Source organism: Hoplias malabaricus, chromosome 11 (assembly GCF_029633855.1).
Source record: "Hoplias malabaricus isolate fHopMal1 chromosome 11, fHopMal1.hap1, whole genome shotgun sequence".
Taxonomy (NCBI): Eukaryota; Metazoa; Chordata; class Actinopteri; order Characiformes; family Erythrinidae; genus Hoplias; species Hoplias malabaricus.
In genome coordinates, this window is record NC_089810.1 from 2,848,678 (window position 1) to 2,919,785 (window position 71,108).

Here is a 71,108-nt window from a genome sequence, read left to right on the forward strand (position 1 = left end):
CATTGGCCCCTACATGAATGACTACCCTCGAATATCTCCTATTAGCTAACAGTCTAAGGTTGCCACTAATATCCGGCGCTCTGGCTCCCGATAAACAGCTAACTGTTACTGCCGGCGCCCCTAAAGGAGTAGCTAATTTCACGTGCCGAACAATAGAGTCTCCTATAACCAGAGCACTCTTAACAGGCTCCTCAGCGGGTGCTTCGCTGAGCGGGGCAAACCTGTTTGACACGCGAATCGGAGGAGCGTGGTGTCCCGGTGGGCTAGCTTTGGCCTCAGCGTTAGCATCAGCCTTAGCTTTCCGGCTATGACGCCGAGACGTCACCCATTCACCCCGCTGTGAGGGCTCTAACGCCGGAGTCGTGGGGGTGCTAACTCTCTCTAAGGCACCCGGAGTTGCTAACACTGAGTCTCGCTGTTTATCCCTCAACAATAATAAGCTCCGGATGCGCACTTCTAGCTGGTCCACTTTATCCACCAGAGAGCTAACTAGCTGACACTTACTACAAATACAACCACTATATTTATCGCTAGAGGTGGAAAAGGGCGTTAAACTAAACATGCCACACTCTGAGCAGGCAAAACAGCCAGTAGTAGCCATGGAATTGCAGGTACTTACCGCTTTTAGTGAATTTTAGTAACTTACACCAAGAACGTTACTCCAGGGTCCGGTGGCAGTTTTAGTGCCTCTGTAATGAATATTCCTGCGGAGACAATCTAAAAGATAGATCTATGGATGGTTAGTAGGTTATAAAAACAGATATAAATATAGAAATAACAATGGAAACGAGTAAACAGGAAAACCCGAGCGATCAAAACAGCTTCCAAACGGGTACAGAAACAGCCAAACGGGTACAGAAACAGCCAAACGGGTGTAGTGATTATGTTGTGTTAGTGTTGTAAGCTGTGTCTGTGTGTGTGTGTAGTGTGTAGTGATTATGTTGTGTTAGTGTTGTAAGCCGTGTCTGTGTGTGTGTAGTGATTATGTTGTGTTAGTGTTGTAAGCTGTGTCTGTGTGTGTGTGTGTGTGTAGTGATTATGTTGTGTTAGTGTTGTAAGCCGTGTCTGTGTGTGTGTGTGTGTGTAGTGATTATGTTGTGTTAGTGTTGTAAGCAGTGTCAATGTGTTTTGTGTGTGTGTGTGTGTGTGCAGTGATTATGTTGTGTTAGTGTTGTAAGCAGTGTCTATGTGGTTTTTGTGTGTGTGTGTAGTGAATATGTTATGTTTGTATGGTATGAGGGGTGGCACGGTGGCGCAGCAGGTAGGTGTCGCAGTCACACAGTTCCAGGGACCTGGAGGTTGTGGGTTCGATTCCCGCTCCAGGTGACTGTCTCTGCGGAGTTGGTGTGTTATCCCCGTGTCTGCGTGGGTTTCCTCCCAGAGTCCAAAAACACACGTTGCTAGGTGGATTGGCGACTCAAAAGTGTCCGTAGGTGTGTGTGAATGTGTGTGTGTCTGTGTTGCCCTGTGAAGGACTGGCGCCCCCTCCAGGGTGTGTTCCCGCCTTGCGCCCAATGATTCCAGGTAGGCTCTGGACCCACTGCGACCCTAAATTGGATAAGCGGTTACAGATAATGAATGAATGTATAGTATGAGGTGTTTAGATAATGGAGAAATCCGGCTTTTATTTTGACACCGCGGGCTGCTCAGGCGACAATATTTTTTTTTTTGTAAGGAGCTTTTAATATGAAACTGAGTAGACGTCTATACTGTATAATTTCCTTTATATGTGTGATGGGACTTTTATTTTGGCACGGTGGCTCAGATGAATATGTCGTGATGTTTTTCTTGTTTGAGGGAGTGTTTCTTTAGACTCAGCGGCAACTACAGAGAAATGCTGCATTTGAGATTATTCAGGATACATTACTGAAGGTAAAGAGCTGTGTGTGTGTGTGTGTTGGACTTTAATCACGATGTTACTGATGGTAAAGAGCTGTGTGTGTGTGTGTGTGTGTGTGTGTGTGTGTGTGTTGGACATTAATCAGGATGTGTTACTGATGGTAAAGAGCTGTGAGTGTGTGTGTGTGTGTGTGTGTGTGTGTGTTGGACATTAATCAGGATGTGTTACTGATGGTAAAGAGCTGTGTGTGTGTGTGTTGGACATTAATCAGGATGTGTTACTGATGGTAAAGAGCTGTGTGTGTGTGTGTGTGTGTGTTGGACATTAATCAGGATGTGTTACTGATGGTAAAGAGCTGTGTGTGTGTGTGTGTGTGTGTGTGTGTGTGTTGGACATTAATCAGGATGTGTTACTGATGGTAAAGAGCTGTGTGTGTGTGTGTGTGTGTGTGTGTGTGTGTTGGACATTAATCAGGATGTGTTACTGATGGTAAAGAGCTGTGTGTGTGTGTGTGTGTGTGTGTGTGTGTGTGTGTTGGACATTAATCAGGATGTGTTACTGATGGTAAAGAGCTGTGTGTGTGTGTGTGTGTGTGTGTGTTGGACATTAATCAGGATGTGTTACTGATGGTAAAGAGCTGTGTGTGTGTGTGTGTGTGTGTGTGTGTGTGTGTGTGTTGGACATTAATCAGGATGTGTTACTGATGGTAAAGAGCTGTGTGTGACCAAAAAACCTAACTGCATATTTTGAACATTTGGCAGCATCTTCAATTACAAACTTTAGTGTGTGTGCTCCACAAAGGACAAATGGAGCTCTGGGAATTATATTTAACACTGTACTCCTTGGTGTTTGCCCTTCATGTTGGCCCTTAAATTTGTATGCTTTCCCTCTGCAATCGTCAGATTGAATTTTAAGATCATTCAGCTTATCCAAAATGACGCTGGACAGATTTAAACCTGTTGTGTCTTCAGCCTACACAGAGCCAAGGAAGTGCTCCTCGATCTCTGGCAGTCCCTTTAATGTCACAGTCCTCAGGATAATGGACATTTGCTCCTGGTAACTAATGTTGGGAATACTGTCCAAGATAATGGAGAAGGACTTATCATTTCCGTAATCTTGTCACTCATAATCTGGATCAGCCCGTTCTGTAATGCCCTTACGAAGGTAATGAGCATGTGTCTTTCCATCTTTAATTCAGCTGAGATTTTCTTCTTTCAGGAAGGTTCCATTATTTGGCTGGAAGAGTTCATCTGACGAAGGAAGTTTCTTTCAGCCAGAGACTGAGTGACATTTATGATATGATTTCATTTATATGTGGGCAAGTGTTTGTCCAGTACATTATCAAAGATCTATTCTCTCCACTTAAACATACTGTGTGTTTGGGACAACCCTCATGCTGCTTCAGAATGGCATTAATACCGGACCAGTCATTAACACTGTTTATATTTTTGTAGCTTTTTTGTAGAAATAACTTGCCACGAAATAAATAAAAAAAATACACTGCATAATTTTTGACTGAGTATGAAAGTCAGCTTCTGGTAATATTTTCCCCATTTGACAGTTGTCTCTGTAATAAACCTGAATGGGAACCAGTCCTCTGCGAACAAACCCAGTCTTCATAAGGTCATTTGGTGGAGAAGTGACTTTTGTTCTTTGTTCTTTGGCATGTTTCTGCTTGTATTCATCATATGCACATCAGAAGCAAGCAACTCAGGCTGGATATTCTTCAGCTGCAACACCTGCACTTGTACTGGCTGAGGCTGGCCAGTGATGCAGTTTCTCTTCTACTCGCAAACTTGAGCATAGCACCTGTAATATATAAAGTACTGTTATTAATTGTATCAGCTCCTTTATGACCATTCGAACAGGCTCTGTCACGTTTCCTTTATTTGTGTTTTTTTTTTTTTTTTTTTTTTTTTTCAAACTGAGGTGAGACTGATGGATGAGGAGGATCTAAGAGGTGGGCAGGGTCTGTTTATGTGGAGGAGCTTTGCGAGGTATGGTGGGGCAAGGTGATGGATGGCCTTAAAAGTAAGCAAAATGAGTTTAAAGTCAATGCGAGATTTAACAGGGAGCAGTGGAGCTGTTGAAGGACAGGGGAGATGTGATCAATGGATGGAGTTCTAGAGATAATACGGGCTGCAGCATCCTGAACCAATTGCAACTTATGAAGGGACTTGAAGGGGAGACCAGATAAAAGAGAGTTGCAATAGTCCAGACGGGATGTGACCAGGGAGTGGACCAGGATGGCAGTGTTGTCAGGAGTGAGGGAAGGACGGAGGCGGTTGATATGACGAAGATGGAAATATGCAGAGCGAGTGATGTTATTTATATGGGTTTAGAAAGGCAGAGTGCTATCAAGGACGACACCCAGACTCCTTACCTGAGGGGAGGGGGAAACAAAAGTATTGTCAATGGGGATGGAGAAACTGTTTACTTTTGCAAGAGTGGATTTTGAACCGATGAGGAGAACCTCTGTTTTATCACTGTTGAGTTTGAGAAAATTGGAGGAGAACCAAGACTTGACTTCCTCTAAGCAATTGCATAGGGAGGTGGGAGGGAGAGAGGAAGTGGGTTTGCTAGAAAGGTAGAGCTGGGTGTCATCAGCATAGCAATGAAACTGGATGTTGTGTCTACGGAAGATATGACCAAGGGGGAGAAGATAGATTATGAAGAGAATGGGACCAAGGACAGAGCCTTGAGGAACACTGGAAGTGAGAGGAGATGGCTGGGATGTGAATGTCTTTAACTGAATAAACTGAGTGCGGTCAGAAAGATATGAGGCGAACCAGTCCAGTGGTGTGTTGGAAAAACCGATGGCTGATAGTCTATGGAGGAGGATAGAATGGGAGATGGTGTCAGATGGGTGGATGTGAAGTACTGGCGGCACAAGGGGCAGGTGGAACCGCAGCTTGAGAAGTTCAGCAGCTGAATACTAGTGTAAGGTTGCAGATGGATGAAGTACTGTAGACAATACAGCCCAAGCAAAGACAAACCATTAATCCACATGGTGAAAAAGTAGAGTTAGGAGACAGCAGACAAATAAATAAATAAATAAATAACTGGAGAGCAGCGGCAGCTACACACGCTAGCGTTCACTCTCCAGAGGAGAATGTCATAATTTATGCTATTATCTGAGTACTGAATTGTAAGGAACTTTTAGAGTGTACTTGTATGTTTGGAAAAGTTTAAACGAGCACTAGGCAGTATAAAAGCGTCAGAATATGTTCACTTTTCTGCTACAAAGTTTGGTTCATGATACAGTGGCTCTGCAAGGCCACGTCAAAGGTGATCTGACATTCCTTGATATTTTACCAAATTTCACCTACCTAAAAAGATTGTTCCCAAGCTACACACACTAATATTCAACACACACCCAGCAACAATAATGTGAGAGAAGTCTGTATGCCATTCATCTGTATTTTGTTAAACTTAATTCTGAAAGTTCATTCATTCATCCATTCAGGGTCATGTATGGGTCCAGAGCCTACCTGGAATCAAGATAGGAATACACCCTGGAGGGGGCGCCAGTCCTTCACAGGGCACTCTGAAAATGGACTTCCCAAAAACCTATTTTCAAAGAAGTTGATATAAACTGAAAGATCACATTGTAAACATTTATGAAGTTTTCTTTTGAGTTCTGAACTGTGTAAACACGGGTGTTGGCTACAGTTTTCTGATATTTTAATTAGTTTTTCTTTTATTTTGCTCTGAATGCTGAATTTGTGTCAGAATTTAATACAAACCACCTAAAAATGCAGTCAGTCCAACTGTATTTTATTCTGGGTGGCACTGTGAATGTGCCAAAGCAAAATGCAAAGCATGGGATTGCATTTCAGCCTACAGAATTGCAGTATTTGTGCCACGGTGAAAAGTAATAACTGTCCAGTCACAGTCCTTCATGGAATTTTGGACATGGCTGAGAAGCTAGACAGAAGAAATCGTTAGTAGCTGTAACTTTTGAGGTGGATTGTATTCAATGCTGACCCTAATTCTGCATTTAATTTTTAAATTGCAAATCATTGTGTAGAGTTCAAGCGACATGAAAGCAATGTAATAACAGTCTTTTCATTTTAGGATGTATTCTGCATGTTAGTCTGGAAAGGCAAAGATGTATGGATTGAATTTTACATTGTTCTGTTGCTGCTCTTGTAAGAACAGCAAACTCAAAGTGGCTGTTAATGGTATTGCTTTGCCTGCATTGGTTAAGGTGTCAGATGAGTCTTTGAGATAAGCAGGCAGGATCTAAGAGAGCAAATTGTGCCCTATGTAGATAGCAAGCATTTCAGAGATGTCAGCTTCCTCAACTGAGTCTCTCCCATTACAAAGCTGGATCCTCATTTATATGAGAGGGCAAATACAACATTAAATAGAGAATGGAGGAGAAAGAGTACAGGGTGAAAAGGGTTAAAAACCAGAGCTGTTGTGGTAAATTATAGTCTCTGCAGTCTGTATTAAATAATCAGTAAAAGCATGCTCATCAAAAACTGCTCATCTCATAGATAATATTCTCACCTACAAGAGGGGAGCATGGCAGAAAAAGAGTGGGAATCACTTAAGGGCGGGCGATATGGCCCTAAAATAGTATCACGATTTTTCATGGTATTTTGGCGATAACAATGTTCTTGGCGATATAAAAGAAAAAAAAACACTACTGCACATACTACTGGAACAAAAGAAATATTTTAATTATATTAAATCCACCATATATTAACAATATATTTTATATCTTGGGTGGCACGGTGGCGCAGCAGGTTAGTGTCTTAGTCACACAGCTCCAGGGACCTGGAGGTTGTGGGTTCGATTCCTGTTCCGGGTGACTGTCTGTGAGGAGTGTGGTGTGTTATCTCTGTGTCTGTGTGGGTTTCCTCCGGGTGACTGTCTGTGAGGAGTGTGGTGTGTTCTCACTGTGTCTGCGTGGGTTTCCTCCGGGTGACTGTCTGTGGATTGGCGACTCAAAAGTGTCCGTAGGTGTGAATGTGTGTGTCTGTGTTGCCCTGTGAAGGACTGGCGCTCCCTCCAGGGTGTATTCCCGCCTTGCGCCCAATGATTCCAGGTAGGCTCTGGACCCACCGCGACCCTGAACTGGATAAGGGTTACAGATAATGAATGAATGAATTTTATATCTTACTTAAATTTTGTAAACAACTAACTTACCAACATTCTGACATTGCATTTTATATATATATATATTTTATTTATTTACTTTTTAAACACAGAGCAAATGGTGTGCCTAAATGACTTACATAATGAATTTTTTTTCATCATCATCATCATCATAATTTTCTTTTCCGCTTCTCCATTTCAGGGTCGCGGTGCTACGGGTAAAAAAAAAATTAATGATAATGATTTTTTTTTTTTATCATTTAAAAATTGTCTGCAGTATTACTGCGCATGATACTATATGGCACAGCCCTAGAACCACTGCTTTAGCCCATTTCTAACATGAATTCTAGAGATACCCAGAGCTGCTGGGTCCGGAGATGTCCTGGAGTTGTCTTTTCACACGTGCCACACACAGCGAGATATTATCAATGTCGGAGACTTTCTCACAAAGTTGTTCAGGTGTGAGGGCAGAGCCTGTGCAGGAGGAACTCCAGGACGTTAGCGGCACTGTTCCCACATGCACTTACTTTGATGTTACCCAGAGTCTCTGCTATGACATGAGGGGGATAAAGTCCAGGACAAAAGTTGTGTGTGTTCGCATTCACACACAGCTCCTCCGGGTAAACTTCTGCAAGTATCTGGGTTACTGTGCATGTGTAAAAAAGGGCTTTGGTTATCAAGGTGCGTCTGAATGTCTAGACAGGGATAAAAACTATAAAAACCCTAAACTATACCATTCCCTTTACAAAGGGCTGTCACAAACAACAAAGCACATCTACACTATATTCATTGTACAGTGGTAAAAACATTCTCACATAGTTGCAACAATTACTATACATTTACCTGTAAGTATTTACACATTGATCATGACCATTTAACTACTGATATTTACAGGCTATGACTTATGGAGGACCCCTCCTCTCTACATCGCTGGATCATCACAACTGAGATAAGAGAAGCCCCTGCTCTGGCCAACATCTCCTAAAGAAAACCATTTGTCAAAGGATTACAGTTAAGTTACACTGATATATTACTTCACCAGAGACATCCTAGTTCCATTCACAGTACAACCTTCAGTCAATTCAGACGTTTGGCTTAGGTGGGATTTGGTAGACGTTGACTGTTAACGTTCATAAATCCAAGGGTCCCTTCTTTGTCTGTAATGTGAACTACTCTGTCCCTGAAACGGCCAACAAAAAACATATCTGAAGGCGACTCTTTAAGGAGAATAAAAAGCCAGCTGGCTTTTACTGCTGTGCCATGAGATCAGCTAAATTACAAATCACTCCCTCATCCCTATGAAGTACACAAGTCATAAGATAACTGTTTCTGCAGTCACATTGTACAATAGGTATAGAAACCGATTTATATTCTGCTACACGATTCACACCTTCCAGCTGAACTATTGTCTTGTCTGGGTTTAGTAGTTTTATCATCTGTGTAAGAAGGATTATGTAACTAGAAGAAGGTGTTTTTTACTATGTTGGATATGTGGGCCACAAATATGAAAGTCAAGATGTTACCCCCAAGTTTTTAATGAAGGGGTACTGGGTAATAATGGGAAACTTTTTAAGGTCAATAGCAGTGTTTCTGAGTATTTGTACCTAGTAACTAGTCCTTAGTTTTATCAGAATTTAACATGAGAAAAGTCAGGGTCTTTAATTTCAGTTACACTGTCTGTTACTTTTTGCTCATATGTACAGTTATGTGTCATCAGCATAGCAGCAGAACTGAGTACCAGTGGCAATAGAGGGTGGAAAGTAAGTAATTGTCCAATGACGATAAAGGGTTGGAGCACTGAGCTTATTTCTCACTGCTATGAGGGCAGCTTCTTTTGAATTTGCTGTTTAGAACTTCAGGAACTGGTTGGGTTCCTGAAGTTCTACAGGAGAGAAAATGGATTATAGATTGTTTGGCAGACAATTTTTGAGCCAGTCTAGGTGCTGATGTCCGTGCTCTCAAGGCTATATTTCTTCAGGATGGGTACCAATCCTGGCAGTTTAAATACAGCTGGCACATGTCTTGTGGATAAAGAGCTGTGGAGAATGGAGGTGATGAATGCAAATAGGTATTCTGAGACTGTTTGGAACAGCATGAATTGAATTTGATCCAGCACGCAGGGGATGGAATTGCTGGATATCAGAGTTTGTTTTCTGTGGATAAAGAATAAAAACAAGCCATTGTGTTGGATGTAGGGTGTTAGAAACTGGATTGAAGGATGGAACTGGTAGATAAGGTCTGCTGGATTCTTGCAGAATACTCCTCAAAGAAGAAGAAATAAACAAGAGGAGAGTGTGGTGAAGTGAGGCTCTTGTGAAAACAGAAAACTCAAAAGTGGCTGTTAATGGTATTACTTTGAACTTCTGCATTCAACACCATCGTTCCCCCAAGGCTTGACATCAAGTTCCGGGATCTGGGTCTAAACATTTCTCTGTGCAGCTGGATCCTGAATAGTGTTAAGGATGGGTAGCATCACATATTCATTATTGACCCTCAACACTGAGGCTGCATTTTCAGTCTGTTCCTGTACTTCCTGTACACAGCCAGTAACAAGCTCCAGTGTCATCATTAAATTGCTGTTGACACAACAATCATGGGCCTGATCTCCAACAACAACCCTGCAGCCCTGACCCACTGGTGCTTGGAAAACATATCCAAGCACCAGGTCATGGTCTGTCAAATGTCTGCTAGAGGACTTCAGGAAGCAGGAGAGTGTGAACACCCCCATCCTCATTAGTGTGTTCATATCTAAGAGGACTTGACATGGACAGAACACACCACACGGGTGATGAAATATGCACAGCCGTGCATCATCTTTAGTAGGCTGAGGAGGCTTGGAATAAACCCCTGCATCCTCAGGACTTTCTTCATCTACACCATGGAGAGCTTTCTGACTCCTGCTCCCCGAGGTCCACTATCAGATGTACCTGGTGTTGATTATAGTCCGTCAGTGTGACGGTCCGCTGCTGTGTTAAAAATGATGTGATTAACTAAATAGTGAAAAAATGGAGATGTTGTTTCAATGGAAAACAATGATATGTTACAACTAGGTAGTGTCATTTGAAGGTGTAAGAGCCAGTTTAGGGTTAATTAATTTGTTGTAATAATTTAATTAAAATGGGTAAATTATTTAAATATAATAAGATTTTATAATTGTATTTTCTAAAATGCATAGTTTAGTGCTGTATATACTTTAAAAGAAAAGCAACAGCGTTTTTTGGCTGAGCCATACTGAGGCCAGTGTAATGTCTACTTTTGTGTTCTATAAGTAAACCTTTAAAAGAAGATTCTGTTTCGCTCATGTTTTTCAAAAACTGGTTGTTAGACTGGCTGCCAAAAGTGGTACACAAAAGGATTTGTAAGATACAGAGTGCCACTACAGAAGGCATGCCACTCTTTCCACAGCTGTGCTGATGACACACAACATTATGGGGTAATTTCCCAGACATGGTGATGGGCCAGACAAAGAGTGATCCATAAAGACACAGATGAATAAAAAACAAGCATGGACACAGCCTCCCTTGCCCGGAGTAGGGTTACCGGGGCCTCACCCTGGAGCCAGGCCTGGGGGAGGGGCTCCTTGGCGAGCGCCTAGTGGCCGGACCTTCACCTATGGGGTCCGGCCGGGCTTAGCCCGAAGGAGTTACATGGGTCCACTCTCCCATGGGCCCACCACCTGTGTGAGAGGTAGTAATCCAGGTCTGGTACATTGTGGATCGGGTGGCGGTCGGGGTCGGGGGCCCTGGCGTTCTTATCCTCGGTTACTGAAACTGGCTTTTGGAACATGGAACGTAACCTCTCTGGTGGGAAAAGAGCCTGAGCTGGTACGTGAGTTTGAGAGGTACCGGCTAGATATAGTTGGGCTCACCTCGACACACAGTATGGGCTCTGGAACCAATCTCCTTGAGAGAGGCTGGATGCTCTTTCACTCTGGAGTTGCCCAGGGTGAGAGGCGCAAGGCAGGAGTGGGCTTACTCATAGCCCCCCGGCTTAGCGCCTGTACGTTGGGGTTTACCCCAGTGGACGAGAGGGTAATTTCCCTGCACCTTCGGGTTGGGGAAAGGGCTCTGACTGTTGTTTGTGCTTATGCACCGAACAGCAGTTCAGAGTACCATGCCTTCTTGGGGACCCTAGAGGGAGTGCTGGAGAACACTCATTCTGGGGACTCCATTGTTCTGCTGGTCGGCTCTGAGAAGTTTCTGGCAAACCATCAGGCGACTCAGGAGGGGAAAGCAGTTTTCCACCAACACTGTATATGGTGGGGGTGGGGAGCTGTTGACCTCGACTGGGGATGTCACCAGACGGTGGAAGGAATACTTCAAGGATCTTCTCAATCCCACCAGCACGTCTTCTGCAGAGGAAGCAGAGCTTGGGGACCCCGGGGGTGGCTCGTCTATCACTGGGGCTGATGTGGCCATGGTGGTAGGGAAACTCCTTGGCGGTAGGGCCCTGGAGGTGGATGAGGTTCACCCCAGGTTCCTCAAGGCTCTGGATGTTGTAGGGCTGTCTTGGCTGACACGTCTTTGCAACATCGCGTGGACATCGGGGGCAGTGCCTCTGGACTGGCAGACTGGGGTGGTGGTTCCCCTTTTTAAAAAGGGGGATCGGAGGGTGTGTTCCAACTATAGGGGGATCACACTCCTCAGCCTTCCCGGTAAGGTCTATGCGGGGGTACTGGAGAAGAGAGTCCGACTGATAGTTGAACCTCGGATCCAGGAGGAACAATGCGGATTCCGCCCCAGTCATGGAACACAGGACCAGCTCTTTACCCTCGCTAGGATCCTGGAGGGTGCATGGGAGTTTGCTCAACCAGTCTACATGTGTTTTGTGGATCTGGAGAAGGCATTTGACCGTGTCCCTTGTGGTATTCTTTGGGGGGATGCTCAGGGAGTATGGGGTACTGGGCTCTTTGCTACGAGCTATCCAGTCCCTGTACAAACAGAGCAGGAGTCTGGTTCGTATGGCTGGCAGTAAGTCCAACTGGTTTCCAGTCGGAGTTGGACTCCGTCAGGGCTGCCCGTTGCCACCGGTTCTGTTCACAATTTTTATGGACAGAATTTCTCAGCGTAGCCAAGTGGCGGAGGGTGTCCGGTTTGGTGGTCTCAGGATTCCATGTCTGCTTTTTGCAGATGATGTGGTCTTGTTGGCTTCATCGAGCCGGGACCTCCAGCTCTTGCTGGACCAGTTTGCAGCCGAGTGTGAAGCGGTAGGGATGAGGATCAACACCTCCAAGTCCGAGTGCATGGTACTCAGTCGGAAAAGGGTGGAGTGCTCTCTCCAGGTTGGAAGTGAGATCCTGCCTCAAGTGGAGGAGTTTAAATACCTCAGGGTCTTGTTGACGAATGAGGGAAAGATGGAGCGTGAGATTGACAGGCGGATCGGTGCAGCGTCAGCAGTAATGCGGGCTCTGTACCGGTCCGTTGTGGGGAAGAGAGAGCTGAGCAGAAAAGCAGTTCAATCTACGTCCCAACCCTCACCTATGGTCACGAGCTTTGGGTAGTGACCGAAAGAACGAGATCGCGGGTACAAGCGGCTGAAATGAGTTTTCTCTGCAGGATGTCTGGACTCTCCCTTAGAGACAGGGTGAGAAGCGCGGACATGCGGGAGAGACTCGGAGTGGAGCCGCTGGTCCTCCACGTCGAGAGGAGCCAGTTGAGGTGGTTTGGGCATCTGGTTCGGATGCCTCCTGGACGCCTTCCTGGTGAGGTGTTCCGGGCATGTCCAACGGGGAGGAGGCCCCGGGGCAGACCAAGAAAACGCTGGAGAGACTACATGTCTCGACTGGCCTGGGACTGGCGCCTCGGTATACCGCTGGAGGAGCTGGAGGCGGTGGCTGGGGAGAGGGAGGTCTGGGTTTCTTTGCTCTGACTGCTTCCCCCACGACCCGGACCCGGATAAGCGGTGGATAATGGATGGATTGATGGTTTAATTTTGTAAAAAAAACTAAAGGCATTTCAAATGGCAACTCTCGGGCTTTAAGAAACACTACAAGAAATCAAGAAAAATAATTGTGGTCTGTGATCTGCTTTTTTTTTTTTTTTTACAAAATTAAACAACTGAAGCAACATCCTCAGAGACTGGTGACTCCGTCATTTTTGCCAGGGGTTGTAGTCCTAGACTATGTCCTCCTTTCAATGGAAAATCACAATTCAAAATGTTGCGTTGTCCAGGCTGGGCTCAATTCAATGTCTGGGAAGTGTTCCCTGTCTACCAGTGTGTCTTGATGGCAGTTGACTCATTGAAGCACTTTAACTGTCATTAAAAATTCCATTAATTCAGTAACAAATAATTCTAAATTGTGTTGCATTTTTAAAATCTTTAATAGAGCACAATAATTGTAATTTTTAGGGAAACAGAGAGAGAACATAAACACTAGCATTTACAAATAGTAGAGATCCATACCTCTATAAGAAAGGGATAAAAACACCACAACACATGAGAGAAACACAGAGGATTAATCTCGAATCAATCCATACTCCATTTGTAGTGGACTACAGTCCACTGCTGAGGTGCCCTTGAGCAAGGTACCGAACCCACAACTGTGCACAGGTACTGGGGATGGCTGCCCGCCATTCTGGGTGTGTTCACAGCCTCTAGTGCACTAGTGTGTGTGTGTGTGTGTGTGTGTGTGTTTATACAATGCCAAAGTGGGCTAAAAGTGGAAGAAACCTTTCGTTGTACATTGAATAACGACAAATAAATGCCCATTTCATTTTTTACACAAGTCATGAAATAACTAAATCTTGAAACTGGATCTTAATTGTGCATTATATATTTCTATTACAGTGTCATTTATATTTATTCATATGTGGGCATCTGAAGTCTAGTGCTAGCTGTATGTATACAGTAATTTAATGATTTGTGTACTTCACTATAGAGGGAGTGAGGAGCTATTTGCATTTCGGCCAGAGACAGGCCCACTCTGATGTCAGTGTTTCCAAAAAGTTTGGGAACGGTAACAGCAGCTTTTTCAAAAATAAAACACCTCCATTTTAGGTGACCTAATTCATTTTTTAAACTTATCCATGTGGAGGGGCCTAAGTCATTTACATTAGTACTGTGTCTGTCATGTGACGAGGTCTAAACCCTGAGGGAAATGTTTCATATATTTGGTTCTTACATATGTATACATTTAATTGTGGAATTGAAGGTTTCTCAAAATATTTCGACATGAAATGAAGTTTTCTAATGTGCATGGTGTGAGATTTCCATATAAATCAGAGGATCTCATTAAACCTAAGATAACGAGCCCAGGAGAGACATTTGATTCTCAGACCTCCCTCTCAGGACCATGTACAACACACAGCAGAGAACACAAACATGTTTTATCACACATACCAAAGTTATATATAGAAACTAAAGTAGTCCAGCTGCAGACTTGCTTGAATTTTTCTTAATTTTTCTATTGTTTTCCAGAAAAGAAATCGTCTCTTTACAAATCTACACCTCCACCTAGTGTCCAAGACAGTCCTACTGTACCTCGATAGATACGTCAAGAAGGTCAACACGAGAAGTATATTGCAATGTTAAAATCGGGAGAGATTAAATGTGAGGATACAGAATGCAGAATCTCCAGTTCTCTGGAAACATTCTTGGATGCTCCCCACACGAACACGTCTGACAGAAAAACACAAAAAAGTGCAGACAAAAGGAAAACCTATGACTGCTCAGAGTGTGGGAAAACCTTTACACAACAGAGCTGTTTTAAACAACATCAGCGCAATCACACTGGAGAGAAACCGTATCAGTGCTCAGAGTGTGGGAAGAGTTTTACTCTGCAAAGTTCTGTCAGACAGCACCAGCGTGTTCACACTGGAGAGAAACCGTATTCCTGTTCAGAGTGTGGGCAAAATTTTACTAGACTGAGTTCTCTCAAAACACACCAGCGCATTCACACTGGAGAGAAGCTTTATTCCTGTTCAGATTGTGGGCAGAGTTTTACTCAGCTCGGTCATCTTCAAAAACACCAACGCATTCACACTGGAGAGAAACCGTATACCTGTTCAGTGTGCGTACAGAGTTTTACTCAACAGAGTAATCTCCAAACCCACCAGCGCATTCACACAGGAGAGAAGCCATATTCATGTTCAGTGTGTGGACAGAGGTTTAGTTTACAGTGTAACCTTCAAACACACAGGCGCGTTCACACAGGAGAGAAGCCGTATCAGTGTTCTGAGTGTGAAAAGTGTTTTACTCGTCAGAGTTCTCTCAAACAACACCAGTACATTCACACAGGTGAGAAACCATATTATTGTTCAGAGTGTGGGATGAATTTTACAAGATTGAAATATTTCCAAAATCACCAGCGCATTCACGCAGGAGGGAATCTGTATCAATGCTCAGAGTGAGGAGAGTTTTATGAGACAAAGGAATTTCCAAAAACTTCGGTGCACTCGCCTGAACAGAAGCAGTACCACTGTTGAGTGTAGGAGCAGTCAGAGGTTTGGATTTAAATATGATTAACGCTTTAATGAAGGGAAAGTTTCTCTGATGTTGCGCTGCTGCCTGGGAATTTTATGCAAGGTCAGGTTTAATTTAACTATGACTTTTAACTAATTTAACTGGTTTTAGTGATTAATAAATTAACATTGCTTTTTAATAACTATGGTGTTGAACAGTATCTAAAGAATCCCCTACTGAACTTCTCTAAAACTGCAATGTGTATCATTTAGCGATTTGAAGAGCTCTGTGGTGGTGTAAAACATTCTGTTCTTCAGAAACTTTCCACTGAATCTGGTGGTCGTAGATATATTTGATGAATGAGGATGATTCTGATGATTGTGAGTATGTCAGTTTTCAGAAATGAACTAAGACATGTTCTGAGGATGGAAATGGACGATTTACTAAACAAAAATTTTATAGGTACAGTGTTTTATTTGCATTTTCTTAAAACCATATGTACCCAGCCAACTGAGCTGGGGGAGTGGACTTGAAGTTAGAAAAGTGACCTGATTTAATTCCCAGGACCACCAAGAGAAAATTCATTCATGCCTGAAGTGCCCATGAACAAGGCGCCTAACCCCCAAACTACTCCCTGGGTGCCGAGGTGGTTGGCAGCATCCTGCTCCATGTGTGTGTGTTCTCACTGCTCCAGGTGTGTGTGAAGAATTGCTCACTACTCACTACTGTTTTTGTGTAATCACTGCCATGGATGGGTCAATAAAAGTGTTTCTTCTTCTTCTTCTTCTTCTTCTTCTTCTATATTTCAGCTGGGTATTTGATGTTAATACAACCCCACTTCCAAGACATCTGGGAACATCTGAAAAACATTAATCAAGCAGAATGCAGTGATGTGCAAATTATTTTAATATGTTTGAGAAATATGTTTCCATTTAAAAAGTGTTGTATTTATCATTGATATTGCACTAGATTTTTTTCTGTGGGTGACAGGTCTGAACTGTAAGTAGTGCATTTAAGCACCTGTCTCTCTGAAAAAAGCAAGGCAGCATGAGTTGCTCCAAAACATGAATCGCTTACTGGTTTCACTGTAAACCATCCTCACAATTAATGGTACTGTTGTAATGTTAATTATCTGAGTTTAAAAATCTCACATAAGTTTGGAACTGTCTCCCAGACACAGCTTCACCAGCCCAGGGCTTAATGGGGAATGTTTGGGAAAACATGTCCCAGTTACAGAGCCATAGTGTGGTGCCCAATCGCACCTCCCCCTCTTTACCCTTAAAAACATGGGGGAGGTGAGACTGGGAAAACATTTAAGTGAGTGAAGTCTCAGAAGTTGCTATTGGGCTGTAACTGAGCCTGATTCTCTGTTTTAACACTTTGGAGTCAGCGCTCCTTCTGGCGGGAAAAATCAGAACTTGTGCCAAAACACTTACGCAACTCAGCGAGGTTTTGTTCTAGAAACATAATAATAATAATACCCCCAAAAACCTTAAAGGGTCTACTTTTGGAATATACAGATGTTGAAAAGGAATTTATTTTTCCTGGTTGTTATAGAAAGATAAGTCTCTCTTTGAGATTTAGACTGTGACCCTTTATGGCCCACCCATTCATATTCATATGATAATAGCATGCTAATCTGGCACCTCTTATTGGAGGATTACGATGTGTGAAAACTTTTATTTTAGTCATATAAACAAAAGCGAATGGTGTTTTTGCACTGAGCATGAAGCTCCAAGATGGTATAGTCATAATTTTCAGTTGCCTGAGGAGGAACAGCTTCATTTTTTGATGAGTAAGTCAAATTTATCTGACTCGTTTGTCTGTAGCATGTTTGGCGCTGGTTAGCTTCGAAACTACGCTAGTTCAGTATTATGTTCTAGCTTCGGAATTCGTGAAGCTGACAGTAAAGGATTTGTAAATGTGCAGAGGCACAGATCTCAGCTGATAGAGGGGAAAAACAGATTGTAGATGTAAAGCACTGATCTGAAGTTCATATTAATGGCTTTGTTGCATCAAAGCAGTCTGTGTCGATGCTAAATAACCAAAAACAACAGTTTATAAACAACTGATTCAGCTGGTCTCAATGATGTGGTGGGGGGCTAATGGCCCTTTATCTTTGACAGTGGGGAGGGGATTTCACACCTGTGTTTCACACCTATCTCATTAAGAAGCCACAGGTATTGAGAAAAACAGTGTCAGATAAGATTAATAGCAAAATAGAAGAAAAACTAATTAAAATATCAGAAAGCTGTAAACACTAATTTATCGCCAACACGCATGTCTACAAAGTTCAGAGCTCAAAAGAAAACTTCATAAATGTTCACAATATATTTTTTCACTATATATCAGCACCTTTGGAAATAGGTTTTGGGAAGTCCATGTTTAGAGTGAATTTAAACAAAAAACACATGCATGACATACAGACCTCTCTCAGATTATTGTTGCAGGCTTGTGCTGAATATTGGCATATGTAGCTTTTTGGCAACAAACTTTTATTCAGGTAGGTGAAATTTGTTAAAATATCAAGGTATATCAGATGACCTCAGACATGGCTGAAAGGCTTCATTCTCCAAGTTAAATAAATTACTTTGACAGATTAAGGTCTGAAAAAAGAAATGTACAAATTTACAGACATTTACACAGAGTTGTGTGTGTTATATAACTTCATAATTCCTCATAACTTTCTCACAAATCTTATGTATATTCAGATTTAGACAAATCATGTAAAAACGAACCTGATATGGAAAACATGTTGAAGATATATGTATGATCTAGGTTTAACAGTGATGACTCTGGTCTCTTGCTTGATCCCTGTTGTTTCATAAACATCGAGGGTGGCCATTTCTGCATTCTAACCTTCTTTTAATGGTTTGCAAAGACAAACTGAACATGGACATTTTTTCATGGTAATGCATGCATTTTCACTTTGACAGCCCCAAAATGAACTTGTGTCATGATTGACTTTTTTATTATTTTAATATTAATGTGTAATTTTTAGACCTGTATTATAATTATAATCATGCATTTCTACTTACAATGCAGAAAAAAACAGTTTACTATTCTAGACAAAAAGACTTTAAAACAGGAATATGTGAATTTTTATTTAATGTCAAAAACACAAAGAGCCTAAGCAAGGAAGGGCTGACTGACTAAATATGGTCACCTCCCCTCCAAAAGATTTTATTAAGACTCTGAGACATTCTGACTAAGAGCATCCTTTGCAAGCTATGTCTGCCTCAGAGAAGAGTCAGAACAGCTTGAGAGGGGTAGCATAGTAGCGCTTTGGGAAGCAGGATTATGCCTTTTCAGTGTAGTGCAGGCTGTACTGGTCAGGAATATATTACCACCGCATGCTTTTGGGATCTGGGAGAACTACATGAGCTACGGAGACAGAGAACCAACGACTAGTCAGACACACATGAAGTGACACAACAGCCACAACTGTAGACGTTCAGTGAGCAGTGATGCCCTCCATGAGTATCCTAATAGTGCAGCACCATCGGCAGACAGCCGCATAATGCAGAAATATATGCATGCAGACGATTACCACAACTACCCTCAGCACCACATGGACCTTACCAAAAACCGCACAGGTGCTGTGCAGAACTGTCCTGGGATCACTTAAAATGGCATTGATTCAATGACGAGTCTTGCTTTTGACTTGGTGGAAACGTGTGGAGACCCCATGGTCAGTGCTAAGATGTAAGGTTTGTTGTCATGTGTCATATGTCCAGAAGGCCTAGTGTCATGGTGTGAGGTGGAATTTTGTATGACGTCAGATCACTTTGACAGCCCAAATGACATTACTGCGATCCTGCAACAAGTGGCTCTACCTTTTCTGAACTCCCACTCCAGTAAGTGTAGTAAGTGTATATTTTGTCCACAAAGTTGCTCATAACAGTGTATATTTTAATAATATATTGCTCCTGGTAACTTTTATCTATCTTTTGAATATCACTGCAGTCTGACACTTACGTGGGGATCTGGAGTCCACCAACACACACACTGTGAAACAAGACAGTGTTCTGACTCAAAGACAAAGTTATACCCAGCAAAACAGACACAGCCACCACAGAGATATAAGAGCACAGAATAAAAACAAGAACAAAATATAAAACCAGCAAAAACTGCTAAAAACCAGAGACTCCGCAGTTCCCTAATCACTAGTGTGTTTGTGTGGAAGAGCCACTTATTTGTTAAATGCACCAAGGGAGCAGTTGTGGGTTTGGTGCCTTGCTCAAAGGCATCTTCAGCTGTGGATTGAGGGAGGAGGAGAGTGCTGTTCCTTAAATCAAACCACCCCCACATTTTGAAGTTTTCTCCTAAAGAAGGCCCATCAAAGACTTTTCTTTCTGAGAAAACTCAAGCAGACTGGACTCCCCCCACAACTGCATGTGAACTATCAAGAGCACTATCAAAAGCATCCTTTGTCTCTGCATCACTGTATGGTACTCCAGCTGTACAGGACAAGACAGGAAGGACCTGACCCAGGTGGTGAAAACAGTACAGAGGATCACAGGAAGTCCAATCTCAGATCTGGACTCCGTGTATGGTGTTCACATTCATAAGAAAGCGAGCAACATTGCTAAGGATCCCACCAACCCAGGACATGACCTTTTAGTTCTTCTACCATCAGGATGGAGATACAGGACAATAACAACTCTGACTAGCAGGCCGAGGAACAGTTTCTTTCCTAGAGCTGTTTCATTTATATCTTGCAATATTTCTCTCTTGCAATGTTACACTCCCTGTCTTGTATTGCTGCTATTCATTTATTATACTAAATTGCTGCTACTATATGAAATATTAATACAGTATACTTTATTTTATAAACTCGCTGAACGTTTTTTGTCAGGATAGCATGTTGTCTTGCACGGTTGGTGAGTGGTACCATTCAGAATTTTGTTGTACCATGTACAATGACAAATAAAGCTCTTACTCTTTTGAATTACACCCGTCAGTCCTAAACCCTCTTCTGTAACAATTAGGCCATGGTTTCCAGAATATCTGTCCTCACTGATTAAAATCAATAAAGAAAATTCTAGAGCACTCTTTAGTGTGATCTCTAAACTTACAATCAGGCAGCTATTGATCCATACAATCCAGCGATTTACACCACAGTCACAGGAACAGCTCAGTTGTGGCTCATAAAATGTAATAATTTCTTGGAGTCATAACTGATCTATCATTTAATCAACAGCACAGGTAATATTACAAAAACAGATTTCCTATATCTTTGTAACATCATTAAGTTTAGAAATGCCTTATCCCTGCCAAACATGGAAAAAATAGAACATGATTTATAACTTCAAATCTAGATTATTGCAGTTCTGATTTGCAAATCGTTGATCTCTTTTTCTTATAATAAATTTGCTAAATCTGCTTTTCCTGATAGTAAAAAAATAAATGTTGATTTGATTAGGATTTGACGTTGACTTCCACTCTTCAGGTTAGGGCTTTCTGCAAGGTCCTGGAATGTGTCTGTGGTTATTCATCAAGAAGAGCATATATGAAGAATTTGTTTGTCTGGCTCAAAATATCTAATCTAGTTCATCTCAGATGTCTTTGGGTTGATGTCAGGACTGTTTGCAAGCTATTTAAACCTTTGCCCAGCCATGACTTTATTGACCTTGCTTTGTGCACTGGTGCACATTCATGCTGCAATTGAACGGGGCTTTTCCTAAACTGTTCCCACCAAGTTGGCATCGTACATTTATCCAAAATGTCTTGGTTTGCTGAAGAATGCTAGTTTCCCTTCACTGGAACTAAGGGACCATAAACAACCAGCTTTACCTCACAGCTTTATCCCTCCTCAATCAAACTTTATAGCAAGCAAAATGCAGTAAAGTAGGTAACATTCTCCCCAAACCCAAACTGGTCCACCAACCTGTTAGATAACGAAGCATAATTCATTACTCCACAGAACTATGTTCCCCTGCTCCAAAGTCCCATTACAGGGTCTTTATAGGATTATATACTGTCCTACCCTAAAAAAAGAAGAAGAGCTTCCAATTCACACTTGATTTGAATTATTTTTATTATAATTGCTTTATTAATGTTGAATTGCATCATTAATGATATACACATTTATTTATTTTATACATTTCTTAGCTTACTGAAAACAATCAAGTTAATTTTGTATGTAAGCAGAGATGATTCTATGATGAACTACTGACCCTCATTAACATCATAATGATCATAAGCCTTACCTTCATCTGTAAGTGCCATGCGTGTAAGGAATGGAGATGCTGGATGCAATAGCAGAGGATTCTTTAATAAAGAGACTGTGAAACAAACAAGAAAAACCTGACAGAAAATATAAATATTTAGAACAGGTACTAGGCACCAGAGAACAACTTGAGATTAAATCTAAATATGAACAAGACTAGGAAATACTTAAAACTTAATGTCTTATTTTATTTTGGTGTTGAAACCTTTCTTTAGAACTAGTAACTAGTAACTAGTAGTAGTGTACTACTAATGTACAGATATATAAAGTAGCAGCATGAAGTGATATCTGGGGGAGGGACTAACAGCTTCACAGCTTGTTCAGAAGTCTAATGGCCTGTGGATAGAAACTGTTCATTAGCCGGTTAGTTCAGGCCCAGATGCTGCGTAATCACCTGCCTGATGGCAATATGCAGAACAGTCAGCGCGCTTGATGACTGCTGTCCAACCGGATCTTTTGGATTTTCCTCAAGCACCAGAACTGGTAGATGTCCTGCAAGGCTGGAAGTTTGATTCTGATGATGGACTCTGCTGTCCTCACCACTCTTTTAAGGGCTTTGCTATCGAAAGCTGTGCAGCTGCCATAACAGACAGTGATGCAGCCTGTGAGGATGCTCTCTATGATGAAAGTATGAGGCCAAACTTCCTGAGCCATCGCAAGTAGAAAAGACGTTAGCATCATCAGCAAATTTAAAGAGGGTGTTGGATGTGCGTTTGAGCACTTGAGGAGCACTTGTGCTCAGAGTCAGTGTTTGATGAAAACTGCTGCTCAATCTCAGGAAGTCCAGTTTGCCTCAAAGCTAGCATAATGTGTTTTTAGCTCATCTGCAAGTGCAGAGGACAGCCCTCGGTCACAGTTATTACCTCCTTTATAGTCAGTGATGTCCACTCCACATGAGACTAACTACCAGACCAAGGTAGTTAGACTCAACTCTGTCCCAGCATTGATCCAAGGTTTTTATAGCAGTCATCAAGAGTCTGTTCTTCTCGGGTGGGAAATTAAATGTACTCAGTCTTTTGATTTGCCCTGTTGAAATTTCTGAGTACAATAAAAACCCTCAGGGTGTGTATTTTCATGTTCATTGATGGTCTGATACAGTAAGTGCATGTGACTTGTCTGGCTGAGGATGAAAGCAGACCATAGTGAAAACATTTGAGCTGAAGCCTCAAGGCAGATAACATGGTCAAACTTTAATTGTTAGGAGTTCAATATCCAGAGAACAGTGATTGGCCAGGACCCCCATCGACCCCCACCACAACACAGACCCCACCGCCTCTGGCCTTACCGGACTCCAGTATTCTGTTGTAACAGTAGAAGAAGAAGCTGGCCGGCATGAGGCTTTTGTTCAGTGTGTCTGTGGTCAGCCATGTCTCTGTGAGCACTAAGATGCAGCAGCTCTTGCATTCAGCTTCTATTTTATTCTCCAGTGACTGAACGTTTGCAAGCAGGATGTTAGAAAGTGGAGGAATGAAGCACATTTTCAGAGTCCTGCACAGAATCCCAGCGCATGTGCATGGGCTTCTTCCCGCCTCGCCAGAGTGTGTATGTGTTGGTAAATGAAAGGGCAGTGGAGCCGGGAAGCGGTAGCAAATATTGAATATGACTTGTCAAAGTGTGTGTTTTGTGTTTGTATGGTTTTTAATGTTTGTGGAGTGTTGGTGTGGTGTGTGTCGTGTTTTCTTTGTTGGTGCAGTGTACAGTAATTGTATGTTTGTGTACTTTTCAGAATTCATGTTTGTGTAGTATGTGATTGTGTTGTGTTTGTGGAGTGTGTGTGGAGTGTGAAGTTAACAACGGAATTTCAAATCAAATTACCCTTCAATTACATTTCAATATTCAACAAAATTTACAAATGTTAAAAATAAGTTCTCTAAATAAAATGTCCTTTTCTCATTTCAAGTAAAATTTACAAATAAAACAATGATGTGGAAAATAAAGATTTATATGTAAATAAAGTCCCTAATGACTTCTAATTGCATACATTTCCATAACCAACAATCTGATTGGCCCTTATTGCTGGAGGGCAGGACTTTATCCATTAGCATGAAGCTGATTGGCTGTTTATGCTGAAGGACTGGAATCTACGTTCATAGTCATGAGAATTTTAATCCGTGATGGTTCTCTTAAGTCTCTGGTTTTAACTCACACAACACCGTCGCCCTGAAAGGGTCCTAAAAGAGGGTTTATCACGTCCCCTGGGCTGTTCTTACTGACCCCAGGACAGCGGGGTCTGGAGCCCTGCCTTGTGTGAGTCACATAAGGCACAGATATGATTGGCTGAGGAGCCTCAAGTGTGATATGCAGAAACACATGTGATTAGTCTGTGAGTTTCCTGGAGCGCTAAACCTGAACCGTAACGACTAGAAGAGTCACACCACTTCAAACACACACTCTGTTCAAAATTAAACAGCTCTTAATTGTTTACCAGTTACAGGTTCAGGACTGGACAGCAGGCTGCTTATTTATGACACAATTTTCCTGTGAGTCGTGAGAATCGAACCTAAGCCCTCTTTTCTAAACATTACCCCATTGCTGCCAACACAATCACCACACTCTACACACACATCACACAATCACAGCACAGCACACACACTGCACACTACACAAACACAACAAAACACTACACACACATCACACAATCACAGCACACACACTGCACACTACACAAACACAACAAAACACTACACACACATCACACAATCACAACGCACACTGCACACTACACAAACACAACAAAACACTACCCACACATCACACAATCACAGAACACACACTACACACAATCACAGAACACACACTACACACACATCACACAATCACAGAACACACACTGCACACTACACAAACACAACAAAACACTACACACACATCACACAATCACAGCACACACACTACACAAACACAACAAAACACTACACACACATCACACAATCACAGAACACACACTGCACACTACACAAACACAACAAAACACTACACACACATCACACAATCACAGAACGCACACTGCACACTACACAAACACAACAAAACACTACACACACATCACACAATCACAGAACACACACTACACACACATCACACAATCACAGAACACACACTGCACACTACACAAACACAACAAAACACTACACACACATCACACAATCACAGAACACACACTACACACACATCACACAATCACAGAACACACACTGCACACTACACAAACACAACAAAACACTACACACACATCACACAATCACAGCACACACACTGCACACTACACAAACACAACAAAACACTACACACACATCACACAATCACAGAACACACACTGCACACTACACAAACACAACAAAACACTACACACACATCACACAATCACAGCACACACACTGCACACTACACAAACACAACAAAACACTACACATACATCACACAATCACAGAACACACACTGCACACTACACAAACACAACAAAACACTACACACACATCACACAATCACAGCACACACACTGCACACTACACAAACACAACAAAACACTACACACACATCACCACACACTACACACACATCACACAATCACCACACACTACGCATATACAACAGAATCACCACACACTACACACACACCTGAAGTAGTAGTGTTGCATTTTGTGTGTTTGTGGTGATTGTGTGTGTGCGTGTAGTGATTATGTTGTGTGTGTAATATGTGGTGCTTGTGTTTGTGTGTATTGTGCTGTAATTGTGTTGTTTGTTTAATGTGAGTTGATTGTCTTGTGTGTGTGTGTGTGTGGTGACTGTGGTATGTTTGTGTACTTTCCTTTGATTGTGTTGTATGTGTAGTGGTTATGTTTGTGTGTGTGGTGTTTTGATTGTGTTTATTGTGTGGTGATAATTGTGTGTTTATGTAGTGTATGGTGATTGTGGAATGTGGGGTGACTGTGTCTTGTGTGTTTGTGTGTGTGTGTGTTTAACTTGCAGTGATTGTGTTGTATGTAGTGTGTGTCTCTGTGTTCCTTGATTGTGGAGTGATTGATTTCATGACAGCACTGAAAACGTGAATTACACTCAGCAGCAGGCAGGGGGTGCTCAGGAGACAAACAGCCTATTCTTACATAGTATTCCTTTAATTCCCATTTAGATGTAAAAGTTATAAAGGCATAAGTGAGGAACACTGACCCATTTACCTGCCTCAAGTGTGCAACAGAGCCTTGTTGTGCCCAGCTGTGTCAGTCGATACAGACTCCCATATAGCATCCTACTCTGTAAATAGTGCCTCAGGCAGATTACAAAACTAAAAATCCTACTCCCAGACAGTGCAATAATTCAACAGAGAGATCTGAATCTTATAGCTGAATATAAACTACATGAGTGGAGAAACCCTTATTTTACGACCTACACTGTGCACTACATAGAGGATGGATTGAGACGTTTGACATTCAGCCTCAGATTCACTGCGGCAAGGAACCATCACCAGTCGGCCTCAGAGTTTTAGAGAAATAAAAATATGTTCAACTTCAAGCACAAGCAGCTGCCTACTTGTTTTCGCTGCGCTGTCCACTAGGACTGTAGACAGAGAAGCCTGCTCTTCCTGGAAATGGCCAGGGACAGTGCCTAGTGACCTGCAGACTTTGTCAAAGGTGGTCCATTTCCAGCTACTTTCTAAATATGTTTCTGAATATTTTATTAATGAAATAATTTAAAACACTGCAGTATTTTGTAAGAGTCCTTATTTCACTACTCTGTTTAACCCAGGTTTAATTGCCAATGTTCACACCAGCTGCTGTAGTAATCAACTGGTCTTTTTTGCAATGGCTTCACTAGAGGGCACTGTTCTGGGAGTCACTGCGTGGGTGAGTGTAGGGACGGGGCTGGGTTGCTGTGTGCGCTGCAGACTAACGTGCTGCTCCCTGCTGGCCATTAGAACACCAAATAACTGATCAATCATGGTGCAGCTCCTATGAAACCCCAACCAATAGCATTTTAGGGGGTGTGAGTTTTGGGAGCAGTATTCCGTGTGCTGGAGGAGCAGAAGGAGATGTGTTACTTTACTGAAGGTAAGGAGTGTGAGTGTGTGTGTGTGTGAGTGATAGAGAGAGAGATAGAAATCAGGGTGTGTGTGTGTGAGTGAGAGAGAGAGATAAATCTGTGTGTGTGTGTGTGTGAGAGAGAGAGAGAGAGAGAGAGAGATCAGGATGTGTGTTACTGAAGGTAAAGAACTGTGTGTGTGTGTGTGAGTGAGAGAGAGAGATCAGGATGTGTGTTACTGAAGGTAAAGAACTGTGTGTGTGAGACAGAGAAATCAGGGTGTGTGTGCGTGTGAGAGAGAAAAAAGGATGTGTGTTACTTTACTGACGCTAAGGAGCGTGTATTTTGCCCTAGTCTATGTATGGGAGGCCATATAGGGCAAAATTCACTGAAACACTGGCGCTATTTCATCAGTTGTAGAAGACAACACAGGGAGGTCTGTACAGTGCCTTGAACTTTTTCATATTTGTTTCACGTTCCACCCACAAACTTAAATTATCTTTGTTGGGATTTTATGTGATGGATAAAAAAAGTAGGAAGTAAATAGAGGTCTTCTATTGAAAGGGGGGAAGGGGTTAGGTCACGACTGTAGGAGCACAGAATAGGACTGATTTCTCAGTATGAAAAATGCCTTGTGTGATCATGTGAACTAGTTGAAATTTGTGTGTATCACGTTCAGTGCGTGAGACTAGAGCCCTGTCCACTACGTTATAAATACCTGTTGTTCCTATCAATAAAACTGTAACGTGTCTGAAAAGTCTCCCGGCTCTGCACAGCTCTCTGCGAAACGCAGTGACACTGTTGCGAGGTGACGGCCGGACACAGTCAGAGCCCTAAAACGAGCAAAACAATGTTTCTTCACCTAAAACTAAATACAATTTTATTAATTCCTCCCCAGAAAACATGTAGCTGTTGATTCAACATTAAAATTACGTACTTGACAGCCGTATACTTGACGTTTTCTTAAGGTTGAAAATGAAAGTTGAAAAGACGTCCAAACACAGACATTGAAAATGTACTTTCACTGTAGAGTAGGTTACATTAAGAATTAATTAATGGTTCTGACTTGCTTTTTAATGGTGTCTACATCTAATAGTTTCCATCATGTAACCCATTAGCACTTAATGGTTCCTAATGGTTTAACCAGTGTTTCTCTAATAGTATCCATTATGTAACACTTCTATTAGTATTTAATTGTAACTTTCAGTTCACAATCCCGGTTGGAAAAAACATTACACACATAGTTAAAGGTAAAATATTTATAAACACATTTGCTAATTTTTGTAATGAGCCCAAAAATATGACTCAAATATGTTACACAATACTGTAGTATGTTTACATATTAAAAAAAATTAAGTACAGATTTGAACAAAGTACAGACAGTATAAAAGCTGTACCCCTTTTAGGTTCAATACAGTACCTTTCAGTGTAAGTTCTCTTATGTAGTCATGTTTTTGTACTAGTTAATACACTAGGACCTGTAAAGGGCTAAAATGTATCATTAACATTAGCTTTATATACACCACTCCAGTGACAACCCCTTTTGGACCCTGTGGTGACTGAAGCACCAGAATTATTCACACAAATATTCATAATGACTTTCTGTGCTGTTTATTTAGTTGTAAAAATGCGCAATGTAGCATCAGTTAAAAAACAAATGTCAATAGAAGTCTATGAAATTGCAAATGTAAATGGAATTATTGAATTGTAATTTTGAGATCAAACGCATGTACGAAAGGGAAATTTAAATTCAATCTTAGGATTTTATTGCCATTTTGAATATTACATTTTCATTTTTAATTTAATACTGATAAGCTTCCATAATCAACAGTGTACAAAACTATTACTTAAGTAAAAAGGCAAAATAATTTTTTAAATTAATAAAAATCTGAAGAGGAACAAAACTGCCATTTTAATATATACATCAGATTTGACTTTTTTATCTGTTTAAACTAACACATTTAATTAATAAAAAATATGTCAGTGGAATTAAAATTATTGCTTGTGTTTTCAGTACACATCTGGCAGTCATATACCACAGGTTATACTGTACATGTCCACGCACAGGCCAATGTGTTATTTGAGTTTGGCAAAGGTAAACTTTCTATGCAGAAATTGTGTGCATTGGTTCAGTGGAGGCATGAAAGATTTAGTACAGGAGGTCGATCACTCGAGTCACACTCTGTAACTCAATGTTTAAAATGCATCTCTGGAGAAATGTCATGGTGTTTTCAGGTGTGCAGGGTATTCAATTTTGAAGTCGTGATACATACAGGAGTTTGTGAAGAAGGCCTCATCTACTGCACTATGACAGCAAACCTCCACTCAGCTTTCACCACACTCTGGCTTCCTCTGGAAACACCAGTTTCCCAGTCCTGATCTTTCAGCTGAATTATCAGATATAATGTTGTAGGTTCACCCTACAGAAAAACAGAAATAGACTTGGCATGTCACACTAAGACATAATACTGACTTTCCATTGACTGTGACTATTTCAGCTGGTGTGGCAACAGTTTACTTTATCAGACTTAATGAGGGGGTCAGAGTTGTAAGTCAAGAAAAACAAGTTTATTCTTGAAGTCAGTGCCTATACATCATGAAGAAAAATGCTTTAATAATGATCCCATACCTATTAAATATTCATTTATATTGGTGCCCCCCTCTGGAGTTTGGTGTTTTCTTACTGTGTCTGTATGGGTTTCCTCTGCGTGCTCCTGGTTTCCTCCCATGATCCAGACACACATTGGCAGGTGGATTGGCTACTCAAAAGTGTCCATTGTGTGAGTGCGTGAGTGAATGTGTGGGTGTGTGGTGCCCTGTGAAGGACTAGTGCCCTGTCTAGGGTGTGTTCCCACCTTGCGCAGAGTGACTCCAGGTAGTATGTAAATATTTTGTACCCACCACAACCTTGAACTGGACAAGCAGACAATGAATGAATACATGAATGAATGAAAGCACAGAAGCCACATTGATGCAATAATTGTTAAATTATTATTTAGATCAAATAACAACCTGCAAGCTTCTTTGAAGTCCTCTCTCATCTCAACGTCCGTGTGGCGATGTGTATTTTAGGGAGTACAGCTGTAAATCCATCGCTGAACTGGTGAATTTTATTCACTGTTAGAGTATGGATTCCATCAACCTCATCAGACAACTGTAAGAACAGAGCAGAACACAATAGATGAAAGCTTCATTATAATAATCCAATAAATTATATCAATAGTGTTAAGTAGTTAAGACAATAGTGTAGTGCAAATAAGCTAGAATAAGGAAACCATATTAGACAAAGGAATATTAATAATGGTCTTACAGTAAAAAACTAATATATATCTATAAATACTTTCAGAATTATAAAAGATACAATAATACCCATATGATGTTGGTTCACTTGCCACCGGCACTGTTTGATAAAACTACTGAAACCTTCAGATCTCTGCAACTCTTCAGATCTCTCTCTCTCTCTCTCACACACACAGACACATTCTCTCTCTCTCTCTCTTTTTTGTTTTTTCTTTACTGACTTATTTTAAGATGCATTTTGGATGTCCATTGACGTTATTAATTGGTCCCGAAATAACTGAATTGTTTAAAATGAATTTCAGACGTCCAGTGATTGGTCCCGAAATAACTGACTCCAGTGGCCATTAGTTACTTCATTGACTTCTTTCCATTGCTGTGCTGAAGCTACTCAACTCATCCTTTCTTTCCTGCTTTCTGACACCCAGGGTTCAACTCACATCACGGCATGTCATTTCATGGATGGAGCCCATCACTTGATACTCAACCCCAGTGAGACATCCCTGGAACACTAGGTCTTCACAACTGAGTCGACCTGTTTCCTACAGGCCTACAGAGCCAGAACTGGACCCCTCCTCATGGATTCCATGGCTGTGCTTAGAACCCGATCCAGGTCAAGAGGCCTTCAGGTGCACCTCAGCTCAAACCACCATCCTTCAAGATGTACAGAGCTAAGCATTTGGTATTTGGGACTCCTAACAGGTCGCTCACTGTCCTCAAACATGACTGAATACCCATCTCTTTCAGGAGAACTTTAATAAGAGCAGGTCAGAACTGACCACACACAACTGAACTCGGGTCTGAATTTATTAGGCAAAGTGTAGTTGGAGGGCATTGTGTATCTTGGTCTTCACACACTCATCAGTATATTATCTGAGGATAAGAGCATTTGTACACGTCGTAAATGAAACCAGCAGAGATACATAGCCTTAAAAAGAAACTAAACTAGACCAGCTGCAGATATCAATCTTGTTTTGCTTTTGTCTTCCAGAAAAGAAAACATCTTTTTTGAAAAGCTTCTCCTGCTCCTTGTGTCCAAGACAGTTCTACTGTTCCTCAATAGATACATCTAGAAGATCACCATTAGGAATATATAGCAATGTTGAAATCAGGAGAGATTAAATGTGAGGATACGGTCTGCAGAATCTCCAGTTCTCAGGAAACATCCTTGGCTGTTCCCCAGACTAACACATCTGACAAAATGACACATAGCACATACAAAAAGAAAACCTATGTCTGCTCAGAGTGTGGGAAGAATTTTAATCATCACATTTCTCTCAAAAGACACCAGCGCATTCACACAGGAGAGAATCCATATCAGTGCTCAAAGTGTGGCCAAAGGTTTACTCAGTTGAGTCATCTTCAAACACATCAGCGCATTCACACAGGAGAGAAACCATATTCCTGCTCAGAGTGTGGCAAAGGTTTTTCTACAAAGAGTTCTCTTCATAAACACCAGCACATTCACACAAGGGACAAACAACATCACTGTTCAGAGTGTGGGCAGAGTTTTACTGAACATAGTTCTCTCAAGCAACACCAGCGCATTCACACAGGAGAGAATCCGTATCAGTGCTCGGAGTGTGGGAGAAGTTTTAACCATCAGAGTAATCTTCAGAGACACCAGCGCATTCACACGAGAGAGAAACCGTATTCATGTCCAGATTGTGGGAGGAGTTTTACTCAACTGAGCGATCTCCAAACACACCAGCGCATTCACACCGGAGAGAAACCCTATTCTTGTTCAGAGTGTGGGAAGAGTTTTAATCAACAGAGTAATCTCCAAAGACACCGGCTCATTCACACAGGAGACAAAATGTATTACTGTTCAGAGTGTGGGAAGCGTTTTTATCAGCGTATTGATCTCCAGACACACCAGCGCATTCACACTGGAGAGAAACCCTATAGCTGTTCAGAGTGTGGGAAGTGTTTTGCTCAACTCAGTAATCTTCACACACACCAGCGCATTCACACAGGAGAAAAACCATTTTCCTGTTCTGAGTGTGAGAAGAGTTTTACTTTACAGTGCAATCTTCAAACACACCAGCGCACTCACACTGGAGAGAAACCTTTTCAGTGTTCAGAGTGTGGGAAGAGTTTTACTACACAGAGTCTTCTCCATAGACACCAACGCATTCACACAGGAGAAAAACCCTATAAATGTTCAGTGTGTGCTCAGGGTTTTACTACAAAGAGTCATCTTCAACGTCACCAGCGCATTCACACTGGGGTTAAACCATATTACTGTTCAGAGTGTGGGAAAAGTTCTTTTCAACTAAGTGATCTCCAAATACACCAGCGCATTCACACTGGAGAGAAACCGTATTCATGTTCAGAGTGTGGGAAGAGCTTTACTCAACTCAGTAATCTTCACACACACCAGCGCATTCACACAGGAGAGAAACCATATTCTTGTGCACAGTGTGAGAAGAGTTTTAGTTTACGGTGTAATCTTCAAACACACTGGCGCATTCACACGGGAGAGAAACCACTTCGGTGTTCGGAATGTGGGAAAGGTTGTACTAGACCTACTCACCTCCAACAACACCAGCACATTCAGACAGAAGAGAATTCATATTCCGCCTCAGAGTATGAAAACAGGTTTATTGAATTCAGTAGTCTTCGTAATCACCAGCACGAATACAGTGAGTGAGGAGAGTTTTGAAAGAGAAAGTTTCAATAAAACAACTGAATTCACCCAGAACAGAAGCAGCTTCACAGACTGGGAATGCTTACAGACATTTGGACTGAAGCATCCACAAATGTAATAAAGGGTACATATTATTAAAAGTATCCTTAATATAATTAACTGGAGCCCACCAACCAACACACATTGGAATAAAACATTTGTATTGAGCTGAAAACAGGATAAAAGGAGTTCAGTTTTTCTTCTGCAACTTAGATAGAATGTACTTTAGAGTTGTCCTGCTTCCTCTGTCCAACTAAAGCCCTGGACCCTTCACCCTAAACACAACAAAACTAAACAGACAAAGTGAGCGCATGAGCACTCAGTAAAAACGGGCTGCTGTGTGCTTGGGTCGAGGGGAACAGCGAGCGGTTTATGATCATTTAAAGAAGCAGCCATTCTGAACATTTTTGGAGATTTGTGTAGTGGAAATGTGTAATGCCATTCAACATGCAAAAGTATATTTTGACTTTTCTGATGGTGGCTCTGATGATTGCTGATAAATCTAATAAATAGGCAACTTTATTTTTACGTTTATTTTTATGTTTACTTTGAATATCCAAGTCAAGCAGCTTGTTAAGGTCTGTAACTGCTCCCTTTTTACTGCAGGCTTCCTGGTATTTTAGACAAACTGGTATTTGTTTTGGAAATGCAAATAACAAATGTAATTCCATATTTTTTCCTCATTCCTTGAATGATTTCAAAATATTTATGAGGAATATTCACAAAGCCACAGTGTTCAGATTTGTTGTATCTTAAAAATGTATATTTGTATCTTTGAAAAAAAAAGTGAATATCCTCAAAGTGTGATGATTAAACATGTGTTTTCATAATTAAACTGTACAATTACACTTTGTTTATATATATATATTTTTTAGCTCATTTCTACATGAATAAGATTTCTGTTACAGCCTTGGAAAAAAATGTATTCCCTAAAACTATTCAATATTTTTTTCTTCAAACTAATTTGATTTTTGGCTGTAGGTGGTTTTATGCAGTTTATACACATTTATTGTATGTTTTAAAATGTTTTATGTTTACACATTTTGTAAGGTTTCTGTATGAAAACCCATGGGAAGTGTGCTTTTAGCACCGGTCCTGGCAAGCTGATCGGGTATGTGCTGGAGACACACTCCCGATGGAGTAGGCATCGAAGAGGACATTATGCTTGAGGCTTATTGGGGGATTTTCCCTCAAAGGGTGGGGAACATTTGGGGGGGGTGTTAAGGGTTGGTTCCGTTAGCCTTGAAACTCGGGACACTAGAGGTAAGGCTAACAAGGGTCCAAACCGTGAGGGTCCAAGGTTGAAGGACATCTGGTTCTTCCTCATGTATGCACCCATGGAACCTATAGACCAGGGGTGTCAAACCAAATCCACGGAGGGCCGTGTGGGTGCAGGTGTTCTTTTCAACCACGCAAAAGCCACACACTACTGAAAGTCAAGATCTATTGATTAGATCCAATGATAAAAAAACAGGTGGAATGAGGTATGGCTTCTGCGTGGTTGGAAAGAAAACCTGCACCCGCACGGCCCTCAGTGGATTTGGTTTGACACCCCTGCTATAGACCCCTCAGTCAGCTCCAGCACGTGCCCCCACACACAGCTACAGCACGTGCCCATCAAGCAGCGCAAGTCCCTGCCTATGTGGCATCATTGCAGAGCCCCATGCCTTAGTGGACTTTGTTGCATGGCTCACTGCCTCCTTGGATGCCAATGCAGGACTGCACACCGCTCCTGCTCCAGTGAACGTGGCGCCAGCCGCTCCTGTTCCTGTGATGGCGGCTCCTGCTGCTTTTGTTCATATCACTGTCCCTGTTCCTGTCATGTTTGTGTCTGTCCCAGTTAATGTTATGGTCCCTGTGCCTTTGCCATGTCCAGTCCCAGCTCCATTCCAGTCCAGTACCCAATCCCCTGTTCAGTCCCCAGTCTGGTCTCCTTTCCAGTCCAGTGTTTTGTCTCCACTTTGTTCCCCCTGTCAGTCATTTGTCCCATCTCCATCCCTGTCTGGTTCAATCCTGTCTACTGTTCAGCCTCATTTCCCATCCAGTGTTCAGTCTCCAGTCCAGTTTTTCTGTATCCGCTCCGACATTGTCCCAAGTTCAGTCTCCAGTCCAGTTTCCTGCTTCTACTGAAGTAATGTCCTCTGTCCAGTCTCGTGTTTCTAATTCCAATCTGGATTCAGGCCACATTATAGCACTGAGGCAGCTCTAGAGCTCTAGTCAATATAACAAATGATCTTCTTGCCTCTGATCAAGGCCATGTACCCCTGTTGGTGCTTCTTGACCTCAGTGCAGCCTTCAATACAATAGACCACAATATTCTCCTAGAAAGTTTAGAAAACATGGTTGGAATCACAGGGACAGCCCTATTATGGTTCAAATCTTACTTAACGGAACGTTATCAATTCGTAAAAGTAAACAATTTAAATTCAAATTATTCTAAAGTAAGATTTGGAATTCCACAAGGCTCTATTTTAGGACCATTATTGTTTACATTATACATGTTACTGCTAGGCACAGTTATAAGAAACCATGACATTAACTTTCACTGTTACGCAGATGACACGCTGTTGTATATTTCAGCCAAGCCCGATGACAAACACAGATTAAAGAAAATGGAGCACTGTGTAAAAGACGTGTAATTTCCTCCTCCTAAAAAGCAACAAAAGACGTCATGCTTTTGGGTCCAAAGGTGGCAAGAAATAAATGATCAGATTTAATTTTAAATCTCACTGACTTTCCAGTTAAACCTGGTTCAGCAGCAAAAAACCTTGGTGTCAAAATTGACCTGGATTTATCATTTGATCAACACATAGGCAGTAATCACTACGACAGCCGTTTACATCTTCACAACTTCGCCAAGGTCCGGAATGCCTTCTCCCTGCAGGACGCAGAAACATTAGTACATGCCTTTATTACTTCAAGGCTTGACTACTGTAACCCACTACTGTCAGGATGAACCAGCAGAAACTCAAGTAAACTTCAGCTAGTTCAAAATGCTGCAGCTAGTGTCCTCATTAAAACTAGTTTTGTGCTGTTTGTCTGAATGTAAATCAGAGAATGTGAACATTTCCAGTTTGTGGCTAATGACTCAGGCAGATCTGACCAACTCCATCCCTCTACCTTTTTCTGAGTAAACAACCCCACCTGTCCGTCTGGACACTGATGGATGACTGTTGAGCTCCTGCTCCATGCTTCAGACCAGCCGCCCACGCTCCAGCCACCACCACTGGCCCAAATTTTCATGGACTCCTAACTGTTACCAGTAGATCGACCAGAGGAGGGTAGGTCCCCCGTGTGAGCCTTGGCTCCTCCCATGGTTTTTTCCTCAGCTGTGAAGGAGTGCCACTTTGCCACTGTCGCCCCCGGCCTCTGTCCCCTGGTGGATTTTTACATTCATTACATTTTTCCATTTCATGTCAAAACTTTGTTTTTACTGGAATTCTGTGAAGCTGCTTTGTGACATCATCAGTTGTAGAAGCACTATAGAAATAAATTTGATTTGTGAGTGACTGTGACTATGTAACTGAGTGAATGTGACAGTGACTGTGTAACTGAGTGAATGTGGCTGTGTAACTGAGTGAATGTGGCAGTGTAACTGAGTGAATGTGACTGTGTAACTGAGTGAATGTGACTGTGTAACTGAGTGAATGTGGCAGTGTAACTGAGTGAATGTGGCAGTGTAACTGAGTTAATGTGACTGTGTCAGTGTAACTGTGTGTAACTGAGTGAATGTGGCAGTGTAACTGAGTGAATGTGGCAGTGTAACTGAGTGAATGTGACAGTGTAACTGAGTGTGTGTAACTGAGTGAATGTGGCTGTGTAACTGAGTGAATGTGGCAGTGTAACTGAGTGAATGTGGCAGTGTAACTGAGTGAATGTGACTGTGTAACTGAGTGAATGTGGCAGTGTAACTGAGTGAATGTGGCAGTGTAACTGAGTGAATGTGACAGTGTAACTGAGTGAATGTGACAGTGTAACTGAGTGAATGTGGCAGTGTAACTGAGTGAATGTGACAGTGTAACTGAGTGAATGTGACAGTGTAATGTGACTGTGTCAGTGTAACTGTGTGTAACTGAGTGAATATGACTGTGTAACTGAGTGAATGTGACAGTGTAACTGAGTGAATGTGACAGTGTAACTGAGTGAATGTGGCAGTGTAACTGAGTGAATGTGGCAGTGTAACTGAGTGAATGTGACAGTGTAACTGAGTGAATGTGACAGTGTAATGTGACTGTGTCAGTGTAACTGTGTGTAACTGAGTGAATATGACAGTGTAACTGAGTGAATGTGACAGTGTAACTGAGTGAATGTGGCAGTGTAACTGAGTGAATGTGACAGTGTAACTGAGTGAATGTGACAGTGTAACTGAGTGAATGTGGCAGTGTAACTGAGTGAATGTGACAGTGTAACAGAGTGAATGTGATAGTGTAACAGTGTGAATATGACAGTGTAACTGAGTGAATGTGGCAGTGTAACTGAGTGAATGTGGCAGTGTAACTGAGTGAATATGACAGTGTAACTGAGTGAATGTGGCAGTGTAACTGAGTGAATGTGGCAGTGTAACAGTGAATGTGACAGTGTAACTGAGTGTGTGTAACTGAGTGAATGTGGCTGTGTAACTGAGTGAATGTGACAGTGTAACTGAGTGAATGTGACAGTGTAACTGAGTGAATGTGACAGTGTAACTGAGTGTGTGTAACTGAGTGAATGTGGCTGTGTAACTGAGTGAATGTGACAGTGTAACTGAGTGAATGTGGCAGTGTAACTGAGTGAATGTGACAGTGTAACTGAGTGAATGTGACAGTGTAACTGAGTGAATGTGACAGTGTAACTGAGTGAATGTGGCAGTGTAACAGTGAATGTGGCAGTGTAACTGAGTGAATGTGACAGTGTAACTGAGTGAATGTGACAGTGTAACTGAGTGAATGTGGCAGTGTAACTGAGTGTGTGTAACTGAGTGAATGTGGCTGTGTAACTGAGTGAATGTGACAGTGTAACTGAGTGAATGTGACAGTGTAACTGAGTGAATGTGACAGTGTAACTGAGTGTGTGTAACTGAGTGAATATGACAGTGTAACTGAGTGTGTGTAACTGAGTGAATATGACAGTGTAACTGAGTGAATGTGGCAGTGTAAGAGTGAATGTGGCAGTGTAACTGAGTGAATGTGACAGTGTAACTGAGTGAATGTGGCTGTGTAACTGAGTGAATGTGGCTGTGTAACTGAGTGAATGTGACAGTGTAACTGAGTGTGTGTAACTGAGTGAATGTGGCTGTGTAACTGAGTGAATGTGGCAGTGTAACTGAGTGAATGTGACAGTGTAACTGAGTGAATGTGACAGTGTAACTGAGTGTGTGTAACTGAGTGAATGTGGCTGTGTAACTGAGTGAATGTGGCAGTGTAACTGAGTGAATGTGACAGTGTAACTGAGTGAATGTGACAGTGTAACTGAGTGAATATGACAGTGTAACTGAGTGTGTGTAACTGAGTGAATGTGACAGTGTAACTGAGTGTGTGTAACTGAGTGAATGTGGCTGTGTAACTGAGTGTGTGTAACTGAGTGAATGTGACAGTGTAACTGAGTGTGTGTAACTGAGTGAATGTGGCTGTGTAACTGAGTGAATGTGGCAGTGTAACTGAGTGAATGTGACAGTGTAACTGAGTGAATGTGACAGTGTAACTGAGTGAATGTGGCAGTGTAACTGAGTGAATGTGACAGTGTAACTGAGTGAATGTGACAGTGTAACTGAGTGTGTGTAACTGAGTGAATATGACAGTGTAACTGAGTTAATGTGACTGTGTCAGTGTAACTGAGTGAGTGTGACAGTGGAACTGAGTGAATGTGACTGTGTAACAGTGTGTAACTGAGTGAATGTGACAGTGTGAGTGAATGTGACTGTGTAACTGAGTGAGTGTGACAGTGTAACTGAGTGAGTGTGACAGTGTAACAGTGTGTAACTGAGTGAGTGTGACAGTGTAACCGAGTGTGACATTGTAACTGAGTGAATGTGACTGTGTAACAGTGTGTGTGACAGTGTAACTGATTGAGTGTGACAGTTCAACTGCGTGAATGTGACAGTGTAACTGAGTGTGACAGTGTAACTGAGTGAATGTATGTAACTGAGTGAATGTGACTGTTCAACTGAGTAAATATGACTGTGTAAGTGAGTGAATGTGACAATGTAACAGTGTGTAACTACGTGAATATTACAGTGTAACTGAATGAATATGATAGTGTAACTGAGAGTGTAACAGTGAATGTGACTGTAACTGTAGCTCCTCTCTCCCTCTACAGTGAACTACAACAGTCATAAACTACACTGTACACACACAGCTCCTCTCTCCCTCTACAGTGAACTACAACAGTCACAAACTACACTGTACACACACAGCTCCTCACTCCCTCTACAGTGAACTACATCAGTCACAAACTACACTGTACACACACAGCTCCTCACTCCCTCTACAGTGAACTACATCAGTCACAAACTACACTGTACACACACAGCTCCTCTCTCCCTCTACAGTGAACTACATCAGTCATAAACTACACTGTACACACACAGCTCCTCTCTCCCTCTACAGTGAACTACATCAGTCACAAACTACACTGTACACACACAGCTCCTCGCTCCCTCTACAGTGAACTACATCAGTCACAAACTACACTGTACACACACAGCTCCTCGCTCCCTCTACAGTGAACTACATCAGTCACAAACTACACTGTACACACACAGCTCCTCGCTCCCTCTACAGTGAACTACATCAGTCATAAACTACACTGTACACACACAGTTCCTCGCTCCCTCTACAGTGAACTACATCAGTCATAAACTCCACTGTACACACACAGCTCCTCGCTTCCTCTACAGTGAACTACATCAGTCATAAACTACACTGTACACACAGCTCCTCGCTCCCTCTACAGTGAACTACATCAGTCATAAACTACACTGTACACACACAGCTCCTCTCTCCCTCTACAGTGAACTACATCAGTCACAAACTACACTGTACACACACAGCTCCTCGCTCCCTCTACAGTGAACTACATCAGTCACAAACTACACTGTACACACACAGCTCCTCGCTCCCTCTACAGTGAACTACATCAGTCACAAACTACACTGTACACACAGCTCCTCGCTCCCTCTACAGTGAACTACATCAGTCACAAACTACACTGTACACACACAGCTCCTCGTTCCCTCTACAGTGAACTACATCAGTCACAAACTACACTGTACACACACAGCTCCTCGTTCCCTCTACAGTGAACTACATCAGTCACAAACTACACTGTACACACACAGCTCCTCGCTCCCTCTACAGTGAACTACATCAGTCACAAACTACACTGTACACACAGCTCCTCGCTCCCTCTACAGTGAACTACATCAGTCACAAACTATACTGTACACACACAACTCCTTACTCCCTCTACAGTGAACTACATCAGTCATAAACTACACTGTACACACACAGCTCCTCTCTCCCTCTACAGTGAACTACATCAGTCACAAACTACACTGTACACACACAGCTCCTCGCTCCCTCTACAGTGAACTACATCAGTCATAAACTACACTGTACACACACAGCTCCTCGCTCCCTCTACAGTGAACTACATCAGTCATAAATTACACTGTACACACACAGCTCCTCGCTCCCTCTACAGTGAACTACATCAGTCATAAACTACACTGTACACACACAGCTCCTCGCTCCCTCTACAGTGAACTACATCAGTCATAAACTACACTGTACACACACAGCTCCTCTCTCCCTCTACAGTGAAGTACATCAGTCACAAACTACACTGTACACACACAGCTCCTCACTCCCTCTACAGTGAACTACATCAGTCATAAACTACACTGTACACACACAGCTCCTCGCTCCGTCTACAGTGAACTACATCAGTCACAAACTACACTGTACACACACACAGCTCCTCGTTCCCTCTACAGTGAACTACATCAGTCACAAACTACACTGTACACACACAGCTCCTCACTCCCTCTACAGTGAACTACACCAGTCACAAACTACACTGTACACACAAAGCTCCTCACTCCCTCTACAGTGAACTACACCAGTCACAAACTACACTGTACACACACAGCTCCTCACTCCCTCTACAGCGAACTACATCAGTCATAAACTACACTGTACACACACAGACAGCACTAGAGTTCAGATTCACACAGATGAATAAATAAAAGTGATGTGTGTTAGAAATATATACTGCACTGTTGACATCTAGATTCAGTCGTTTCAGGATGTGTGTAGTGCACTACAGAGGGAGGGTGGAGAGATTTGGGATTAAGCCTGTTTCTGTCATGTGGTGTTTTAAAGCCTCTTTAAGAGCTACTATGGCCTACTGGACTGCAATGAAAATGCAGCCATTTATGCATTTGTCTAAACAGGGAAATTTTCAAAAACTTTCAAAAAAAATCTAAGAGCGGACAGTGAGTGGACACAGTGTTTAAAAACTCTAGCAGTGTCTTTAATATTTTTGCTGATGGATGTACATTTCTCATGGAAACTGAAGAGACAGCTGCAGTTTAAAGAGGTTTAATGTGGTGTATGCGGAAGTTTACAATACACACTGATCCGTCCAGGCTCAATAACCAATTAACAATAAATAACCGGCCGTGTTAAACCCAGCGTCAGTAAAACACTCATTAAAAGAAGGAATGAAGTCGGTTTCTGATGTGAGACACTTATTTCCTAAATCTTTTACATTTAAAATATTTCTGGTTGATTTGGAGCTGAGTGAAGCTGAGGCCAGCGCTGGTCATTCCTGCAGTTCCCTTCTCACAAAACCAACACCAGAACCGTCGTCGATAATCTCCCCCCTCCGAGACTGCACTGGAAACAGCTATTAAACCATTCATCTCTTCACCGCTTCCCGTCTTGAACAAAAGTAGATCGCCTGGACACAGCTTAATCTGCTCCTCGATCCTCGCCGGGAGAACAGCTAAATTATCTTTATTTTTACAGAACAGAGGTTTAGAAAGAACTGGAAATAAAAATCATGTTAAAGAGCGAGAACTTGGCCCTGTTCAGTTCCTCTTGGAGAAGAGTGGTCAAGTTGTTTCAGTTCTTTTGGCAGATGATTCAGAAAGTGTGAATCTCTCTTTTGCCTCCTAGTTTCCTCACTGTATAGAAAAGTAGAGTGTAAAAAGGAGCCTCTTTAAAAATACATGTCAATCTCTATATATATATTTATATAATAATATAAACTCTTCCTTAAAGTGAGCGGTTTGGTCCTCTAACATCAACATGTACAAAAAATATCAGCTTCTCTATTTTCTGTGTTCAAGCACAAAAAGTGTATTGCTTCTGGACTTTGATTAGTGTCAATGAAACGGGGCATAAGGCACAGAGGGGTGGTGGGGTGTGGAGGTGAGGGGCTATGAGGCGCTGCAGGAGTCTGAGATTCCCCCAGACGAGAGGAAGTGATGTTAGAAGTATGGTACGTCTGTGAGCTTGTACCACTTCACCGTCTCTTGGCTCAGGTCGAAGTCTTTGAGGCTGAGGGTGATGCCCCCAAGGTAGAAATTCTCCCGCAGAGACTCGGCACTGAGGACGCTCAGCTGCAGCTCCCGCTGTTTCAGCGTCTCCTTACTGTAGCCACTGTACACCAGCTGGGGACAGAGGACAAACAGGTCAGCAGTGAAAAACAAGACCATCATCATCAAAATCTGGAGCAGGGACAGTGGGCAGTGGGGACCAGACCAGAGAGGACTTTGGTGCTGAGAGAGGGGACAGTGAGGGGACGGTGGAGCTGAGAGAGGGGACAGTGAAGCTCAGAGAGGGGACAGTGGAGCCGAGAGAGGGGACAGCGGAGCTCAGAGAGGGGACAGCGGAGCTCAGAGAGGGGACAGCGGAGCTCAGAGAGGGGACAGTGCGGGGACAGAGGAGCTGAGATAGGGGACAGTGAGGGGACAGTGAGGGGACAGTGGAGCTGAGAGAGGGGACAGTGAGGGGACAGAGGAGCTGAGAGAGGGGACAGTGAGGGGACAGAGGAGCTGAGAGAGGGGACAGTGAGGGGACAGAGGAGCTGAGAGAGGGGACAGTGAGGGGACAGAGGAGCTGAGAGAGGGGACAGTGGAGTTGAGAGAGTGAACAGTGGGGGGACAGAGGAGCTGAGAAAGGGGACAGTGAGGGGACAGAGGAGACAGTGAGGGGACAGTGGAGTTGAGAGAGAGGCGGGTGAGGGGAGAGTGGAGTTGGTAGAGGGGACAGTGAGGGGACTGGGGTGTTGATGGGAGCGCCTGTGTGTGGTTCCCTGTTCGGCCACTGGAGGTCACAGTGTGTAATGCAATAGGCTCCAGTCAGGGTGTCTGACCTCTGGTGGTTATGAAGGTGAACTGCAGTGAAATCGGCTCAAAATCATTCAGGTCATTTACATCTACACCTTTTAAACAGAGTTTACCATTTCATTAAATGTGGGGTTCCGTGTTTTCCTGGAGATCTTCGTTTTACGTTTGGAGGTTTTGTGAGGGTCTGGAAGAAGGTAGGTTTTCACATAGGGGTTGGGGTCCGCGCCATCATCAGAAACCTGCAGAGAGACACCTTTAATAAGAACTGACCCCAGAACAGATTCACTGACACGTTTCCACAGCGGATCCAAACTCACCAAGTCTCTGATGTGCATGACCATGATGAAGAGAGTGCTGTTTCGATACGACACGGACAACTTCACCTCACCCTCCACACGACCCACAGTGGGACTGACTGGAGTGACCTCTGCAACACACACACACACACACACACACACACACACACCAGTTCCCTCTCTGTAAACCACACTGAGGAGGAAGTAGTTCAGAAAGCTGTAAAACCCCAGAGTAGGAAGTGAAGCAGTGGAGAGCAGACCTGGCAGTTTAGGCAGTCCGTCCTCCATCTTGTCGTCTCTGGCGATGGGATGAAAGAAGGTGTAGACGAGGTCGCACTGGAGAAAAAGAGACAAAACTCAGTGCTGCAACAACAGCTGTACTTTACTTCATTAAAGAAAAAAAAAAAAACATCCGTCATTCGCACAGCTTCCAGGGAAAGTGAGGCCGTTTTCACACTAGCATTTTTCTCTGGACCCGGGTCCGCTTTCTCCAAGCTGTTTCCGAGCCCAGGCACTGACCAGAACACGCTCCTCGGTTCGGTTCTAAACACCCCAGCCATAACTAGCCCAGAGAGGATGCTGTGTGAAAACGGCCTAAGAGACTTGAAGACGAGCCGGTGCTACGCCGCTGACCTGCGCCACTTCGGCCGAGCTCCTCATGAGGCTGTGCACGTAACTGTTCAGCTCCACTTTTCTCTTGGACGCCACGTCCTTGATGTGCGTGCGTCCCAACACCATCTTGCTGGGGAACCTACAGAGAGAGGACACTGGGTCAGGGCCGGACTCATTAACTGAGGCTGCGCTGGTGGAGGACTGTAAGGAGTGACGAACCCCGGGAGCTTCCACAGCGGGAAGAGGATGGTGAGTTTGTTGTGCAACTCCTGGAACTCGTCAAAGGTGCGGAAGACAAACTGGGTCTCGCCGAGTCCCTCCCTCAGAACCCGCACCACGTACGTCTGTAAGGGGAGAGAGAACAGAGGGATCAGGACATTCAGTGCACAACACCTTCCTCATCACAAACGGCTGGACTCACATAGTGCTTGTCGGGGTTGTATCTCTTCTGGAAGGAGTAGACGGAGGCGTCTCGGATCCGTCCATCCTGCTTCAGCGTGTATGTTCGTGGGGAGAATGACAGAATGGGCTCGTCGTTGGACGGCAGGCCAGAGAAACGCAGTTGGGCCAGATTGTGGATGAAGAAATTGAACTTGGTGGCGACACTTCCGAGACTGGACTCGATCAGCCTGAAGGAGACGAGAGAAACCTGTCACGGGGGATTTTTCAAATAGGAACTTGTACAAAACAAAGACATACGATTGGAAACAAAACACAAGACCTGGTAAAGAAAATGGTGGCTTCCGCATCTGTGGTCTCAGGCTGCAGAGCATCGTACACATACTTCAGGTCCTGAGGTCCGGTCAGCTCGGGTAATCCGGACTGCGTCATCTGTCCGGGTCAGAGGCCAGAGTAAGGTTCCAACCCTCTTCCAAAAATTACATGGTGCAGTTTCTGCAGTGCTGAGCATGGAGTAACAATCACAGAGGCTCTATTCTTCTTCTACGTTTGTTAAATGTAATGCTAGGTGTGATGTGTCACCGTTTCCGTGTCCAAACCCGCCTTCGGTCCTGTGTACATTCATAAGACTGTGTTTACTCTTGGAATAAAGCTGAATGTCACAGTCAGTCATGGTCTCAGTTCAGGGGTTCGGAAAGATCGAACGGCGGTTTGGACCCGAATGTTTTGTTACACAAGGTCAATACGTCACGACTTAACAAGCGGATTAGAGCTCAGCGGAGCACCACAGTGATTTAGAAACTGGAAATTTAAGGTCAGAATTTTACCTACTGTTGCTTTAATCTCCACATTCACAGTGGAATACAGTTCTCTGAGCAGACATGAGTGTCACAGGACGACACTGTAAACAGACTAAAGAAATGTGTGTTCTACCTAAAAGAGTCTTCAAATGATGAAATGATGTTCAGACTGACACCCCGTGTTACAGACAGACACACCCCGAAACGCTGAGGTGCTGAAGGAGGAAGTGGACACAGAAGTCTGTTCTGTGAGCAGTGGACACGTAGCGTAAATGCTAACCTAGGACACAGCGTGCTCCTCTGAAACCCTGGGGCCTTACCAGCGAGAGCAGGTTGAGGAAGAGGCTGGCGTGTTTGCGGATCAGGTTGTAGGCCTGGGAGCACAGGTCGATAAACAGCTGGAAACGGCTGGTGGGCCTCTCGCCGCCGTTGATGACGTAGGCCATGTCAGACGTCAGGACGAAGGGGGCGCGGTCCCTGGAAAACAGAGGTCAGGACAAGGCACAGATCTACACCTCAAACCAAAACAGGACTAGGACCCACTCTCACCTTTTAAAACTCCCGATCATCTGCGCGTGGCCAAGGAATTTCCCGAAGTCGATGTGGAACATGTGGCCTGTGGTGCGCAGCATTATGTTGTCATTGTGACGGTCGCAGATGCCCAGCAGGTACGTGGCCACGCAGCAACCTGCACACGAGTAGATGAAGTTCTCAGAGGCCTACACACACAGGAGGAGAATCTGTGTTAGCAACAATGAAATACAGAGGACAATATAAAAACCCGCAAATCTACAACAGCTGCAGAGATCAGGCGCGGCGAGAGTCACCGTGTCTCACATCTCCAGAGCCTCAGGGAGAGTCTGGTGCCTTTCTCCACTCAATGTGGCCAAGATCCGCCCACTGCTGCGGAAAAGAAAATCTGAACGACACGCCAAAGGGGACAATCACAGTCTGCTATTCCGGCCTGAAGCGAGGAGGCAGTCTTTCACGTCAGACCAGTACCAGAGCCAGTACACAACAATACACAAAAGTGTGTACACCCAGCTGTACAGAGAGCCAATCGAAACGCAGCTGGCAGGATTCTGACAGTGAGGCCTGGTTAGTGCACTGAAAGTCAAACTGTGGGCGGAGTCTCTGTGGCTGAGACAAGTTTCACCAAGACCAGGGTCAGATGTTTGGAGATGTTGGGACTGAGGGGGTTTGGGGTGAAACTGAGACACTTCAGCAGAAGCTGAATCTAACGGAACAGAATCACACCGACTCCGTCACGAAGGAAGTGTCTGATGCTGTGCTCTGCTTCGTAAACTGTCCACGGAGAAGTGAGTGTTTTCATCTGAAAGTTGGATGTTTCTCAGCGTACAGGAGTAAAACATGCAGAACATGAGCGGAACACACAACAGGTTCTAGATCAGGTTCTAGCTGTGGCTCTCTGCACTGATGACAGGGTGTTTACGGAGTCCTTTCACAGTCAACATCACAAACTGCTCCGACGTTTACAAATGATAAAGAAGACTGTGGGACAGATGTGAGTTACCTTCTCGTACTCGTCCTCCGCCGGGTTGTACTTGCGAAGCCATTCAGACAGAGGCTTGTCCTTAAAGGACCCTGTGACTCCCAACTCCACCTGAATCTTCCTTAGTGTTTCTGAGGAAGAGACCAGCTCCACCATTCCTGGGTTAACACACACACACACACACACGTACGTCACCCAGCGGAGAGAGAAATGACGTTAAATTCTCTTAAACCTCAGGCAGAAACGATGTTTATTAAAACAGAGACATTAAGATCACAGGCAGGAGAAAGGCTGAAATCAGTAAATTAATTAAAACTTCTCAGTTGCAGCCGGAGACGTCCTCAGCTCCGTCCGAACCCTACACACCTTTATCTTTCCCAGTTGAAATGCATTTGAAGTTGACGATGCGCAGGTCCAGTCCCTCCTGCAGCCAGATCCGATCCATAATCCGAATCATCTGCAGCGCCAGCATGTCCTGCCTCAGGTCCTCGCCAACCTGTCACATTTATAACACACTTTCACTTTTCACTCATTCACAAGTGCTGTTCCTGCTCCTGCCACATGGGGGCGCGATTAAAAAAAAAAAAGACCACAGAGGAGGACTACAGTCTGAGTTCAAAAACACGAGCCAAGGGTCAGTGCTAAACACATTTAGAGTCCAACACACTCTTCACTCTGAGCCAGAGGACAGTGGGTGACAATAATAACGTCACAGTACGGTGCTTTACAGCCCGGGGGAGAGTGGTGATCAGAGAGAGAAACATTAAGATTCTAGCCAAGATTTAAAATGGAATTCCCAACCCATTTCAGGAGGCGGTGAGTCCGGAGCCTAGCCAGAATCACTGGGGATGAACACACCCTGGAGGGGGCGCCAGTCCTTTACAGAGTGATTTAAATGACTGTAATTTACATTGGATAAGTGCGTCTGCTAAATGCTGTAAATATAAACGTAATTGTGTGTGTGTCCCGTGGCGACGCGGTGTGAACTGTATTCAGCTTTAGTCGAGTCTGATGAGAGGATTATTTCTGCATCACGAACCACTCCACACTTCTCCATCCATCAGTCCTTTATCCCACTGTGTGAAATCTCTCAGAGGAGCGCTCTACAAACTTCAGGACAGAGTCAGTCTGTTATCGGTGATGACCTTCTTTAAAAATTAAAAACAAATCAGATTCACTCTAGAGTCTAAACCAGATCCAATAAACACACACACACTGCATCAGCAATCACCACGTCCTCTACCCCGCCCCCTGCTGCTCACCTTAAACATGACGTTGATCTCCTCCCCCAGCGGGTCTGCGTTGACCAGGGCAAGCTTCAGCGGCACCGCGTTGGAGTTGAAGAAGGAACAGGCCTAGTTTCAGAAAAGAGGAAGAAGGAGGGGGTTCAGCTGGAGGCAGCACCACGAGCCAAAGGAGGAACGAGGTCAGGACGAGATTCGGAGCAAACACAGAACACAAGAAACTCACACACACACACACACACACACACACACACACACACACACACACACAAAGACAGACACACACACACACAAAGACAGACACACACACACACAAAGACAGACACACACACACAAAGACACACACGCACACACAAAGACACACACGCACACACAAAGACACACACGCACACACAAAGACACACACAGAGAACACAGCAGAGACCCCTGGGTGAAGGGGAAGCCCACTCACCTTGATGTTGAGTTCCTTGGCGACTAAGCTCGGGCTGAGGGGAAGTCTACAGCTGTTTCTCTGGAAGAATGATTGCACTCGCTCCAAACCCTCCTGGAGGGTCACCTGCAGACACACACACACACACACACAAAGATACACACACACAACACAATGACGTACAACTGTTTCAGACACTCAGTCACCCCCCCCCCCCCCCCCCACCAGTGATCAGTGCAGCGGGACCTGAATGCAACTGTAGGGGTTTAGCAGCTGCTCCTCACCTGTCTGCTGGAACTGCTCGCCTGTCGCACCTTTTCGGCCGCGGCTCCCAGCAGCTGTACGAGTCTCGTCTGTTTCTCCAGTTCGTCTCTCAACCGAGCGCCGCAGAGACACAGCAGCGCCCCCAGCACCAGGCCGTAACGCTGCCCAAACCCAGGGTCCTGCACTGCGTCCTTCAGCAGCCTAGACCAAGCAGAAACATGCTGAACATCTGGATACCCCTGTAACACCCCCCACTCACAGGACAAATGGGGTCTAACCCAGGCACTCACCAGTAAAGGTAGTGTGCGATGTTGATGTTCCCCAGCGCTCGGGACAAAAGAAACAGGACCAAAGAGTTCTTCAGGTGGCACTCGAACTTCAGCGCCTGCAAAGAAACCACTGACACTGTAACTGGGTGTGGGCAGAAGGGAGAAACATCTACTACAAAAAAAACAGGTCAGAACAGTGATTATAAACAGTGTCTGCAGCGCCCCCCTGTGGTACAGCAACAGTGGATTTGTGGCGCTTTGTGGAACAGTTTATGTGATAAACACCACATCCGCACATGTGCACGCACACACAATGAATTGAAATTATGCTCCACGTTAAAGTAAGCAGCGGTGGACGTCAGTGCTAGTACATGTCTAATGCACAATTTAAGGTGTGTCTGTGGACACGTCTCTCTAACTCAGCTGTGATCTGATTGGACAGACTCATCATGTTTGCTGGACTCATTTGAGTAAAGCTGGTCCTGACTGAAATTTTTTGCAGCTGTGGACAGGGGACAGTGAGACTGAGACTGTGTGTATGTTCAGGGTGTGGATACAGTGTGTGTGTGTGTGTGTGTGTGTACCTGTACAAGTTGAGGAAGGTAGTCCGTTAGTTCATCATCACTACAGCTCTGGATCCAGCTGACAGCTGTGTTCCTCACCTCCGTATCTGCAAACCTGCACAGAAACACCCATCAGAACAGAATTGTTCTCTCTCTCACACACACACAGACACACAGTATCCAAACTGGATATTCTGATATTCAAACATAGACTGTATCATGAATTAATAAAAAAGTCCCTAAGTCAGAACTCAGAGTGAGTGAGTGACTGTGAATAACTGAGTGAGTGTGTGACTTAATGACTGACTGACTATGACTGAGTGAGTGAATGTGTGTGACTGACTGATTGTGTGTGTGAGTGAGTGTGTGAGACTGACTGACTAAGTGAGTGTGTGATTGTGTGTGAGAGTGAAGGAGTGAGTGTAATTAATTGAGTGAGTGAGTGAGTGAGTGAGTGAGTGAGACTGACTGACTGTGAGTAAGTGAGTGAGGGTGAGGTAAAGAGGAGGACAGAGACATTAAGAGAGACTCAGTTCCAGCCTCCGTTAAAGAAATGCTACGCACTTGGAGTCCAGCAGCTCCAGGGCTGAGACGGGCGAGAGCGGGGGCCAGTGGTGGAGGAGGGCGTGTATCTCGGCCATGCTGCCCCAGTCCCAGCTGGGGGCGCTGGCTAAGATCTTGGGCAGGCTGTGTTCGTGCCCTCTGCAGTGATGGCGGTGGTCCCAAAGCAGCTGTCGGTCCGCCCGCGTCAGTCTGCGGGACAAAAGACAGAAAATTAGTCCCTGCTGCTGACCACCATACTCAAACCCACCCTCCTAAATCCCCACTCCAGTCAACCCCACCCACTTAATCCCCTGAACCCCATCCCATTCACCCTCCCACACACTAAAGCCCCACCCCCTCAACCCAGAGTCAGCTCAGACGTCACGGCGCCCCATAACAGACCGTCAGCTCCCCCCTTCCTCTACACGACTCGTACCCGAACGCTGAAGCCCGTGTGCAGAGCTTCTCGATCTTCCTCCTGACGTCGAGGTCAGGCGTCTCTACAGACTGGGGGTCTGGGCACTGGGTCTCCTGGGGGCCCACGTAGAGGACGTCCACAGCAGGACAGGGGAAATCCACCTGTGAGAGACAGATAGATAGATAGATAGACAGACAGATACTTTATTAATCCCAGATCCCACACCGTGTTTATTTTGTGTGTGTGTGTGTGAGCACGCATGAGAAAGAGTGATATGACGATGGGATCCTACTTGCAGTATAACCCTCTCCGCCAGGTTCTTCCTTTTTCCTGCAGCTCCTGGATGTGACGACTGTGCTGATGTCCACAAGTTCAGCAGCTTGGTTCCTCGAGAAAGAACCCTGCAATACACAGCAGCTCTTCAATTCTTCACACGTCACACACAAACTGGACACGAACGTCTTAGAAAGACGCAGCACAAACTAAACAAACACATAAATAAGATCCTTCCTATAAATAAACACATCTAGAAAGTTATTCCATGGACGCTGCGTCCCTGCTCACCTCCTGAAGTCGAATAGGGGCGTGGAGACCTTGCTCAGAAGCTCTGGCCCCTTGCGCTGCTTGTTGGAATCAGGCGAGCTGCTGGCGTTCTGGCTCAGGACGGCGTACAGAGAGAGACTCAGCATCGTCTCCAGAGGCAAAAGGGCCACAGAGATGGGGAAGTTTATCCTGAACAGAAAAAGGAACTGAGATTCAACACAAGAAGAGTCTGTGACCCTGCAGCAGCTCATACGCAGCTGCTCCTGGTCCCAGAGGGTTGTTGGAGAGGGGAGGGGTGTGAGAGGGCTCGAGGAGCATAGCACTTACAGCTCGTCCCATTTGACGTGGTAGAAGAAGCTCTTGTAGGTCCCCACTCTTTTGGACTGGACAGGCTTAAACAGGTTGCGGCCATTGTGCGTCAAAGCACAGAGCAGGTAGTACTTCTCATAACTGCAGGGACAGGACAGGGACAGATCACACATTGACATGGAACAGGACAGAGACACGTGACTCTGGGTCTCAGAGACATATGGACATGGGCTGTAAATAAAACTCGGGGCCAGGCACAGAGGAAAAAGCAACAACAAAAGACCTCAGTGACACACTGACCCTCTGCGCCGACCCGCCTCAATCCCCCCGTTCTGACCTGGCGCCCCCTGGTGGAGGTGGTAATGTTACAGTCTCCTGGAGCACTCTCCAAAGAATGTGTGTGAAGGTCATCCAAATACAATAAGACAATTAATAAAGGGGTTAGGGTGAATTAAAACCAGATCGTGTTTATGAACATTTTGGTACAGAAGTAATTTACTCATCAACTTACAGCTCTAGGGTTAGTGATAGTGTGAGGGCACAGCTCTAGGTTTAGCATTAATGTGAGGGCACAGCTCTAGGGTTAGCATTAATGTCAGGACACAGCTCTAGGGTTAGCGTTAGTGTGAGGGCACAGCTCTAGGTTTAGCATTAATGTGAGGGCACAGCCCTAGGGTTAGCGTTAGTGTGAGGGCACAGCTCTAGGTTTAGCGTTAGTGTGAGGGCACAGCTCTAGGGTTAGCGTTAGTGTGAGGGCATAGCTCTAGGGTTAGCGTTAGTGTGAGGGCACAGCTCTAGGGTTAGCGTTAGTGTGAGGGCACAGCTCTAGGGTTAGCGTTAGTGTGAGGGCACGGCTCTAGGTTTAGCGTTAGTGTGAGAGCACAGCTCTAGGGTTAGCATTAATGTGAGGGCACAGCTCTAGGGTTAGCAATAGTGTGAGGGCACAGCTCTAGGTTTAGCGTTAGTGTGAGGGCACAGCTCTAGGGTTAGCGTTAGTGTGAGGGCACAGCTCTAGGGTTAGCGTTAGTGTGAGGGCACAGCTCTAGGGTTAGCATTAATGTGAGGGCACAGCTCTTGGATTAGCGTTAGTGTGAGGGCACAGCTCTAGGGTTAGCGTTAGTGTGAGGGCACAGCTCTAGGTTTAGCGTTAGTGTGAGGGCACAGCTCTAGGGTTAGCGTTAGTATGAGGGCACAGCTCTAGGGTTAGCAATAGTGTGAGGGCACAGCTCTAGGGTTAGCATTAGTGTGAGGGCACAGCTCTAGTGATTGGAACATGGCTCTGTATCTTTCGTGTGGACAATGTGACCTTCAGTATTTAAAAGTGTGCCTACAAACATCTGGACGTAGTGTAAAATAAAGAACTGTTACACACAGCTGTCCCAGTAACCGTACACACACAGTATCATAAGGACCCCCGACCCCCACAAAACTCCCATTCTCACCTGCTGACCCACGCAGCAGGAATTCCGTGTACGGCGTAGAGGGTGAACTGGACGTGGTCAGTAGTGCCTGATGCCTCTCTGCTGTCCCTCTTGTCTTCTGCAGGATCCTGCTCCACCTGAACAGGTGAGGCCGGGCAGAAAGAGCGCAGGTAGAGCTTCGTCAAGTCATACACAGCTTCTGTGAGACACTTCACACACTCCTCCACCAGACTGGAGTGACCTAGACATAGTGAACAGCTTTAAACACAGACATGGGACCTCCAGACCACACCAGAACTAGTACACACTCACACACCCTACACACATGCTTCTCAGCTCTATTAATTTGGTTCCTGGTTTGTTTTCCACATTTAACCTCCATCACGGTTTAGTCCCTACTCAGCTCGCTCTGAACCATGAGAGAACAGCAACTAAACAAGAATCCGCTTCCAGAACCAGGACCTGATTCACCTGGTGGAGGAGGAGAACTGACCAGTACAGCCAAGTTGAGCAGAGACCATGCAGTGGAGCTGAGAGAGGGGACAGTGAGTGGACAGTGGAGCTGGGAGATAGGACACTGAGGGGACAGTGGAGCTCAGAGAGGGGACAGTGAGAGGACACTGGAGCCGAGAGAGGGGACAGTGAGAGGACACTGGAGCCGAAAGAGGGGACACTGAGGGGACAGTGGAGCCGAGAGAGAGGACACTGAGGGGACAGTGGAGCCGAGAGAGGGGACAGTGAGGGGACAGTGGAGCCGAGAGAGGGGACACTGAGGGGACAGTGGAGCCGAGAGAGGGGACACTGAGGGGACAGTGGAGCCGAGAGAGGGGACACTGAGGGGACAGTGGAGCCGAGAGAGGGGACAGTGAGGGGACAGTGGAGCCGAGAGAGGGGACAGTGAGGGGACAGAGGAGCCGAGAGAGGGGACAGTGAGGGGACAGTGGAGCCGAGAGAGGGCACAGTGAGGGGACAGTGGAGCCGAGAGAGGGGACAGTGGAGCCGAGAGAGGGGACAGTGAGAGGACAGTGGAGCCGAGAGAGGGGACAGTGAGAGGACAGTGGAGCCGAGAGAGGGGACAGTGAGGGGACAGTGGAGCCGAGAGAGGGGACAGTGAGGGGACAGTGGAGCCGAGAGAGGGGACAGTGAGGGGACAGTGGAGCCGAGAGAGGGGACAGTGGAGCCGAGAGAGGGGACAGTGGAGCCGAGAGAGGGGACAGTGAGGGGACAGTGGAGCCGAGAGAGGGGACAGTGAGGGGACAGTGGAGCCGAGAGAGGGGACAGTGAGGGGACAGTGGAGCCGAGAGAGGGGACAGTGAGGGGACAGTGAGGGGACAGTGGAGCCGAGAGAGGGGACAGTGAGGGGACAGTGGAGCCGAGAGAGGGGACAGTGGAGCCGAGAGAGGGGACAGTGAGGGGACAGTGGAGCCGAGAGAGGGGACAGTGGAGCCGAGAGAGGGGACAGTGAGAGGACAGTGGAGCCGAGAGAGGGGACAGTGAGAGGACAGTGGAGCCGAGAGAGGGGACAGTGAGGGGACAGTGGAGCCGAGAGAGGGGACAGTGAGGGGACAGTGAGGGGACAGTGGAGCCGAGAGAGGGGACAGTGGAGCCGAGAGAGGGGACAGTGGAGCCGAGAGAGGGGACAGTGAGGGGACAGTGGAGCCGAGAGAGGGGACAGTGGAGCCGAGAGAGGGGACAGTGAGAGGACAGTGGAGCCGAGAGAGGGGACAGTGAGAGGACAGTGGAGCCGAGAGAGGGGACAGTGAGGGGACAGTGGAGCCGAGAGAGGGGACAGTGAGGGGACAGTGGAGCCGAGAGAGGGGACAGTGAGGGGACAGTGGAGCCGAGAGAGGGGACAGTGAGGGGACAGTGGAGCCGAGAGAGGGGACAGTGAGGGGACAGTGGAGCCGAGAGAGGGGACAGTGAGGGGACAGTGAGGGGACAGTGGAGCCGAGAGAGGGGACAGTGAGAGGACAGTGGAGCCGAGAGAGGGGACAGTGAGAGGACAGTGGAGCCGAGAGAGGGGACAGTGAGAGGACAGTGGAGCCGAGAGAGGGGACAGTGAGAGGACAGTGGAGCCGAGAGAGGGGACAGTGGAGCCGAGAGAGGGGACAGTGAGAGGACAGTGGAGCCGAGAGAGGGGACAGTGAGGGGACAGTGGAGCCGAGAGAGGGGACAGTGAGGGGACAGTGGAGCCGAGAGAGGGGACAGTGAGAGGACAGTGGAGCCGAGAGAGGGGACAGTGAGAGGACAGTGGAGCCGAGAGAGGGGACAGTGAGAGGACAGTGGAGCCGAGAGAGGGGACAGTGAGAGGACAGTGGAGCCGAGAGAGGGGACAGTGAGAGGACAGTGGAGCTGAGAGAGGGGACAGTGAGAGGACAGTGGAGCTGAGAGAGGGGACAGTGAGAGGACAGTGGAGCTGAGAGAGGGGACAGTGAAGGGACAGTGGAGCCGAGAGAGGGGACAGTGAAGGGACAGTGGAGCCGAGAGAGGGGACAGTGAGGGGACAGTGGAGCTGAGAGAGGGGACAGTGAGGGGATAAACTCACCATTTGCTGGAGACACAGATCTGGACCCGACCTGTAAAACAACATTCACCACAATTAGAGGTGCAGTATGTGTGTGTGTGCGTGAGAGAGAGTGAGTGTGTGAGAGTGTGTGTGTGTGTGTGTGAGAGAGAGAGAGAGAGAGAGAGAGAGAGAGAGAGAGAGAGAGAGAGAGAGGTCTGACCTCTGGAGAGCGGGTCCTGGGGAGATTGACTGAATGCTTGAGTCTCTTCACTATGTGTGTGATTGCAGGCGTCTCCACTTCTCCCAGAGCGGAGCAAAGGGTCTTCACCGCCTGGACCATCTGCTCCACGGTTCTGTACTGAGGGGTCTACAGAGAGAGAGAGAGAGAGAGAGAGAGAGAGAGAGAGAGGAACACACTCAGAACATGGTTCTGTCCTGGGGGGGCGGGGGCTGTGTGTATGAGTATGTGCGTGAATGCATGAGTGTGTGCATGTGAAAGTGAGTGAGAGTATGTGTGTGTGAGAAAGAGAGACTGGATCTCAGTGGCTCAGTGTGGAGTCGTGTACCTCACTCTGGAGGCAGATGCTGACGTGATGATTGTATTCCTCCAGGAACTGGGCCAGGCTCCCTCTGGAGAAACAGACACAGTCAGTGAGGGTATAAAAACATCCTGTGTCTCGGGAGACGAAACTAGACGCACTCTTACCGTGACAACGTTTCCTTAAATGGCCTCTCAATGTGGCTCAGGTACTTCTCCAAATCCATGGGGGAGGAGTCATCATCTGCCTATGAAGACATGGAGAGACTGTGAGGTGAGAGGTCTGAGAACAGTGTGATGTGGCGTAATGAGTAGAGACGGAGCTTGGTACTGTGAGGTAGCTGGTTTGATCCCCAGGACAGAGGGGGGGACATTCACGGCTGAAGTGCACTTAAGCAAGAAATTTGACCCCCACTCTGACCCCCCAGGCACCAACGATGGATGCACACTGCTCTATGCGTGTTCACTGTCCCTAATCACTAGTGAGTTCACTGTCCCTAATCACTAGTGTGTGAGTTCACTGTCCCTAATCACTAGTGTGTGTGTGTGTGTTCACTGTCCCTAATCACTAGTGTGAGTGTGTTCACTGTCCCTAATCACTAGTGTGAGTGTGTGTGTTCACTGTCCCTAATCACTAGTGTGAGTTCACTGTCCCTAATCACTAGTGTGTTCACTGTCCCTAATCACTAGTGTGTGTTCACTGTCCCTAATCACTAGTGTGTGTGTGTGTTCACTGTCCCTAATCACTAGTGTGTGTGTGTTCACTGCCCCTAATCACTAGTGTGAGTGTGTGTGTTCACTGCCCCTAATCACTAGTGTGTGTGTTCACTGCCCCTAATCACTAGTGTGAGTGTGTTCACTGTCCCTAATCACTAGTGTGTGTTCACTGTTTCTAATCACTAGTGTGTGTGTTCACTGTTCATAATCACTAGTGTATGTGTGTTTATTTCCCCTAATCACGAGTGTGTGTTCACGGTCCCTAATCACTAGTGTGAGTGTGTGTGTTCACGGCCCCCAATCACTTGTGTGTTTTTTCCTTGCCATGGATTTGGGGGTGGGGTTTGTTAAAGGAGTGTCATTTTTCACCGATGTCTGAACATTCCGGGTTAAACAGTGTTGTGTCGTATCTGTGAAGTTTGCAGTGTTTATTCTAAGTATTTATTGTGAAACATTGTTCATTATTATTATTGCCAGCTTCATCATTGTTTTACCTTTTATCACTAATATGATTACATCAGTATACGTGATCAGACTCAGACATGTGTGTGACATGCATGTGTGACTGATCAGACATGTGGTACAGTGACCTTCTGTCATTAACACACCTTCTGTGAAGTGTGTATTGTGAAGAGTGTATTATAATCTCAGCGTGTAACGATGCAGTGAATGTTTTTTTTGAAGTCATGAAACATTTGTTTAAAAAAAAAAAAGGATATTTTGATTTGTTTGCAGCCAAGACTCTAACAGTGATGTGAGCAATAAAGCACCATCTGAGCTAAGCTGTCTCTGTATCCACTATGTATCCTCTGTCCGCTCCCCGACATCATCCCTAACAACACCCTTGACGCTCCACAGGCTGCTCAAACACAACCGGCCTCACTAAGGTGTGCTCAGGGGTGTTCCTGCAGAGGAAGGACAGGAAAAACTGCTGCCAGGATGGGGTCAGAGATATAGACTTGTACATTTCTAGACCTGAACCCAGTTTAAACTCTTGATGGGCCACAGTGCCCCACGGTCCCAGGTCTGATTGGAGCGGGTCTGCGTACCGTTCGGGCCAGGTCTCTCCTCATGGTGCTCTGGGAGAGAAGCTGCAGCTTAATCTCAGTCTCCCACTTCCTGCAGTTCTGTACGTACTCATGGCTGCCCAGACTGTGCTTACTGAGAGAGAGAGAGAGAGAGAGAGAGACAGAAGCATCAGGATGAGGTCAAAAAGAGTTAACGACATCAAATAAACAGTTTAACCGTGGATCGCAGGGATGTTCGTCTCCTTCCACGTCCAGGACATCAGAAACTAAAGGGTCCTATCCCCACTTTTCACACGTGGCATATTTCAGATTTATATTCACCAAGTCCAACACTGGAAACCAACCAGAGACTAGTGTCAGTGACTGAGTGTGCTTCTGGGTGTTACAGGGTGAATATTTGAGTGCGACTGCATGTGTGACTGGGTGAGCGCGACTGCATGTGTGACTGGGTGAGCGAGACTGCATGTGTGACTGGGTGAGCGCGACTGGGTGAGCGCGACTGCGTGTGCGCGACTGCGTGTGCGCGACTGCGTGTGCGCGACTGCGTGTGCGCGACTGGGTGTGCGCGCGACTGCACGTGTGCGACTGGGTGAGTGCGACTGCACGTGTGCGACTGGGTGAGTGCGACTGCACGTGTGCGACTGGGTGAGTGCGACTGCACGTGTGCGACTGGGTGAGTGCGACTGCACGTGTGTGACTGGGTGAGTGCGACTGCACGTGTGCGACTGGGTGAGTGCGACTGCACGTGTGCGACTGGGTGAGTGTGACTGCACGTGTGCGACTGGGTGAGTGTGACTGCACGTGTGCGACTGGGTGAGTGTGACTGCACGTGTGCGACTGGGTGAGTGTGACTGCATGTGTGACTGGGTGAGTGTGACTGCATGTGTGACTGGGTGAGTGTGACTGCATGTGTGACTGGGTGAGTGTGACTGCATGTGTGACTGGGTGAGTAACGGTGAGTGTGACTGCACGTGTGCGACTGGGTGAGTGTGACTGCACGTGTGCGACTGGGTGAGTGTGACTGCACGTGTGCGACTGGGTGAGTGTGACTGCATGTGTGACTGGGTGAGTAACGGTGAGTGTGACTGCACGTGTGCGACTGGGTGAGTAACGGTGAGTGTGACTGCATGTGTGCGACTGGGTGAGTGTGACTGCACGTGTGCGACTGGGTGAGTAACGGTGAGTGTGACTGCATGTGTGCGACTGGGTGAGTGCGAGTGCATGTGTGACTGGGTGAGTGCGAGTGCATGTGTGCGACTGCACGTGTGCGACTGGGTGAGTGCGACTGCACGTGTGCGACTGGGTGAGTGCGACTGCACGTGTGCGACTGGGTGAGTGCGACTGCACGTGTGCGACTGGTTGAGTGCGACTGCATGTGTGACTGGGTGAGTAACGGTGAGTGTGACTGCACGTGTGCGACTGGGTGAGTGTGACTGCACGTGTGCGACTGGGTGAGTAACGGTGAGTGTGACTGCACGTGTGCGACTGGGTGAGTGTGACTGCATGTGTGACTGGGTGAGTAACGGTGAGTGTGACTGCACGTGTGCGACTGGGTGAGTAACGGTGAGTGTGACTGCATGTGTGCGACTGGGTGAGTGTGACTGCACGTGTGCGACTGGGTGAGTAACGGTGAGTGTGACTGCATGTGTGCGACTGGGTGAGTGCGAGTGCATGTGTGACTGGGTGAGTGCGACTGCATGTGTGCGACTGGGTGAGTGCGACTGCATATGTGCGACTGCATGTGTGCGACTGCATGTGTGCGACTGGGTGAGTGTGAGTGCATGTGTGCGACTGGGTGAGTGTGAGTGCATGTGTGCGACTGTGTGAGTGTGAGTGCATGTGTGCGACTGGGTGAGTGTGAGTGCATGTGTGCGACTGGGTGAGTGTGAGTGCATGTGTGCGACTGGGTGAGTGTGAGTGCATGTGTGCGACTGGGTGAGTGTGAGTGAATCAGAATTGAATCAGACGCTGCGGTGTGTCTTCGTTGATCTGAGACAGAGGAAACGAGCAGGACTTACTTCTGCAGGACCTCCTCCTGTCCACACACCTTCAGGACATAGCTTCCCATGTCGACCCGGCTAAGGTCATCGTGAACCCAGCACAGCGCCTGCATTATCAGCAACTCCACTGGAGAACTCACTGTAACGAGAGGAAGGGAGGAAGAGGAAAAAGTGAGAGAGATGGGGGGATAACGGTGGAGACCACAGCAGCCACCGAGAGAAGAGAAGAGAATGATGTTTAGCTCTGGGAGAAATGTATGACATAATAATTCGGCTAAAACCATAAAAACGGACGTCGACGAGGAGCGGAAGCATCTCAGCGCCTCACAGCTCCATCTTGGGATGGAAAGCCTGTACAGGTTACACCCCAAGTCTGAATAAAACCCTGAGATGTATTTCATTCATTTCACAGATTCATTTTGAGACGCTTGTTTCACTCAGGCTGGGGTTTGAAGTTCAAAACATAGTTCCAAAAATGTCAAAGAAAAAAAAACAATTTAGTGGAAAATTCTACAGGGATTTCCCAGGACCCTCAGGGTCCGTCACACTGTGTGGAAGGAAGCCTGGAAAACCTGGATGCTCTAAATCATCTTCCAGGATGAGCTGCCCAAGCAGAGCTGGACTATCAGAGTAAACACCCCCTGCTGGTGGTGGTGGGGCCAAGAGGGAGACGCAAGACGACCAGGCTTCGGAACTACAGGGTGGACCATTTATGTGGATACACCTTAATAAAATGGAAATGGTCAGTGATATTAACTTCCTGTTTGTGGCACATTAGTATATGGGAGGGGGAAAACTTTAAGATGGGTGGTGACCATGGTGGCCATTTTGAAGTCGGATATTTTGGATCCAACTTTTATCATCATCAATGGGAAGAGGGTCATGTAACACATCAAAATTATTGGGAATTTCACAAGAAAAACAATGGTGTGCTTGTTATTAACTTTGTAACTTTATTCTTTCATGAGTTATTTACAAGTTTATGACCACTTGTGAAATGAAAATGTGTTCAAAGTGCTGCCCATTGTGTTGGATTGTCATTGTAACCCTCTTCTCCCACTCTTCACACACTGATAGTAACACCGCAGGAGAAATGCTAGCACAGGCTTCCAGTGTCCGTAGTTTCAGGTGCTGCACGTCTTGATGGTATGGTGTGGTATATGGGGTACAAAGATAGTGGGGCCATTCTTCATCAATGGAAACCTCAAGGCCACTGGATGTGAAATTGCTACATGATGATGTATTTCCCTCTTTAAGCACTGAAGCTGGCACGTTCCCTGAGTTTTTTCAGGATGATGGTGCACCACCACATTATGGGTGTCAGGTCTGAGCATTCCTAGAGGAACAGTTTCCTGGAAAGTGGATTGGTCGTCATGGGCCAGTTGAATAGCCCCAAGGTCTCCCGATCTGACCCCTTAGACTTTTATCTTTGGGGTCATCTGAAGGCCATTGTCTATGTTGTGAAGATACAGCAGCACCTGAAACTACGGATACTGGAAGCCTGTGCTAGCATTTCCCCTGTGGTGTTGCTATCAGTGTTTCAATAAGTTTGATGTGTCACATGACAAAAGTACGGATCCAAAATGGCCACCATGGTCACCACCCATCTTGAAAAGTCCCCCCCCCTCCCATATACTAATGTGCCACAAAGAGAAAGTTAATATCACCAACCATTCCCATTTTATTAAGGTGTATCCACATAAATGCCCCCCCCCCCCCCCCCGTATAACACAACCCAGCACTACCACCAGGGGTCTCTCTACACGCCCTCTCTCTCAGCCTTAAACTTTACTCACATTAAGGTCCTGCCTCATTCTCTTCCTTCATCCCATTCCTGACCTGAGCTCCGGTGATCACAGCCCACTGCTGCCCCCTGCTGAAGAACAGTGGGATTCCAGGAAACGCTCAGGTTGGAATTTTCTCTCTCTACTCATTCACATTCTCAGCAAACCAGCCAGTCAGTCCGGAGTCAGTCTGTAGTTAATCAGGAGTCAATCTGGAGTCAGTCCAGAGTCAATCTGGAGTCAATCCGGAGTCAATCAGAGGTCAAATTGGAGTCAGTCCGGAGTCAATCCGGGGTCAGTCTGGAGTCAATCAGAGGTCAAATTGGAGTCAGTCCGGAGGTCAATCTGGAGTCAATCCGGAGTCAGTCAGAGGTCAAATTGGAGTCAATCGGGAGTCAATCTGGAATTAATCAGGAGTCAATCAGAGGTCAATCTGGAGTTAATCAGGAGTCAGTCCAGAGTCAATCTGGTGTTAATCAGGAGTCAGTTCGGAGTCAATCTGGAGTCAACCAGGAGTCAGTCCAGAGTCAATCTTGACTTAATCAGGAGTTAGTGCGGAGTCAGTCCAGAGTCAGTCCGGAGTCAATCAGGAGTCAGTCCGGAGTCAATCAGGAGTCAGTCCGGAGTCAATCAGGAGTCAGTCCGGAGTCAATCAGGAGTCAATCAGGAGTCAGTCCAGAGTCAATCAGGAGTCAGTCCAGAGTCAGTCTGATGTTAATCAGGAGGCAGTTCTGAGTCAATCTGGAGTTAATCAGGAGTCAGTCTCATGTTAAACAGGAGAATGATGAAGTGAAGCAGTGCACACTGCAGTCTGGAGGAAGGAAGTGAAAGGACTGGATAAGGAACACGGCCAGAGAGTGACAGGCCACAGAGGGACAGAAAAAACTTCACCATGTCTTTTTCCTTCTACAAGAACTGAGGGTCATTGTTTAAACCTGGCGTTGCATCGCGATCAGACTCTAAACCAAACAAACTAGGCCAGCACTTTCACAACAAACCCCAGAGGAGTGGAGGAACAGGAGCGCAGGCCACAGGAGTGGCGCAGGGGTCTCTGCGCAGGAGACCCCCGAACCACGACATTTATAAACAGATCTAGATCTCAAAACTTTCCTCCCCCCTACAACACTGGCTCTGCCCCAGTGTGGGATCCTGGGCTGATCCAGGACAAACCGAGCTGCGTAGGCCTGAGCAGCCTCAGCGCAGACAAACCCTCCAACACAAAAGACCAGCTTTGACTTCCTGCCAAGACCGAGGGGCCAGGGACACCACACAAAAGAGCAGGGGGACTGCAGGGTCTCCAGAACACAGCCGTCTCACAAGGACAGGAGCCAAGACCAAAGCGGTGAGAGGAAGAGCACCTTCACACAGCTCCTACAGGCAGGTCCTCCACCCCGAGACCACAGACATGCATACACACGCACACTCGCGCACACGCTCACTCACACATTCACATGCAGGCGCGCACACACACTAATACTCAGACGCATGCACGGGCACACACACACGAACGCACACAAACACATTTACACGCGCGCGCACACACACGCACGCACACACACACACACACACACACACTGTGTTTGTTCTACAGTAACAGACTGTAGTCCATCTGTTGCTTAAATAAACCCCTCAAGCCTCAGAATAGTCCACCAACCAAAAACATCCAGCCAACCATGCTCTATGGACGGTGCTCTGTGGGTGGTGTTCTGTGGACAATGTCCTGTGGGTGGTGCTCTGTTGATGGTTCTCTGTGGACGGTGTTCTATTCTGTGGGTGGTGTTTTGTGGGTGGTGCTCTGTGGACGGTGTTCTGTGGGTGGTGTTCTGTGGACAGTGGGTGGTGTTCTGTTGATGGTTCTCTGTGGACGGTGTTCTGTGGGTGGTGTTCTGTGGACAGTGGGTGGTGTTCTGTTGATGGTTCTCTGTGGACGGTGTTCTGTGGGTGGTGTTCTGTGGACAGTGGGTGGTGTTCTGTTGATGGTTCTCTGTGGACGGTGTTCTATTCTGTGGGTGGTGCTCTGTGGACAGTGTTCTGTGGACGGTGGGTGGTGTTTTGTTGATGTGTCCTGTGTCACTGATGAAGGATTAGAGGACGAGCGACACACACTGTGCAGCGACAGATGAGCTACTGTCTCTGACTTTACATCTACAAAATGGAGCAGGATTAGGGAACAGAAGCAGGGCAGTACTCCTACCGTCACAGGTGAAGGTCACAGGCTGCTGAGAGTCCGAAATCTCGATGGAGACCTTCACGCTGCTGCTGTTGTCCCCTCCCATGTCCCTCTGAGAGATGACAGGACTCAGGACGTACCCAGGGTTGGTCGAGAAATCGTCATGAGGGAACACACACCTCAGTCTGAACAGAAAAAAGAGGGAATATACTGTCACGGGTTAGGCACACACGCACAAATATCCAAACACACGCACACACACACACACACACACACAGAGACGTATCCAAACATACACAGACAGATACACGTTAACACACACGCACCCTGATCACAGGGAGCCCCATGCCCCACCTCACATCCCCATGTCCCATCACTTACTTCCTGATCTCTTCACAGAACGCTACGATCTCCAGGTTCTGAGCCTCAGTGTGCTGTAATGAAGCCAGGGTCAGGACAGGGTTCTCTCCTCCTCTACCGCCCTGTACCACACACACACACACACACAATTACACTTAGAAACAACTCCACACCCACCACCATCGCACTGTCCTCACCCCCCAGCAGACGAGCCCCGCCCACCCAAAGAGCAACACCCAACTCCCATCCCCGCCCACCCAACCTCGACGGCCAAGCCCCTCTCACCCAACCCCGATGCCCAGTCCCGCCCCCTGCCATGGTAGTGTGTGTGTTCACTGCCACAGATGGGTTAAATTCAGAAGGCACATTTCATAAGTTCTACTTGGGTTCTTTACTAAAGCAATGGTTCTATATAGAACCCTGTACATTTTAAGAAACTTTTGCTTGATTAAAGGGTTCTCCAGATGGAGAATGTGCTGCAAATGGTTCTATGAAGAACCATTTTTTTCTGGACACAGATCCCTTTTCAAAAGGTTCAATATATAAACATCTACAGCACATTCTCCATCAGTCTGAAGAACCCCATCACGAAACAAAGGACACTTTAATCAGGTTTCTTCAGGTGTTTAAGAGTTATGTATAATCTGATCTATTTATGTCAAACCTGGTTAGTAAACGAACTGGAGGTGTATCGGTGTGTGTTTAATGGGTTTAGTCCAAAACAAGCAAGCAGTTGGCAAAATGTTAAAGAATTAGAACCGACTGTAAACATTTATCAAGTGTTCACTGCTGTCTCTGAACTGCCTCCTAAAGATCCAATAACTCCACTGTCTCTGCGCACATTCAGCAACAGGAGCAGGAGATTCAGATTAATTTTCTTTTGTTATAAATGTGGAATTGTGTCTTTTATTATCATTTTCTAGGGATTTATGGGCAATATTTCCCCTTATTTGTATTTCTTATTTCTTGTTGTACACCACTTTGTTAAACACATTGTGTTTGTAATAAACTGCTATTTAAACTGAGAAAACGTGAAACTAAATAAAGAAACGTGTCCAGCTTTAAACCGCATCATTTCAGTAACTCAGTCTGATTCTTCGCTCTGCTACTGAGCCATCAACAGCAGCCAGCTCGCTAACCCTCAGCCTGTTAATCCTGAACATACCAAACACACTCCTGAGGGGAATGTGAGATAAGGCCTGAGACCGGAGCGACGCCTTGGGACTGATAAGGGTATCAGGTGCACAAAGTGGTGATGTAACTGTAAACTTTAGCCGTGGCGGATGACGAAGCCAGATTACTCCTCTCACAGGCTCCAAAGAGAAATGCTGCTGTGTTGGTGAAGAGCAGCCAAGTGAGAACCAATCAGAGAACGTCTGATGGGAAAAGATACGCTGAGCGCTTCTCTGCTGTTAAAACAAGTCTCAGCACACACATACATAACGAAAACTGTATAAGCAGTAGACTGGAGAGGAAGTGAACCAAGAAAATTTATTATAAATTAAGGTGTTAATTGCAGCTGGTGTGTGTCAGTATTTCGGTGCTGTAACTGTATGTAGGAGTAAACGGCTGTAGCTGGTGTGTGTCAGTATTTCGGTGTGTAACTGTATGTAGGAGTAAATGGCTGTAGCTGGTGTGTGTCAGTATTTCGGTGCTGTAACTATGTAGGAGTAAATGGCTGTAGCTGGTGTGTGTCAGTATTTCGGTGCTGTAACAGTATGTAGGAGTAAACGGCTGTAGCTGGTGTGTGTCAGTATTTCGATGCTGTAACTGTATGTAGGAGTAAACGGCTGTAGCTGGTGTGTGTCAGTATATCGGTGCTGTAACTGTATGTAGGAGTAAACGGCTGTAGCTGGTGTGTGTCAGTATTTCGGTGCTGTAACTGTATGTAGGAGTAAACGGCTGTAGCTGGTGTGTGTCAGTATATTGGTGCTGTAACTGTATGTAGGAGTAAACGGCTGTAGCTGGTGTGTGTCAGTATATCGGTGCTGTAACTGTATGTAGGAGTAAACATTTGTAGCTAGTGTGTGTCAGTATTTCTGTACTGTAACTGTATGTAGGAGTTAACATTTGTAGCTCGTGTGTGTCAGTTCCTGAATGACTGATGATTACAAATTCGTTCTGATGAAGCTGATTGTGTCACTCTCCTGGAACTGAATGCTCTGGATTTAAACAGGAACAGAGATTTTAGGAACAAACACAACAGTGGTCACAGTTGTGAACCACACTAACAATGGTAACATGGCTCCGTTCAATCAAACTAAACTAAAGTTTGAGACAGGGTTGAGGTTTATTTGGCTCCACAGCGCAGCCTCGCTCAGATCACCATCACTGCCTGAAGCCGCCTGCTGCCCTCACTAGCTTATTTATGAACCCGATAGCATTTCCTGTCTTGGAGGCTGCTCAGAGGGCACAGATTCTCTAAATTCTTCGAGAGAAGTGTGACAACAGCCAGTCTTCCAGCTCAGAGAGTGAGAACACAATGAAACAGGAAGTGAGATTTCTGGGAAATAACGGCTGCACTGAACCACAAGAGAACACAGTCTCCTGGAGCTGGACTGAAACCACTCACTCAGAGTCTGTCCTCAGGAAATCTGTCTGTATTTACGCAACTCTGCAAAGAAAAGTCGACACAGAGTCCATGCAACTTCGCAGGGTTAGCATTAGCACCCTGCCCTCAGACTGTGGCATCAGGCACCTCACAAATTCTTTAAATATCAGTTAGACATTATAATATTCAATCGTTCTCGGCTCACGGGAGATCTGAGATGTTATCTGTTATTTGTTCATTTCCTGTGCGTGTCGATCTGCAGCACAAATAATAAGATCACCTGTGTAAGTGTCTTACAGTGAAGACTGCCACAAAGGCAGTGGGTGGGGGGGGGGGTAATATGCTGTAATATTGGGGTGTGATATGATTGTTTATTTTTTGGGGGGGTTAAACACAGTAAATGTAATAGATGTTGTGTAATGATTTACTTGAGCACATCCTTCAAATGAAGGTTAAAAAGAAGAAATTGAATTTTTAATTAAAGAGTGCAAATTAAGAGAAGTCAAACTCAAGGAGACGATGCCAGAGCAGGTGGTGCACGTTTCTGATGGACACGCAGCACTGCATTTACACCAGGAAATGCAGCTGGGTCTCGTGTGGGTCATGGAGCGAAACGCAAAAGGTTGTAAAAACAAAAGGCTTTCACGTTAGAACATGAGCTTGAGACAAATACACACTGTAGAGTTTAGAACACATCCAGGAAGAACAGGGAAGAGGGAGTCACTTCATATCCCCACTCCACAGAAACCCAATCATCCCCAGGTCCCATTCTGAAACTCTTCATCTCGCCCAGTTTCACAAGGACACAGCAGTGAGGGTCAGTCAGGAACAGCAGTAAAGGACAGTCTTCAAAGTGTGAGTCTCCCTGCGCTACACTCCAGAGATGACGCACTGCAGGACGATGGTGTCATAAGATATTTACTTTGATCACCCACAAGAGTGAAAATCCCACACTGCTAACCCTTAAACCTGTGTTCTGTGTAAGTGAATTTAATATATCTCACAGTCAAAGGAAAACTACACGCCTTTCACCTGATCTTCTCAACGTCACTTATATTCACACTGTTTACAGTAAACAAGCTACCGCTGCCCGCAAACCTGATCCTACTGCTGCAAAACCATTTCAGTTTCTCTTCCCCTACCGACTGAATCGTGTCATTTACAGTGCAGCTCTTCCTTTGTGTAAGAGTAGAGACACTCGTCTAACGGTTAAACGCAGCAAAACGGAAAAGAAAGAGAACCGAGCGAAAACGGCTGAAAATCGGGGACGGGGTGAACAGCAAGCGGCTCATTATCAATTAAAGGAACAGGGCTGTTTAAAAGTGTAAATGATCATGTAAAGACCACAAGAACATGAAGCCCAGAATTCAGGAACCCTGATTGGCTGAAGTGGTTAATACGTTTTATAAAGTGGACAACACAATGTAAGGATGTGCACATGATTCACTGAAGAAAACCTTCACTGAGGGGAAAAAGCTGGAAACCCTGCACTAACTTCTTGCTTTTGTTGGGTTCAAAAATATTTACACAATTTAAATCATCAGGATGTAATCAGGATGGTGGGAATTTTATTTTTTAACATGGCTGGTTGTGAGTCACTACATTGGCATCTACCAGAGCTCAACTCGACTGAACACAGCGCATCTCAGCTCCAACATCATCCTGAGAGAGACCGGGCCTCGCTCTGAGCATGTGCTCCTTTTATCTAGACTTGGATAGCTCACAGAAACCTGACTGGATGGTCTTGTTTCACAGTGTGTGGGTGGGTGGGCTGGTGACGTATCTAAAGGCTAATGTGACGTAGGTAGGTGTGAGCAATCTCATACTTAGGAACACAGTACACATCAGTGAAACAATGGTCTGGTATAAATCGTATGGTGCTGTCCACCACACTGCCTCCAGAGTGTTCTCCAAGCTCTGTCATATGTTTGAATGGAAGGTTTCTAAACCCTGTCCCCTCCTTCACTGGAACTGGACCTAATTCTGGACATAACCCACTCTCCAAATTCACCCCTTTACGCCATGAACTGGATCTAGTTCTGTTTTGTTTCTATCAGAACATCACGGACCTTAGTGAGAACACTCAGACAGAGACTTGTTCAGAACATGTCCCAGATGAACTTGAGCTGGAAAAAGAGGAAGGCTCTCCTACCGGTTTACTCTGGCTGTGCGGAGAGGACGGAGCAGGAATGTTGAGAGATTGACTCCTGGTGACGTCTGTCCCTGTGGACGCTCTCCTCTGCTGAATGATCCCAGTGCGCTGTGGACCACCGCTGCCCCCCGCCACCTCCGTCTCGTCTTGCAGCACTGCGTCCCAGGGATCCCGTGCAGGCTCAGACTCTTCCTTCGCAGCCTCGGCGTGAGTGCTGTGTGTCTCTTCGACATCCATTCGCCTTTTACTGAGAGGGTCCAGGTCCAGCCAGTCGAAGCGGCTGATTGAAGGGGGTTCGGGGGGATGGGGCACAGGAGCCAGGGACTTGGGGCCGGTGGAGTCAGTGTCCGCGCTGGAAGACCTGCCATTCTTCAGGTACTCTGAAGTGCTGGCGATCTTGTCGAGGAGTTTAGCCATTTCTGGGGTGACGGCAGGCTGCTGGAAGACCAGCGGAGCAGAAGGCTGGAGGGGTGGGAAAGAGAGGAAGGGGGTCTGCTGGGCTGGGAGGCGGATGAAGGGTAGTAGACCAGGGGTTAATCCGTTCTGAAATGAGCATGTTGGTTTGGGGAAAGGTGCTGAAGGGAAGACGCTAGGCTGCGTGTGCGTGGGTGTGGACAGAGCAGTGTTTGATGGAGTGGAGAGTGTGGACGTCCACTGGAATGGAGACGGGCTGAACGCATGTCCTCCAGGGTACGAGGCGCTGAGGTTGCAGCCCAGCAGAGACGACGGCCTGGTCACTTTACTCGCTCCAAAACTGTCGTCCAGAAGAAGCTTCTCCAGTTCTTCATTGGTCAGTTTCTCTACGTCGATGTCGGCGAAGGCATCCTTCTCTGCCTTCTTCTTGGCGTCAGACTCAGGGAATACGATGAGGTCTTTCTCCGGGCGGCCGGCGGAGGCCGTGGGGGCCGTGGATGCTCCTGCGGGGAGTGCTTTAGTGGAAGAGGCAGGGGGTGGGAGCGGGTGCTTCTTTTCACGCTGCAGTTTGGCCAAGGCCTCTGCCTCCATGCGTAAGGCCTCCTCCTTTCCCACCACTGCTTTGGGACGAGCCCCTAATGGAGAGGCGGGTCTGTCCAGTTTAAACCCATTGCCACTGGAAATCTGGGCCATGGTGTCAGCTTTGCCTTGCCACATACATGAGGGACACTCAGCCGTGGTACAGGTGGGTTCTGACGCCTATGTAGAGGGAGAGAGAGAGAGAGAGAGAGGAATTTACTGTTGGTAGATTATTCAGAATTGTGGAAGCCATTTATTAAACTATGAATATAATTAGTTTACGAAGCTAAGCGCTTAACAGCCACCGGAAGCAGAAGCTGACGCTTCACCAGAACGGGACAGAACCCAGCTCCAGCATCGCCCTTAAGATCTAGACCCAGCACAACCTCAAACAAACACCAAACTCGCCTTTTTCTCACTCTCCAGGACTGATCTCCAGGAGCCCTGTATGAGAGCATCACTCTGAAGACAGAGCCTTTTACTGTGGAGGACCCACCCAGGCTCCGAGCGGTCGCCCAAACACTCAGGGTTTGAGCCTCAAACTTTAACATTCAGTTTCATTTTCAAATGCCCCCCCACTACACCCAGGGGTGTTCAATCTGTCCAAATGGAGCTGCTCACTCCTCCGTATCACAGTAAACACTGCAGGAATATCTCACAGCTCCGGCCTGCGCTCAGGGGCCGAGTTCTCAGATGAGTCACGAAAGACTGGACTCCTGTTTCCTGTCGAGCTGTAATGTGAGTTAAAGTGTAACTGCAACACATTACTTTTAACTTTGCATTCTTGTTAACTACAGAGCTCTGGTGTTTATCAGCGGCAGGTTTCCTTCTGCTCATCACACGCTGAGGGAGAACTCGGGGATTAAACAATTGATTTTACACAGAATCTGAAACACAGCTCCGCTCCCTTTCAGCTCAGACCCCATCTGGATATTTCTGAAAATCTCCTTTCACACAACGCCAATGCAACTGGAAAAAGCCTGACCCGAGTGTGTGTGAGAGTGTGTGAGTGTGTGTGTTTGTGTGTGTGCGCGTGCGTGTGAATATTTATCTTCATTTAGAATAATGTACAGTAGAAAGCCGAAGGACACCCAACTCAACTACGGCAGAACATTCACATATTGGTTTTGCGCAGGTTTTATACAAGTGTGAGTGTGTGTGAGAGTGAGAGAGAGTGTGTGAGAGTGTGTGAGAGAGTGTGAGAGTGTGAGAGAGTGTGAGAGAGTGTGAGAGTATAAGTGTGTGAAAGAGTGTGAGTGTGTGTGTTTGTGTGTGTGCGCGTGCGTGTGAATATTTATCTTCATTTAGAATAATGTACAGTAGAAAGCCGAAGGACACCCAACTCAACTACGGCAGAATATTCACATATTGGTTTTGCGCAGGTTTTATACAAGTGTGAGTGTGTGTGAGAGTGAGAGAGAGTGTGAGAGTGTGTGAGAGTGTGAGAGAGTGTGTGAGAGTGAGAGTGTGAGAGAGTGTGAGAGTGTGTGTGAGAGTGTGTGAGTGTGTGAGTGTGAGAGTGTGAGAGTATGAGTGTGTGAGAGAGTGTGAAAGAGTGTGAGAGTGTGTGAAAGAGTGTGTGAGAGTGTGAGAGAGTGTGAGAGAGTGTGTGAGAGTGTGAGTGTGTGAGTGTGAGAGTGTGAGAGTATGAGTGTGTGAGAGAGTGTGAAAGAGTGTGAGAGTGTGTGAAAGAGTGTGTGAGAGTGTGAGAGAGTGTGAGTGTGTGAGAGAGTGTGAGTGTGTGTGAGAGTGTGTGAGTGTGAGAGTGTGTG

The 71,108-nt window shown here is 45.6% G+C and overlaps 2 protein-coding genes across 7 annotated transcripts in view; one reads left to right on the forward strand and one right to left on the reverse strand.

The window, feature by feature from the left end:
* Positions 1–1,737: 1,737 nt before the first annotated feature.
* LOC136709158 (zinc finger protein 850-like) lies at positions 1,738–33,320 on the forward strand. Of its 3 annotated transcripts, XM_066684187.1 has the most exons (4): positions 1,738–1,872; positions 7,841–7,957; positions 14,363–15,181; positions 31,280–33,320. In XM_066684187.1, exons 3-4 carry the CDS (start codon positions 14,470–14,472, stop codon positions 32,542–32,544), a joined length of 1,977 nt encoding a protein of 658 aa, XP_066540284.1. In that variant the 5' UTR covers positions 1,738–1,872; positions 7,841–7,957; positions 14,363–14,469; the 3' UTR covers positions 32,545–33,320. The 3 variants fall into 3 exon arrangements, with proteins under 3 accessions (XP_066540284.1, XP_066540282.1, XP_066540281.1); XM_066684185.1 differs by lacking the exons at positions 7,841–7,957; positions 14,363–15,181 and having other exon boundaries at positions 1,767–1,872; positions 30,320–33,320; XM_066684184.1 differs by lacking the exons at positions 1,738–1,872; positions 7,841–7,957; positions 14,363–15,181 and adding an exon at positions 26,534–26,623 and having other exon boundaries at positions 30,320–33,320.
* A 7,768-nt stretch (positions 33,321–41,088) lies between these two features.
* pik3c2a (phosphatidylinositol-4-phosphate 3-kinase, catalytic subunit type 2 alpha) overlaps positions 41,089–71,108 on the reverse strand; it is a 42,318-nt gene continuing 12,298 nt past the window's right edge. For all 4 annotated transcript variants that reach the window (XM_066684349.1, XM_066684351.1, XM_066684350.1 and 1 more), the window contains exons 2-33: positions 68,344–69,516; positions 63,662–63,762; positions 63,305–63,465; positions 59,345–59,465; positions 57,348–57,459; positions 55,750–55,829; positions 55,610–55,673; positions 55,264–55,410; positions 55,083–55,113; positions 52,559–52,778; positions 51,135–51,257; positions 50,829–50,996; positions 50,557–50,665; positions 50,283–50,425; positions 49,868–50,056; positions 49,325–49,418; positions 48,762–48,856; positions 48,492–48,672; positions 48,229–48,333; positions 47,796–47,888; positions 46,900–47,029; positions 46,555–46,691; positions 45,570–45,739; positions 45,341–45,497; positions 44,543–44,652; positions 44,243–44,450; positions 44,041–44,165; positions 43,843–43,960; positions 43,470–43,545; positions 43,231–43,340; positions 43,027–43,152; positions 41,089–42,235 (exon numbers count right to left, since the gene is read on the reverse strand). In XM_066684349.1, coding sequence (XP_066540446.1) covers positions 42,053–42,235; positions 43,027–43,152; positions 43,231–43,340; positions 43,470–43,545; positions 43,843–43,960; positions 44,041–44,165; positions 44,243–44,450; positions 44,543–44,652; positions 45,341–45,497; positions 45,570–45,739; positions 46,555–46,691; positions 46,900–47,029; positions 47,796–47,888; positions 48,229–48,333; positions 48,492–48,672; positions 48,762–48,856; positions 49,325–49,418; positions 49,868–50,056; positions 50,283–50,425; positions 50,557–50,665; positions 50,829–50,996; positions 51,135–51,257; positions 52,559–52,778; positions 55,083–55,113; positions 55,264–55,410; positions 55,610–55,673; positions 55,750–55,829; positions 57,348–57,459; positions 59,345–59,465; positions 63,305–63,465; positions 63,662–63,762; positions 68,344–69,474 — 5,118 coding nt within the window. In that variant the 5' untranslated portion in view covers positions 69,475–69,516 and the 3' untranslated portion in view covers positions 41,089–42,052. The remainder of the gene's footprint in view (positions 42,236–43,026; positions 43,153–43,230; positions 43,341–43,469; positions 43,546–43,842; positions 43,961–44,040; positions 44,166–44,242; positions 44,451–44,542; positions 44,653–45,340; positions 45,498–45,569; positions 45,740–46,554; positions 46,692–46,899; positions 47,030–47,795; positions 47,889–48,228; positions 48,334–48,491; positions 48,673–48,761; positions 48,857–49,324; positions 49,419–49,867; positions 50,057–50,282; positions 50,426–50,556; positions 50,666–50,828; positions 50,997–51,134; positions 51,258–52,558; positions 52,779–55,082; positions 55,114–55,263; positions 55,411–55,609; positions 55,674–55,749; positions 55,830–57,347; positions 57,460–59,344; positions 59,466–63,304; positions 63,466–63,661; positions 63,763–68,343; positions 69,517–71,108) is intronic.

Excerpts from the sequence above, each read along its gene's own strand:
- LOC136709158 (XM_066684187.1), top strand. The coding sequence starts at position 14,470 with ATGTTAAAATCGGGAGAGATTAAATGTGAGGATACAGAATGCAGAATC. Across the intron at positions 15,182-31,279 it reads ACACCAGTACATTCACACAG|GAGAGAAACCATATTCCTGC; the intron begins GTGAGAAACCAT and ends GCATTCACACAG.